The 67007-nt window shown below is 41.2% G+C and overlaps 1 protein-coding gene across 1 annotated transcript; it reads left to right on the top strand.

Annotated features, from left to right (window-relative positions):
• The first annotated feature begins 22327 nt into the window (after positions 1-22327).
• Positions 22328-59163, top strand: COL1A2 (collagen type I alpha 2 chain). The gene is made up of 52 exons (XM_068973397.1): positions 22328-22533; positions 24948-24958; positions 25544-25558; positions 26192-26227; positions 27445-27537; positions 28802-28849; positions 31880-31924; positions 32015-32068; positions 32160-32213; positions 32533-32586; positions 33029-33082; positions 33613-33666; positions 35181-35225; positions 35526-35579; positions 35670-35714; positions 36075-36128; positions 36728-36826; positions 36952-36996; positions 37097-37195; positions 37636-37689; positions 37850-37957; positions 38328-38381; positions 38483-38581; positions 39485-39538; positions 39987-40085; positions 40443-40496; positions 41199-41252; positions 41405-41458; positions 41964-42017; positions 43002-43046; positions 44394-44492; positions 45678-45785; positions 46495-46548; positions 47444-47497; positions 48212-48265; positions 48367-48420; positions 48517-48624; positions 48975-49028; positions 49868-49921; positions 50911-51072; positions 52050-52157; positions 52827-52934; positions 53280-53333; positions 53422-53529; positions 53669-53722; positions 54325-54432; positions 54905-54958; positions 55072-55179; positions 55729-55987; positions 56401-56585; positions 57254-57496; positions 58196-59163. Exons 1-52 carry the CDS (start codon positions 22464-22466, stop codon positions 58340-58342), a joined length of 4095 nt encoding a protein of 1364 aa, XP_068829498.1. The 5' UTR covers positions 22328-22463; the 3' UTR covers positions 58343-59163.
• Positions 59164-67007: the final 7844 nt, after the last annotated feature.

Below are 67007 nucleotides of genomic sequence, written 5' to 3' on the forward strand. Positions count from 1 at the left end.
AGCTGTTATACATCAAGAAGAGACAGGCTTCCGTAACCCTTTCCTGGCTTGCTGGTTCAAAACGAAAGCCAGGTGCTCCGTTTTGATAAAAGATTTTTCCTCTGGAAACATACGAGCAACATAATCAAATTTATAGCTAAGCAAGATTAATAAAAGGTGACACTGTGTTTTGGATTGTCACACGCAAGTGTGAAAGGCATTCTATGGCCTTGATCACGTTGGCATCCCCAGTAGGTACTGTGATTTGCTTCTTTTTCAAGGAAAACCACTCTTTTCCCCTGAGGTGTGGGTTAGGAATACACCAACCTGAAACACAGAAGGAAAATGGCTAGGGTTGGATGCACTCTTGATCAAATTCCAGACGTATGTGCATTCAGATGTGATTCCCTCACGGGTTAAGGGCCAGACTCCTCCCAGGAAATGACAAATGGTTCCACAGACAAAGTTTTCCTCACTCCCTGCCCCCAGTATCCAGACTTGCAGACTTCAAATAGTTAGAAAAAATGTTTGGTTTGAAATAATTCCTCAGCTTCAACGGGCCTCACAAACCACATTCTTTTTTGCCCTCCTCCCTTAGCCCAGTTTAAAAAAAAAAAAAAAAAAAAGGCGGAAAAGAAAAATGGCCTGGAATTCTGATGATAGACTTTCATAAAACTGTCCACGTTGCTTGCCGAGACAAAAAAAAATCTGTCCGAAGTATAAGACTTCTTCTGTTGTTCCTAAAATCTTTGTCTTCAGTATAGAGATATTTGTCTCCTATGTGGACTTTTTCAGGTCTTGAATTCTTACTGTAGTTTTCATTTTGCTATGTTTCATTTTTAAAACTTCATTCTCTTTTAGCCCTACCCCCATGAAGACATCAACCCTTTTGTAAACTCCAGGTCCCGAAATATACCCAAGCTCACAAGTCAGTGTATGTGAGATTTTTTTTTAACCTGCAGATGCCTGGGACCTGCCTATAAAAATTCTCAGTAAATCTGGTCTGGGGTCTTAAAGAGTTAATTGGTCCTCCAGTGATTTTTAACACAGAGCCTGGCTGGGAAAATACTGCTATAGAGCACACACACACACACACACACACACACACACACACACACCATTCCTACATAATTACTAGCATCAGAGAACAGTCAGCATTAAGAGGCTAATTGCAGTTCTGTTATAGAGGGTACCCTATTTTTCCTTTATTGCTAAACTTCTTGGAAAAGTGGCCAAGGTCTGCCTTCGCCACTCTCCTGCTTCCTAACCCTACCTCCCGCTTATACCGGGCACTCCTAATGATACTTAGATCAGTGGCCAGTGACTTCATCATCAAGTTCGCTGGCCTTCTTTATTCTCTGCCTCTAAAGCACAAGCTTAGCCTTAACACTTGACCATCTTTGCCTTCTTCCTTTGGACTAAGGAGCTTTGCACTCTCTCAGGTCTCCTCCCAATTTTGTTCTTTCTCTGGATCCTGATTATTCTTTCTATGGCAAAAAAAATCCCCCTCGCATCTGTCCTTGGCTGTTTTGTTTTCCATCTCCACAACTTCTTCTCTGACAAGTTTATTCAACCCCACAGCTTCAACCAGGACCCGCTCAGCAGGCAGTTCCCCTCCCCTCTCTCTCCCTCTCTCTCTCTCCTTCTGACCCCTCTCGCTTTCTCTACTCCTCTCCTTTTACTGTTTACAAGACTCCCTCATCTGGCTCTTCCATGACACCTTCCATGTAACGTGTTCAGAAGGGAATTCATCTTTTCTCCGAAACCCGCTGCTCATCTGGCATTTTGTGATTCTGTAAACTGTAGCTCGATCCTCTCACGTATGGAGGCTGGAATCTACGACGTCTCTGACTGATTCCCATCGCTATCCTACAGCATTCAAACAGCTTTCTAGCCCTCTTTATTCTTCCCCTCAAATATCTCCAGCTCTGTCTCCTCCTCTCAAGTCCTACTGCCAGACCGTAAACACTACTGCACTTTAAATATAGAGAAGGTTTTTCGAGAACAAGGGTATTCAGAGAAAGATTCAAAATGCTCAAGATGAAGAAAATCAGTAGGATTTAGGTAAGCCAAAGGAGAGGTGGAATGGAATCTGGTGAGAAGATAAACGTGGGTCAAGCCAGTGGCAGGAAAACCCTGGCATGTACACAATCAAAGAGAAGTTGACTTAATGCGCCAACTAAAGCTACATGTGTTTTATTCGTCTCCAAAGGTTGCTCCATTATAAGCCACACTTCCAGGTAACATGCCTGTGTGTAACCCCATGCTCCTGACTCTCAGGTGGCACTGAGGCTCTCTTTACGATCACAGAATGAGGTAGACGTGACACTGCGTCACTTCCATGGCTAAGACAGAAGTCTCGCAGCTTCTGCTTCAGTCCGTTTAGAACCCTCTCTGCGGGAGCCAAATAGGAAAACTGACTGCTGTGCTAGAGATGCCCCATGTAGGCATCTCTGTCAACAGTCCCAGCTGAGCCCAGCCTTTCAGTCATCTCCGGTAAGGCAACAGATATGTGCACAAAGCCATCTTGGACCCTTTGGATCAGACCAGCTGCCAGCTGAACTCTGAGTGACCTCATTCAATAAAAAGTAGAACACAACAATCACCCAACTAAACCCTACTTGAATTCCCAGTCCATAAATCAAGAATGCATTATTTTAAGCCACTAAGTTTGGGGCTAGTTTATTAGGCATGAGCAGATAACCAAATGGAAAAGGCAATGGCACCCCACTCCAGTACTCCTGCCTGGAAAATCCCATGGACGGAGGAGCCTGGTGGGCTGCAGTCCATGGGGTCGCTAGGAGTCGGACACAGCTGAGCAAATTCACTTTCGCTTTTCACTTTCATGCACTAGAGAAGGAAATGGCAACCCACTCCAGAGTTCTTGCCTGGAGAATCTCAGGGACGGGGGAGCCTGGTAGGCTGGTGGGCTGCCATCTATGGGGTCACACACAGTCGGATACAACTGAAGCGACTTAGCAGCAGCAGCAGCAGCAGCAGCAGCAGATAACCAAAGCACAAAGGTAGATTTTCTGGGGCAGTAGAAAATCAGATTGAATATGTAGGATGCTTCCAAATTGTGAAAAGTCTCAATAATGTCAAGTAGAGAGGTTTTTCCTGCCGAGGTACAGTGATAGAGAACTAATAAAGGTTGTTGGGCAGTAGGATGATAATCATAGCTTAGGATAAAAGGTCGTTTGACAGAAATACACAAAATGCATAGACGATTCCAACCATTTGGCAATTTGATATGGAAGATCTAGGACCTAAACTTGGCTCTGTTGATATTGAGAAAGTTACTAAATTCAGCTTGCTACCACCTCAAGGGGTTGTCGTGATGGGTAAATGGGTCATATACATGCCAGTACTTTGAAAGCTCATTCTAAATACCACATACAATCAATTCTTGATAGTCACATGAGGGAAAGGCTAGCATCATTGAAAGTAGGTCGAAAGTCGGAACAGCAATCTGGGTGTGTAGAATGATGCATTCCTTATTTAAGATAACTGATCTGATCCCTCTTGAGCCTATTTCCAGCCACTTTCTGCTGTATGAGTTGTGTTCCAGTCACACTAACCATGGAGGGTAGCTTCAACAAGCCATACCTTTCCTGAGCATCAGCTCTCTGGTTCACGCTCTGCCCGCTACAGCTACAGCTTCTCTGCTTTACCATCATGCCATTCCTGGTCATTTTCAAGACTCAGCGAGAGTGTTTCTTCTCTTGGAAATATGTCCTTGAGTTTCATAGTTTGAATTCATTATAAGAGCCTTCACTGTACATCGCGTTCAGCAGTGACTCCATATCCTATTAAATGGTATTTGTTGCTTTACATATTCACCTGGTCCAGTGGTGCTACACTCAGCATGTCTGATTACCTCTGATTACCTGACATACGTAGGGTCTTAATACATATTTTTCTTTTCTTTTTATCAACTAGAACATTGTGGATAACAATATAGGAAAGATTGAAACAAGTAGCAACAGCAAAAAAAATAGGAGTTTGTGATTGACTGAATTTGGTGAATGAAGACTATGGAAGCACCAGGATTGGTCCTGAGATATGACTAGGAGAACACTGGTATACAAAGAGATTTAGGAAAAATCATACGGATTCTGGATGCAATAAGAGAATTTCGGAAAGCTTTTAGATGTGAGTATGCTGAATTGTACTTTGGCCACCTCATGCGAAGAGTTGACTCATTGGAAAAGACTCTGATGCTGGGAGGGATTGGGGGCAGGAGGAGAAGGGGACGACCCTGGATGAGATGGCTGGATGGCATCACGGACTCAATGGACGCGAGTCTGAGTGCACTCCGGGAGTTGGTGACGGACAGGGAGGCCTGGCGTGCTGCGATTCATGGGGTCGCAGAGAGTCGGACACGACTGAGCGACTGAACTGAACTGGACTGATGCGGAATTGAAAAAAATGACAACACATCCAAATGGAAATATCCAGAACTAGCTGTATATATGAAGCTAATGTTGAGTTCCTGGAGCAAGAGGCAAGCTTTAGTGGTTAGAGTGATGATACTTGGTTATTTCCTTGATAAAAGGTCTTCTCAGAGAAGTAGAAGAAGGGGCTCATGTTTGTGAACCAAGAGAAGGAAAGGAGTTACAGAGGGAACCTGAAATAAGCCAGCATTAATAAGGCTACCAGTAGTGATGCCACTGAAACCAGCAGCTGTTGCCTGCTAGTCGGCAGCAGATAGACATTCTGCCTCATTCTCAAAGATACCACGTGCAAATCTAACATCAGATCCATAGCTCTGCCTTTCCTGTTCTTTCCCCACCTCTGTTAATGACATCACCATCCACTCAGTGTTCCAAAGGACATTTACGAATTATTCACAATTCTTCCCTTAATCCTGATATTCTCGCAACAAGTTCTATGAACCTGTCCCTGAAATATGATTCCTTTCTTCTTTCTCCTAACTGACTGACCACTACTGTGTCAAGCTTTTCAACTACCTGTCTCCAGTATCAACTCCTTATAATTCGTCCTTCCCATTGTCAGAACAATTGTTCTCAGACACAAAAGTGCCCTACTGAGAAACCAAAGATTCTCCACTTCTTATAAGAGATACCTTTTCTCCTCTACAGCATCAGTTCAGTTCAGTTCAGTCGCTCAGTTATGCCCGACTCTTTGTGACCCCATGAACTGCAGCACGCCAGGCCTCCCTGTCCATCACCAACTCCTGGAGTTTACTCGAACTCATGTCCATTGAGTCAGTGATGCCATCCAACCACCTCATTCTCCGTCGTCCCCTTCTCCTCCTGTCCTCAATCTTTCCCAGCATCAGGGTCTTTTCAAATGAGTCAGTTCTTTACATCAGGTGGCGAAAGTATTGGAGTTTCAACTTCATCAGTCCTTCCAATGAATATTCAGGACTGATTTCCTTTAGGATGGAATGGTTGGATGTCCTTGCTGTCCAAGGGACTCTCAAGAGTCTTCTCTAACACCACAGTTCAAAAGCATCAATTCTTCAGCACTCAGCTTTCTTTACAGTCCAACTCTCACATCCATACATGACCACTGGAAAAGCTAAAGCTTTGACTAGACGGACCTTTGTTGGCAAAGTAACGTCTCTGCTGTTTAATATGCTCTCTAGGTTGGTCATAACTTTTCTTCCAAGGAGCAAGCGTCTTTTAATTTCATGGCTGCAATCACCATCTGCAGTGATTTTGGAGCCCAAAAAAGTAAAGTCTGTCACTGTTTCCATTTTTTCCCCATCTATTTGCCATGGAGTGATGGGGCTGGATCCCGTGATCTTAGTTTTCTGAATGTTGAGTTTTAAGCCAATTTTTTTACTCTCCTCTTTCACTTTCATCAAGAGGTTCTTTAGTTCTTCGCTTTTTCCCAGAAGTGTGATGTCATCTGTATATCTGATGTTATTGATATTTCTCCCGGCAATCTTGGTTCCAGCTTGTGCTTCATCCAGTCCAGCATTTCCCATGATGTACTCTGCATATAGGTTAAACCATCAGGGTGACAATATACAGCCTTGACTCCTTTCCCAATTTGGAACCAGTCTGTTGTTCCATGTCCAGTTCTAACTGTTGCTTCCTGACCTGCCTGCATACAGATTTCTCAAGAAGCAGGTCAGGTGGTCTGGTATTCCCATCTCTTTCAGAATTTTCCACAGTTTATTGTGATCCACACAGTCAAAGGCTTTGGCATAGTCGATAAAGCAGAAATAGATGTTTTTCTGGAACTCTCTTGCTTTTTCGATGATCCAACAGATGTTGGCAATTTGATCTCTGGTTCCTCTGCCTTTTCTAAATCCAACTCGAACATCTGGAAGTTCACAGTTCGCATCCTGTTGAAGCCTGGCTTGGAGAATTTTGAGCATTACTTTGCTAGCATGTGAGATGAGTGCAATTGTGCAGTAGTCTGAGCATCTTTGGCATTGCCTTTGGCATTGCCTCCATGACGTGGACACTGCCTATTGCTCCCCCTCTCTTCTGAACCTTTACATAATCAGCCCACATATGCCAGCCATGGGAAATTATACTCAGCTATTTCAAACACAACATGCCTGAAAGGGAATTGTATATTCCTGTGTATTTCATGCAGTGTCAACCTAACAAACCTTAACCCATCAAGACTCATCATCTCCTTTCAGAGGGGTTTGCCTTAATATTTCTCAGGCAAAGTTAGATACCTCATTTTGGTTTTCCCACAAAAAGACCTCTATCACATTGTTTTGTTTCTCTCTCTCACATCCCCACTACATTATGAGCAACTGGAAGGCAATGATCATCTTAAGCAGCCTTCTCTCCTCAGTGCCTATGATTCAATACATGTTTGCTGAATGAATGGACAAATGATTCCCTTGAGAAGGAAGTAGGTCAATATTTCTTCTGATATTGACAGATGGAGTGATCCTTTTCTAATAGCAATTTTTATTTTCAATCAAGATGTATACATAATTTCTATGAACTTACAAAACAGAAAGAGACTCTTAGAGAACAAACTTTGGTTGCAGGGAGAAGGATAGTGGGAAGGGATAGTTAGGGAGTTTGGGATGGACATGTACACACTGCCGTATTTAAAATAGATAACCAGCAAGGACCTACTGAATAGCACAGGGAACTCTGCTCAACACGAGGCGGCTGGCTGGATGACAGGGGAGTTTAGGGGGAATGGATTTGTGTACACGTATGACTGAGTCCCTTCGCTGTTCACTCAAATCTATCATGACATTGTTAATTGGCTATACTTCAAAACAAAATAAAAAGTTTATTTCTTAAAAAAGATGTATACCTAATTTTTAAATGAAGTGTTTCTGTAAAAGTTGTTCATTTAAGAAATAATTCCCTCCAACTCTTGTTCCCAGTGATAATTACTTTTACCTCTTTCGCTTTTCCATTGTGCATTTCCTTTCATGTTTCTAATAACATATTTCTGTTGAGTTTTGGATTTTTTTTCAGTTTTAATAATTACGCCCTTTGAATAGCAGGATTGAGCTTTCTTAAACACACTACTCCTCCAACCCCCACCCCTCCCCATGGAGCTATCTATCCTATTAAGTGATTCTGGTTCTCCATGGCCACACTTGGAAGTTATTGTAAACGTACATGAAACAACATACTATTTTTTAAAGGTGTGCAGGAAATAAGAGTGTAAATAGTAATTTTGCATGAGGAAAATACCTTCAGCTGATTGTGAGGTCACTCTGCAACTCCTTATTGTTCACTACAGTACATCTCTGAGCCTACTCTTTATTTTTAAAAACAACTTAAGTAGTGGAGATCCCTTAATGTTCTTTGGAAAACTGATCTAAAATGTTTTAAAGGCCATTTGAATTTTTTGTGTCATGAGTCTCCACTAAGCTCTCTTGAACAATTATTTTTTTATTTGTCAGCCTTCAACTTACCACTGTCATTTTCCAGCTTTATTTTCTACAAATATTTTGGAGATGAAGTCTATAGAAAGAGAATATTAAAGTTCTAAGAACTGATGAACTGTACTATTTCAGACCTTTGCCACTGACTGGCCAGGCGACATTGATGGAACCACTTTATGTCTCTGGCATAACTCCATTACGCCTTACACGAAGTGCAGCAATCAGCACTATAAAAATAGAACAAATGGTCTCTTCAATCCCTCCTTGCTCCCTGCTCCTGCCATGGGCTTTCATAGCCACTGAGGCTTTTTCTGGACAGTTTTGACAGCTTGAAGAACACTTTGTATCATTTGAGACAATTATAGGTAGCTCACATTTATTTGCCATATTTTTTTTCACTAGTCTATCTTTCTCATGAGACCGTGAGCTTCCTTTAAAAAAAAAAATTATCGAGGTAAAATTCACATAACATAAAAGCAACCATCTTAAAGTGTAAAATTTAGTTAGTATATCCACAGTGTTATGCAACTATAACTATATACTATACAGTTCTGGAACATTTCCATCATCATCAAAGGAGACCCCATACCTGCTAAGAAATCATTCTCCATTGCCACCACTAGTATATTTGCTGCCTCTGTGGATTTACCTGTTCTGGATATCTCAAATAAATGTAACCAGACGTTATACAAATTTTGGTATCTGGCTTCCTTCACTTAGCGTATTTTTTAGGTGCATCTTTGTTGAAGAATGCTGAAGTGGTTTGCATTGCCGTCTCTAGTAGACCACGTTTTGTCAGAACTCTCTACTTTGACCCATCTGTCTTGGATGGCCCTACATGGCATGGCTCATAGTTTCATTGAGTTTGATCCATGTGATCATTTTGGTTAGGAATAATCCTAGAAAAGACCCTGATGCTGGGGAAGATGGAGAGCAGGAAGAGAAGGGGTGACAGAGGATGAGATGGTTGGGTGGCATCGTCGACTCAGTGGACATGAGTTTGAGCAAACTCCAGGAGATGGTGAAGGACAGGGAAGCCTTTAGTGCTGAAGTCCATGGGGTCACAGTCAGAAACGACCAAGTGGCTGAACAACAACCTTTTAACTATTGTGAAGAGCGCCGCTATGAACAAGTTCATTTCTTAAAAACGGGAATTTTTTACCATGACTTCCTTAGTGCCTGGGAAATTGGTTAATCAAAAGTCTGTTGAGTACACCAATATAAGCTAATATTTTGATAGATACACAGAGACAGGCTCACACACACATATACCACAGACCTTGCTTCTCCTATCTTCCTCATCTCAGGAAATGATACCAACATCTACTTCACAGCCCAAGGCAGAAACTCCTCCCCCATTTTCTATATTTAATTCATCACCAAGTCTTAAGGATTCTAAGTCTTAAATCTCTCTTCAATCTGCCCTCTTGTATCTGCCTTCACTGTTTCAGCCTGCGGTTAGGCCCCCAGCATCCCTGACCTACTACAATGCTTTTCTAAGTGACTGTCCTGCCTCCAGGCTCTTTCCTCACTGCTTGGTCCTCCTAATAAAACATAAATCAGATGGTGTAAGTCTTCTGCTGAAAACCCTCCATGGAGCAGTTCTCTGTGGACTATATACTAAAAGAAGACTCCTTCAGACAGCACAAGATGCCCTTCCTAATTTCTCTTATTCTTATCTATAACCTTATTTTTCCAATACTCTTTAACTCTACCCAAGCTTCTAACTCTGAAGATGTAGTTTCCCTCCCCAGACGTTCTCTCTTCTCTTTCATGCCTCCATTCACTCAATAAATTTAAAGGCTTACCAACTCTGCCTCAAATCATGCGAGGTCCTGTAGTCACAGGGGTGAATAAGACAGGCTAGGTCCCAGCTCTCATGGGACTCCCCTTATGGAGAAGAGACCATGATGATTTACAGTGGATGCTTCGTGTTATGGAATCTGTCCTGTGTACTGTAGGAGATTTAACAGTCTCCTTGGCCTCTATCTACTAGGTACCAATAGCACACTCCACACCTTGTTAATTGTTATGACATTAATTACTTTTAAGTACAAATTATGATAAATGTCACTTACCTCTACACATCTTATACCATCTCCCAGGAAAGGGTTTTCCTTCCTTTTTCTGCCTGATCAATTTCTCTAAGAGTCAGTGCCCACACTCCCTTTCCCTACTCAAACTTCCCAAGGAGAATCAGTTACTTCATGCTCTTTGATCCTCCTTATCGCCCCCCTTAGACCTTGCTATGGAGAAGGCAATGGCACCCCACTCCAGTACTCTTGCCTGGAAAATCCCATGGACGGATGAGCTTGGTAAGCTGCAGTCCATGGGGTCGCTGAGTCGGACACGACTGAGCGACTTCACTTTCACTTTTCACTTTCATGCATTGGAGAAGGACATGGCAATTGCCTGGAAAATCCCAGGGACGGGGGAGCCTGGTGGGCTGCCGTCTATGGGGTCGCACAGAGTGGGACACGACTGAAGTGACTTAGCAGCAGCAGCAGGGGGTGGGAAATATCCTTTCATATGCATATTATCTTCAGCAAAGCAAATTTATGGGCATTTCGTTGAAATGGCAGAGGAGAAAGACCCTGAGAAATTTCTGTTGAGCAAGAGATGGTAAACGGAAAGCAACTGTATCATAACCCTTACTAGTAATTTAAGACGTGAAAAATGTCACTAATACTCTCTTCATTTAGCATGCTATCTTGATGTTTTAGAGATGACACTAAGGTTTATAATGGCTTGCCTTTAACCTTACTGTCCCCCTAAAACCTTAAATACCTCAACGGAAATATCTCCTTCCCCTCACAACTGGGGAGGATCCACTCTATTTGTGATGTTTCCTGAGACTGGCATCTACAGCTTATCCCTTTATCCCTGTATCTGCACCGGGCACATAACTGAAACTCTATCACTGATTATTGAAGATGCGATCCAAAATAAGATGTGGTTGGTAAAACCCATCCTCTTCTCTCAGATAGAGATTCTAAGAGAAAAGCGGAGATTGGGAGCAGGCATGACAGCAGTGGGCTCAGCTGCAGGCAATAGCTGAAGCTGCTGCTGCTGCTGCTGCTAAGTCGCTTCAGTCGTGTCCGACTCTATGCGACCCCATAGATGGCAGCCCACCAGGCTCCTCCGTCCTTGGGATTCTCCAGGCAAGAGCGCTACAGGGGGTTGCCATTTCCTTCTCCAACGCATGAAAGTGAAAAGTGAAAGTGAAGTCGCTCAGTCGTGTCTGACTCTTAGTGACCCCATGGACTGCAGCCTACCAGGCTTCTCCATCCATGGGATTTTCCAGGCAAGAGTACTGGAGTGGGGTGCCATTGCCTTCTCCGATAGCTGAGGCTAGGAGGCGGGAAAGCACAGAGGTAACTAGGCTGTGCCGGGCCCAGCCAGGCAAGCCAAGAGCAAGGGGAAGGAACGCAGGTGTTGCAACAGGCCCTGAAGTAGAGAGCCCCGAGCAAGCAGAGCCAGGCAAGCAGGTTTGCCACAGTAACAGACATGAACGTGGAGATGGCTCTGAAGTTCAGGGGCAAGACTCCTGTCTCCAGGGTGTCGGAAAAGGCCAGTTGCCAAGATCCTAGCCCAAGCCCAGTTTCCAACATTGCATCTTGCCTAGAAAATAGGTGTTTTTTTTTTTAGAGAGACTTGTTATTTTTTTTCTTGTTTCAGACTTTAAACTTTTTAGTTTGTATTGGGGTATAGCTGATTAACAATGTGTGGTAGTCTCAGGTGAACAGTGAAAGTATACATATATAGGTATATGTGTATATATATTCATACACATTCTCCCCCAAACCCCACTCCCATCCAGGCTGGCACGTAACATTGAGTAGGGTTCCATGTGCTATACAATAGATCCTTACTGACTATCCATTTTGAATACAGCAGTGTGTCCATGGCCTTCCCAAGCGTAGACAATGGGTTTCTTGAGTGATTGAATGCACGAATGAGTGAATGGAGTGAATAAAGCCAATTACAGAGGAAATTAGGGGCAAGAAGACAAGGTAAAAAGAGTTCTCAGAATGGGCTTCCCATGGAGACTGGGTTTCAGATGCATGAAGGTCAGCTAAAAGAAGAGTGCCACAGAGTCCAATGAATGGGAGTTAGAAAAGGCCAGAAATGGAGCTTCTTCAATTCAGCATGTGCAGGGACAGGGCCTCTTTCCAGAGTCTGGACAGGACTGGCTTTGCAGTTGTGCCTAGATGGCTACAGCTGTAAAATAAGGAACCTGCCAGAAAACCCAGCAGGGACTCACAGGCAAAAACAATGACTTCTGGGATTGTTTTAGCCCAATATATTGCACTTTCTGAAATTCTGAATAGGAAGATCTATCCTCTTAGATACTCTCTTGGGTGCTTCAGAAGGAAAGTCCATTTTTCAAGGCTGTGGAGTGCCATTTTAACTCAAGTATCAAAGCATGACATGGGAAAGAGGGAATAGAAGCATAAGTCTATGATGTCAATATAGAAATAAAACATTTCAAAACATCACCTGGGCCTTGTCTGGGGGGGGGCGCGGAATTTCTAGAATGAGTAATGGATTTGCAATAAACCATGAATCTTTCCTGTCTCACCAGAGCTATTTAATTACCCAAGGAATTACACCCCAGGTTCACAGAGTGGTAAATTCCAAGGTACTATAACAGGAGAAGTTACTTGGTCCAGAGATGAACTGATGTTACAAACGAGAACTTCATGTTCTAACCATTAGGCCAATCACACTCAAGTTTCTTGAGTTAAGGTAATATATCCTTTAGCACAAATTTTTCCACTGTAAATGTTATGTTACCCAAAGAGCCTTAAATAAAGTTTGGAGCAGGAAAAAAGGGCTAAACACAGTATTCCTTTGATGTTAACAGTATTGTGAATAAAGAACAATTAATAGCCTTTGACCAACCTAGATAGCGTATTAAAAAGCAGAGACATTACTTTGCCAACAAAGGTCCATCTAGTCAAGGCTATGGTTTTTCCTGTGGTCATGTATGGATGTGAGAGTTGGACTGTGAAGAAAGCTGAGCACCGAAGAATTGATGCTTTTGAACTGTGGTGTTGGAGAAGACTCTTGAGAGTCCCTTGGACTGCAAGGAGTTCCAACCAGTCCATTCTGAAGGAGATCAGTCCTGGGTGTTCTTTGGAAGGAATGATGCTAAAGCTGAAACTCCAGTACTTTGGCCACCTCATGCAAAGAGTTGACTCATTGGAAAAGACTGATGCTGGGAGAGATTGGGGGCAGGAGGAGAAGGGGACGACAGAGGATGAGATGGCTGGATGGCATCATGGACTCGATGGACGCGAGTCTGAGTGAACTCCGGGAGTTGGTGATGGACAGGGAGGCCTGGCGTGCTGTGTGATTCATGGGGTCGCAAAGAGTTGGACACGACTGAGTGACTGAACTGAACTGAACTGAATAGCCTTTCAGATACCCATCCTCTTGAACCAAGGAGAATCAAGAAAAGATGCTCTGTCAACAGATATATTAGAGAGCAAAAATGGATGTGGTGGAATACAGTATAATAACGCATATATATGGAATTTAGAAAGATGGTAACAATGACTCTATATGCGAGACAGCAAGAGAGACACAATTGTAAAGAACAGACTTTTGAACTCTGTGAGAGAAGGAGAGGGTGGGATGATTTGAGAGAATAGCACTGAAACATGTATATTATCATATGTGAAATAGATCACCAGTCCAGGTTTGAAGCATGAGACAGGACGCTCAGGGCCGGTGCACTGGGATGACCCCGAGGGATGGGATGGGGAGGGAGGTGGGAGGGGGGTTTAGGATGGGGACACATGTACACCCGTGGCTGATTCATGTGCATGTATGGCAAAAACCACTACAGTATTGTAAAGTAATTGAGTGAGTGCAGTCGCTCGGTCATGTCCAACTCTTTGTGATCCCATGGACTGTAGCCCACAAGGCTCCTCCATCCATGGGATTTTCCAGGCCAGAATACTGGAGTGGGTTGTCATTTCCTTCTGCAGGAGATCTTCCCGACCTAGGGATTGAACCCAGGTCTCCCGCATTGTAGGCAGACGCTTTACCATCTGAGCCACCAAGGAAGTCATAAAGTAATTAGCCTCCAATTAAAATAAATTAATTATTTTTTTAAAAAGGATGTAGTGGAAGCTCTTTGGAATCTGCCTACAATGCAGGAGACCCCAGTTTGACTCTGGGTTGGGAAGATCCCCTGGAGAAGGGAAAGGCTACCCACTTCAGTATTCTGGCCTGGAAAAATCCATGGACTGTATAGTCCATGGGGTCGCAAAAAGTCGGACACGATTGAGCAACTTCCACTTTCCTTAACTGGACTTTCCCACTTGACTCTCCTGTCATACTCACATCTGTTCTCTACAATGCCAGAACTATCTAATTCAGGTTTAGGGGCTTCCCTAGTGGCTCAGTGGTAAAAAAATCCACCTGCCAATGCAGGAGATACAGGTTAGATCCCTGGATCGGAAAGATCCTCTGTAAAAGGAAATGGCAACCCACTCCAGTATTCTTGACTGGGAAATTCCATGGACAGAGAAGCCTGGTGGGCTACAGTCCATAGGTTCACAGAAGAGCGGGACATGAGTTAGCGAGTGAAAAACAACAATAATTCAAGTTTAACCATAATAGTCACATTCCTCAATACTAAATCACCCGGAGGGCTATTAAAACACAGATTGCTGCTAACCCACAGCCCAAATTTCTGATTTGGTAGATCTGAGATGAGGCATGCAATTTTTCTAACAAGTTCTAAGGTGATGCTAGTATTATTGATCCAGGGACCACACTTTGAGAACCACTAATCTGGAGAATATTTTTTCCTTTGTTGAGCCTCAATTTATACTCTGTAAAATAATAAGTAACGTTCAGATTATTGTAATGGCTAAATATTGCAGAGTATTCCAGACAAAAGCTAAATGTGATTTTAATCTGAAGAGCAGGAGACAGTGAATCAGAAGACTCCTGGTTACAGGTCTACCACAGGCTAGCCAGCCACATAACCTCTCTAGGCATGTTTTCTCATTTACAAAATGTGTTAATTCATGCAACTAAAACTTATGGAACACCCACTGTGTCACTGACATGTGCCAGACATTAGAAATATGGTAGAAAAACAAATCCCTTAATTTGAGAGAACAGCACTGAAGCATGTATATTACCATATGTAAAATAGACGGCCAGTGCAATTCTGACGCGTGAAGCAGGGCGCTCAAAGCCGGTGCTCTGGGACAGCCCCAGGGATGGGGTGGGGAGGAAGGCGGCAGGGGGCTTCAGGATGGGGAGACTTGCACACCAATGGCTGATTCATGTTGATGTATGGCAAAAACCACCACAATATTGTAAAGTACTTCACCTCCAATTAAAATAAATATTAATTTGTAAAAAAGAAAAGTCCTGATTCCACACAGGATAATTATGATTATGATTTGGATGATATCTAAGTTGTCTTCCAACTGTAAAATTGGGTGGCTTTATTATTTTAAAAAATTAGCTTATTCCTATTCTTCAATAACTTTGTCCTTCATAAGTCTGACTTAAATAAAAATTTTATAAGCTATCAAGGAGTAATTAGGTGTTACTATCAGGTGAGGTGGCCAAAATATAAACATAAAATATTCATATATTATTCAAGTAAATTTCATGTGTTGATTACCACTCTTACCTATTAATACAAATAAAATTTTAAGTGTGTGGATTAAGTGGCAAACCGTCAGTGAAGAAAACAACTGGAATTTGCATTTAGTTCCATATTCTCCAATTCATTTGCATTTTTCAAATGTATATTTCAAGGTCTTTGAAAACATACACTAGGCAATGAACCCAAACCCAAGAATGGATGTGACCCGTTCTAGCATATCTGGGAAGGCTTAGACAAATCTTTCCACCTAAATCTCATTTCTTTTTACCTGTAAACTTGGGAATAATACAACACACCCCACCAAGATTTAGATAATGATTTTTGGAGGTTTGAGATAATTTATGTAAAATTACTAGCACAATACTTAACGCTCTGTATAATAGGTGGTTATAATATCACATTAACTGGAAGATTATCTATGCAAGTATAGAATTCCAAAGGGCAAAATCAAGTTTAGACTCTATAAAGAGTCTGTCAGTAATACCAATAACTTAATTTGCTATTTTTAAATGAAATATAAATTATATAAATTCTAAATGTGGTATCATATATAATTAAGTCTTTATCATTCTTTTTCTCAACTTAATAGGTGAATCACTCAATTAACAACACCCAGAATTCCACTGCAACTGAAGTTAAAGTCTCCTTATTTCTTTCAGCCACTAGAAAAGAACTGAAAAATTTGAGTCTGGAAACCAAGACAACCAAAGTCCCAAATAGCCAGAGTGGACTTTTGGAATGCACCAGCATTACGGTGCTCTTCAAATTAGGGATGGATTTGGAACTAGCTGAAGAAATGTAACACCTAATTTCTCCTTGATAGCTTATAAGAAACCACCTCAAAGAAAAAGGTGGGCTTAAAAGCTGAAATTTACGTAGCCTAATATATCCCTCTGAATTACCGGTTTTGGAATAGTCAATAACAAGATGCCACAAAACACCTACAGCCACACAATCTGTGCATTCCAGAATATGAGTTGCACTTAAGTAAAGAAGTGATTATTTCATATTTCTAAACGTGAAAAATTGGAGGAGGCAATGGCACCCCCTCCAGTACTCTTGCCTGGAGAATCACAGGGACGGGGGAGCCTAGTGGGCTGCTGTCTATGGGGTCGCAAAGAGTCAGACACGACTGAAGTGACTTAGCAGCAGCAGCAAACATGAAAAATAGGGCACTGAATCCCAAATGAGTCCCTCAGATTAAAGTGGGATTTGAAAACTGTGATATAAATTGGCTCTGTCTACACATTTTAAAGGGATCTCCTGAAAAAAAAAAAAAACTGATTATTCACTACCAAGTTTAAAAAAAAAATCCTGCAAGCTCTTAAGTGTTCTTTGCTTCAATCAGTTCAGTTCAATTCAGTCGCTCAGTCGTGTCCGACTCTTTGCAACCCCATGAATCGCAGCACGCCAGGCCTCCCTGTCCATCACCAACTCCCGGAGTTCACTCAGACTCGCGTCCATCGAGTCAGTGATGCCATCCAGCCATCTCATCCTCTGTCGTCCCCTTCTCCTCCTGCCCCCAATCCCTCCCAGCATCAGAGTCTTTCCCAATGAGTCAACTCTTCACATGAAGCAGATAAGGAGGAATACAAAGTCAGAAACCTAAGGAAGGAGAAGAACATTTCAATGGAAGGCTTTGAATGGGGTCTGGGGACTTCCCTAGTGGTCCAGTGATCAAGACTTCACCCTCCAGTGCAGGGGTGGGTTCAATCCCTGGTCAGGGAGCTAAGATCCTATGTGCCTTTAGACCAAAACACCAAACCTTAAAACAGAAGCAATATTGCAACAAATTTAACATAGATTTTAAAAATGGTCCACACCAAAAAAAAAAAAAACTTTTAAAAAAGTAAAATGTGGTTTGTGTCAAGATTTAACATCTGCTTTGATAGTATCATTCTAACACAGAAAATTCTCTTCCACATTAATCCTAACATCACCTTTAACCTGTACCCTAGCTCTCTCCCAACTCTTTTATACTCCTGATGTAACATAAATTCTATTGTAGATGTGTTTATTTCCTCATTCTTCCACATTCTCTCAGTGGGATTTCATTCCATTGGAACCACCCTCACCAAGGACACCAGTGATCTCCAATTTGTTAATTTGTTGTCTTTCTAGCCTTACTTGACCTTTCTTGCTCTCCTCCCCCTAACAACCTATTTCCTTTCCTTCTGTGATGGAGACACTAAGGTTTTCTTCCATCCTGTGTGGATGTTCCTTCTCAGTCATCAGGATAGATTTTCCTCTTCTACTGCTGGCTGCCTACATGCTGGAGCTCTTCAAGCTTTTGTCCTAGGTTTTATTGATGTCAACTTCCATTTGCATGTACAACCTGGGGGACTTCATCCACTCCTGTGACATCAGTAATCTGCTGACTCCCTTATTCATCAGTCTAGGCCATGTACAAGGGTTTTGGATTTCAGGCCTAAACCAACTATGAGACCTGTCCACCATTGTGGATAGGACATAACCACCTAAAACTGAACGCAGCCAGACTTGACCTCTTTATCTTCCCCCTCCTTCTCTCCAAGTCTTCCCCCTCAAATCTTTCCCTGCTCAATGGGTGGTACCTCCAAGGCAGTCAGTTGCTCAGGCAAGAAATCTCCTGATGCTCCCCAACTCCTTCTCCCTCACTACCCACAACCAGACATCAGTCTTTTTCTTCTACTCCCAAATGTTTACAGAGTCTGCCAGCTCCTCTCCAGCTCTACCAGCCCGACCCCAGACCACCATGGTTATCCTTCAGAACTACACCTGCAGCCTCGTAACTGGCTTCTTTGTCTCCACTGAGTTCTCTTTCTACTCATTTCCCTACACTGCAGCCACAATCATCCTTCTTAAAAGCACTCTCTAATTACACAAGTTTTCTGCTTAAAATCATCCAAACACTGTCCGTAGGATAGTCGAGAAAACGCAGACTCCAGAACACAGCTGAAAGGGGGCCTTCTGATCGAGTTCCTGCTGAATCCACCGGTCTCATTTCCAGCTCCTTGCTCGGCTCTCTCTCCCGTCACAAACCTGCTGTGCTAAAAGGCTTCCATTCCTAAGAACTGCCAAATTTGCTAATCCCTCTGTGACTGGGTCTCTCCCTCATCTCTTCTGATCCTATTCATATTTAAGGCTTGAGCTTCTTGCATCCTCCAAGAAGCCCTCTTTGATTTCACCCACCTAAGTCTGACACTGGTGGAGACTGAGGGCAGGAGGAGAAGGGGGCAACAGAAGATCGAGATGGATGAGATGGTTGGATGGCATCACTGACTCAACGGACATGAGTCTGAGCAAACTCCCGGAGATCGTGAAGGACAGGGAAGCCTGGCATGCTGCAGTCCATGGGTGGCAAAGAATCAGACATGACTGAGCAACTGAACGACAGCCACCTAAATCTAGATTTAGGTGTCGATGTAATCCTCCCATAAACACTTGGAAGCACCCTGTGCTTCCCCATCACAGTAGTCCCTGCACTTGTCTCTTGATCTCCAACAGATGTCATGGCCCCTGAGGGCAGTGACCGTGTTCTGTACCCACCAGTTAGCACAACGCCTGGTTCCAGTACTAAATAATTCAGTGAATCCTCCTCTGGTCCTGTGCAAATAAGCAAATGTTCCAACTGATAAGATGTAGGGCAGGAATCTCCACGTCTTCCAAACAAATGTCACGGAGAGAAGCCAGCCCTCAAACCTCTTCAGCTACCACCTTAATGATCAGCTAATACCGTCTTAGCAAAAGACCATCCTACCTAGAAATAGAATAAGACAGTGTATTGGTGCTTTCCACAGAGTGGATCCTCAGAAATGTTTGAAAGGCAATGTCAGTTTGAAGCTTGATCAAAGGAAAAAAAGGAATAAAAGCATAAGACAGCATGGTCTTATCAGGCTGTTTTACTTTGGTTTTTTTTTTGCATGTTTTTTAAATTATTTTTTAAAGAAAATTGCTGTACAATGTTGTGTCGGTTTCTGCCATACAACAGGATCAGCCATGACTAGGCATCTGCCACCTCCCTCCATTCCCCGCATCCTACCCTTCTAGGTCTGCTCTGGATTTTTTAAATCAGTGGGTCTCTTGACCCTCCTCTTGCCAAACTATATGGTGTGGCCTGGTTTGTAAACTGAGAGTTGCAGGGAGCTGAAGTGATCATCTTACTTTCAATGGAGAACAATTTAGGAATAGGAACCCAGGTGTTAACTGCCTAACAGCAAAATCCAGAGGTCTTTGCTATCCAGGTCCTTTCTTCTTCCTCTCCCCTCCTCCGCTCTCTGCCTCGACCCTGCTTCACTCTCTTACTCTTCTGTTTCCTCCTACTGGGCCTCCAATCCCCCCCACCCCGTCACCTAGGCTTCCCTCCACTCACTCACATCATCACAGCCATCCCCAAGACACTCAGTTTAGGCTTTGGGTCAGTTTTCTTCCCAGTCCCGCTCCACCCCCACCCCCCCCACCCCAATTCCCACTCATTCACAAAGATTCTCCTTTATTTGGAAGCACAAAATAGTGAACAGACATCTATTTAGATTACAAATCCGTTTAGATTACAAATGCTTACATTTATAAGCATTAAAGAACTCCTCCAATAACACAAACATTTAATTCGCTATCTTCCTCACTAAGTGGCGAGAAAGAGAAGGTCAAAATAATGTGTAAAAAACTGCTGGAACAAAAATGTCTCCCTCTTTAAAAATTCCCTTTCAGTTTTCTCCATTCTCATTGTTTCCTCTGGATCCGCGGCGGCCTCCCACCAAATGGCTGACGACTGCCAGCTTCAAACTCTGCCACATCAACAGGGAGGGAGCCGGGCAGCGTTAGCTATTTGCATCAGGTTCCAGGAATGCTTTTCCAGTTATCAGTTTACTCTGCAGAGAGATTTTTCCTTTAGTTTATAAACGTGTGCTCGAATTTCTCGAATTCTCCAAAACTTGCTGGGAATTTTGTTATGCTAAAAGGTAAATTATAATCACATTTCCCAAACAGTTACTGCAATTTCAAAATGTCTTCTAAAGTTATTTCCCACATCAGTGCTCTTAATTAGAATAAGAGGTTTTGGGGTTTTTTTTTTTTTTTTTAGTTTTGGGATTTTTCTCTTTTATTTCCACTAACTGTAAGTTTGGAGGAAGCAACTAGTTTAAGAAAAGTTTATTTTATAGCAGCTGCTGATAGAGTTAACTTAGGCAGAAATTCTTCCTTACAGGAGAGAGGTGGAGGAAGGAGAGAAGAGATGGGGGAAAGAAAGGAAAAAAGATTAGAAAGGAACTACAGCCTACTCATTTCTGTTTGGTGGAGACAGAATTGACCTAAAGATGCCCCTTTTGTGCTACCTTCTGGGGGAGAATGGTTGTCTCATTGGGGGTGCTGAGCAAGCAGGGACGCAGCCCCAGACCAATGGCCTTTCCTCTGGGCCTGAAATGAATCTCTAAAGGGCTGGGGAAAGGACCGTCTGCTGACGTTGACTGCACTCAGTATCCTGGATTCTCAAGAGTTCCGGTGTCTCACTTCCAGTCCTTCAGGGTCAAGGTCCCAGCTCCTCCTCTCCCTGGTGGGTGAAGCGGGTTGGGTGTTGGGGAGAGGTCTAACATCCACGCTGGTGGGAGCTTTGCTTGAGGTGTTATCAGAGCAGACAGCCTATATCCCAAACTCAAATCAGAAGTCCCTCTAGATGGCCTAGGGTTTTTCTCCAAGGTGTGGAGAGGAGCTGGGAGGTGCTTGGGTGTTTCCTGTTCAGAGTGGGGTCAGTGAATGGGCAGAGAGGGGAAGAGGGATGGGTGGCTTTGGGGGACTCTTGAGTTTGGGCTTGGGATGGAGCTGGTAAATCCAGACAAGGAGTCTGTAGAGAAGAGGAGGGGGGGAGACTAGAAACCTGAAAGGGAGAGGGTGGACTTTCCATGGAACCTCAGGAAGAGGCTGCGAGTGAGAGAGGAGTCCAGGTCGGTCAGTTACAATCACTTCGCAGGGTCAGATAATCCCCAAAGCCTCGGTTTAGGATCAGCCTCAGCAGAGTGACCAGGAGGTCTAAGATTTCTCCGATGACTTGGTCGATCTGGTCTGCTGGCAAAGCCCATCCTCCCCGGTGCGGGAGGCCCGCTGCCACTAGCGCGCATCTCTTCCTTTCAACAGTGGGGCTCCTCGGGACTCCAGGTCCACCCTCCAACAAACGGAACCCCCTTTCATCCTTCCCCAGAGTCAGAAGAGAGACGGAGCGTTACTTCTGAAAAAGTGGGCGCACACACGCCCCAGAGTTGGAGAAAAGCGGGGCGGGGGTGAGGGGCAGGGTGGAGGGGTCGGAAGGAGGGCGGCCTCCGGGTGCGCCACGCTGTCGGACCCGTTCCGGGTCCTCTGCCCCCAGGGCCCTCCACCCTGCCGGTGGCCCGCAGGGCACAAGGTAGGCAGGGCTGGACAGCTCCCGCTTTGATCTCTGGGCTCCCGTCCCTTCTCCAGCTGCCGGGCTGCCCCCGAGAGCTGCAAACTCTGCCCACGTCGGTGTCAGCAGAGCCCTCCGACGTGTCCATAAGTGTTTCCAAACTTGGAAAGGGCGGGGAGGTGGGGGGGGGGCGGGGAGGAAGGCCGGGGCGAGGGGGGATGGGGAGGGCGGAGGTATGCAGACAGCGAGTCAGAGTTTCCCCTTGAAAGCCTCAAAAGTGTCCACGTCCTCAAAAAGAATGGAACCAATTTAAGAAGCCAGCCCCGTGGCCACGTCCCTCCCCCCGCTGCACTCCCTCCTCGGCGCCCCCGCAGTCTCCTCCCAGCTGTGGCTGCCCGGGCCCCCAGCCCCAGCCCTCCCATTGGTGGAAGCGCTTTTGGAGGCACCCTCGGGCCGGAGAAACTTGGGCCGTATAAATAGGGCAGATCCGGGCTTTATTATTTTAGCACCAAGGCGGCAGGAGGTTTCGGCTAAGTTGGAGGTACTGGCCACGACTGCATGCCTGCGCCCGCCAGGTGATACCTCCGCCGGTGACCCAGGGGCTCTGCGACACAAGGAGTCTGCATGTCTGAGTGGTAGACATGCTCAGCTTTGTGGATACGCGGACTTTGTTGCTGCTTGCAGTAACTTCGTGCCTAGCAACATGCCAATGTAAGTGCCTTCAGCTTGTTTCGGGCAGTCTGGGGAAGAGGTTAGAGGGGTGGGCAGGAAAACCTGGTCTGAAATGGAAAACCTCGCCAAGTTTCAGGGACAGCTAAAATGTGGAGAAACGTGGAAAATACTGTAGAAATGAAAATCAAAAGAGGCTCTCGACTCTCGCCAAAAGTTAGGGAACTTTTCTCTTAACTCGGACTGAAGCTGTGAACTTCATCTGGATCCTCCAGCTAGTGAAGCTCAAAGGGAGCAGAGAATCTTTTTCTTTTAAGGATGAGATGTTATCTGACATGACCAAGGAAGCCAAAGGCCTCCACCTAAAAGGCCCCATAACTGCTCTGATGCCCACCTCTGCGAAACCTGAGGCCTGGCTTAGAAAACCTTTTAATTAAGTTATTAAAAAAACAAAAACAAAAACAAAAAAAACCTCACGCCCTAAAGACTTTTCTTCTCTGGGTGTTTTAAGACTGGTCTGGATGATGGTGACCATGAGGCGCCCTCTGGAGGGAGGACAAGGAGGGCACAGGGGACCAGGGCTTAAGGCTCGTGGAATCCCCAATTTAAAGACTCCACAGGGTTATACAGAGAATGTCTGCATTTCTCGTTGAACCCAGTCCCAAAAGCTAGTCAGTGTTTCCCCGCAAGGAAAATGGATACTTCCTGAAATGTAATTAACTTCTCATTTCATTACCTGATCATGGTAATGGTAACATGATTTAGCTAAAATCTGTCCTGCCTTTTGTTGAGCCTGAGAGTTATCTCTTTAACATGTTCCCTGTGATAGGCAGTCTGAACTTAGCAAGTTGGGAAATTATCAACACTGATCTGGGTCTCAAGAGACCCAGGTTTTCCCCATGACTCTGCCAATAATTTATCATGTGACTGAGGGCGAGTCAAACTGAGCCTTTTCTAAAACACAGGATAGAAATTGGATGGACTCCAAGGCTGCTTTCCAGCTGTAGGTTTTATGACCCGATTGGGTATCTGGCCACACCCAACACTCTAAAACTTGACTCCACCCATATGCCACGGTGTCTACCGTTGCATCATTACTGAAGCATTTGTGTGTGTGTTTTCTCCCTTCATCCACTTTTAGTATACACACTGGGAATGCTAAGGAATAATTGCATTGAACAAATTCACATTACCAGGTTCATTTTTTATGAGATCTGAGGGTGGTGGGGAAAAAGGGTCTTCTCCTAAAGATGAAAATAGACCTAGGGAAGTTTGAAGATACAAAAGACAATTCAACTTCTAATCAATATCCAACCCCAGTCTGAATAAAAGTTACCCAACACACATTCTTCAAAATGGCTCAGTCTGAATAATTAGAAGGCAAATTTCCAAAACCATGAGGACTTCCGTTAATCAAGCCCAGGCATAATTATTCTTCCTACTGATGAACACAATGAAGTAAACATATCATTTTCCTAATTTAAAAGTAATTCTCATAAATTGCCCTTAAATATCAGGGCTGGATGTGGTCCACCCTCCTCAATTGTGACTGCTACAACAGATGTTCTCACTCCAAATGACACACTTCTTGGCCACCTAATTAAAGCAATTTTTGGGGTGATTCATTTTGTTGCCAACTTGGCCACATTTATATCCTGTGTTAGCCTGTAATTTTTATACTGTAGGAGCGGAATTCAGTCTTTAAGGGCTTAGAGCAATTATGGCAAAGGGGGAGGATACTACTTTGGTGTATTTTTCCCATTATTTTTCTAGATCTTTAATGCAGTTTTTCCATTTATACAGAGCAATTCTTTCTCAGGGCCAAAAGTGATATATGTTGGTAAAATGACCTTACCTAATTTAAGTGAACCTATTTAAAGCAAAACTTCAGATGTCCAAATGAATCCATTTTCATGGTGACTAATTCACAAATTAGTCCTTTTGAAAAAGGACATTAAGAATGGTACAAACACTGTAATGTTAATGTTATATAAAAAAACAAAATCTGCTTTAGGTAATGCAGTTTCCTAAATTTCCCCCCTTTTAAATTTCTAAGTATCAAAAATTATCTAAACTACAAATTATTCCTCATCAATCTACTGGTTTTGCTCACATTCAGTGAGTCACTGTGCAATTTACCATCATAATTACTAAATATTACAAGTATTCTTTAGATACATTAACGTTTCACAGCATTTATAAAATAGTAAATAATTAACAATTTAATTCAAAATATATTTACATATTAATATTTAAAACAAATTGTCCTGTTGATCCCTGCCATAATTTTGACCTGCATAATTTCCAAGTCATTAGAATATTCTTAATAAAAAATACAACTGGTCCTTTAATTAAGTCAGTCAGTTTTATAGACAAGTATACCCATTTGTTAATCACTGCTGGTGATTAGTGAAATAATACTAATAATTATTTCTTTTTTCCCTTTTTCTCTATAGCCTTACAAGAGGTGAGTAAAATTATTTTTAGAATTTTTAATTTTAGACTTTGATTACCTTGGCCACAGTAGTCATCTCTGGGGAAGGAAAAGGAAGCTATATTGGTATTGACCAACCTGAATTCCCAAAAATATGAAGAGTTAAGGTAGTCCAACCTTTCTGGTTGCCTTAGAAAGTACCCACCCCAGTTTCCAAAGTGGGCGGGGCTACTGAATAAGGCCACCCTAAAACCTACACCCATAAGAAAAGAAGAATAAATAATTCAGTAGAAGGTTGGGTGTTAGCACCAGGTTCCCCGAAGCTAGACTTCATCAAGCTAGAGAATTTTGTCACTCCCTGGAGTCATCTGCAAGATTATTATGAACAAATTCTTAGTTCATGAACTGAATTTGAGGTATAATTATAGATAAGTATATATCTGAGATCTGTACATATTTTTTATTGGTAAAATGTAAATTGTACTTTGAAATATTAAGATAATAGTCATGTGCAGTATGTATAATTTGTAAGTATATTTGTATACTACATGGAAATGGGAGCCATTTTAAAATTTATACAATTTTCCTCATAATAATCTTTTACTTATTCTCTTCTAGGCAACTGCAAGAAAGGTAAGAATCTAATACTTCTCTGTATCTGAAATGATCAGAGATAACTTAGAGTTTAACTAAACTTAATGGTACACTACAGAAGGAAAATACCTTGTCAAGATTTTGTGCATATGAATATGCATTAGCTAAACCATAAAATGAAGTAGCTTTGATATGTAAGATAACAAAGCTTTATTCTCTTCCAGAGTCATCTCTAATTATATTTATATTATACAACTGGTGACTTACATACTAAAAAAAAAAGATTTTTGTTCTAGAGATGAACTGAGTATTAATTATAGGTAGTAGACAAAAGTTTATTTTAAAGAGCTTTGACTATATAAATATGCTATTATTGACATTACAAAATAATAACTTTATCCACAGAAATTATCTTTCTAAAAATAGTGGTTACAATATTGGCCCTAATGCTGGAGACTATAGCCTCCAATCTCCCAGTGTAAAACAAAATTATATGTAATTATAATAAAAACAAAATATTTTTATCTATTGTATTGTGCTATTTTTATAGCTCCTATCTGATAACACTATGGTTAGATCAGCCTCCTGACTAATCATTATCAAGAATGCTTTGCTCATTCACTGGAAATTGCTTAGACATTTATTATTGTGCTGTTTGTATCTTCCTTATAGGGCCCAAGTGGAGATAGAGGACCACGCGGAGAAAGGGTGTGTAATTTTTGAACTGTTAAAGAGCTTTGGCCCATATTTTAATAACTACATATTAGAAACTACAGGAGTCTGACAGTTTATAAAAATGTTATGTATCCAGATAATTGCCTACCTTTTAAGCAGATAATGCCTTACAGAAAGTGAATGAACATAATTCTATATAATCAATATTATTTTTAGGTCAAGATTATCCTTTAAGAAAGCAAACCTATTATAGACAGCCATATTCTTTGCATGGTCTTTCTTTGCTTTAAGGTGACATGTCCAACACATACATAAGGGAGATGCGCCTACCCACTACAACATGACCCTTCCCTTTTTCAACATGCTTTGTTTACTTTTCAAGTAAGATCTCTGATGTAGGCTGAATGTAATAGTGAACCAGCAGTCAACAACATGTTTCTGTTTAAATTAATAAATGTATAAGTTAGGCTTGCATTTTTTTCATGGTATTCTTAGATCTCCTTGCTATATTTCTGTGATATCAATATATAAATACCCATACCTTTTTATCCATTGAGAAGTGCAGACTTAAATGTATTCCACTCAAGCAATTTATTACAGGTAGGATTATGTCAGTAAATTACTTTAACATAAATAGTATTAATGGTAGGAAAACTGCAGGATTTTCTATGCTGTGATGACTGTTAATTGTCATTTCATCTACTTTTCACACATAACATACTAAAATAATTGAGTAAATTCATCAATTAGAAATTGACAGTCAATATACATAGTACATCTGGAGAAGGAAATGGCAACCCAGTCCAGTATTCTCTTGCCTGGAGAATCCTATGGACAGAGGAACCTGGCGGGCTACAGTCCGTGGGCTCACAAAGAGTCGGATACGACTGAGCGACTTCACACATACATAGTATATCACTGTGCACTGTTAACCATATGAATTTATAGCTATAAGTTTTAGCTTTATTTGAATACTGGAGCTCCTTTATGCTTCAGTATCAAATAGCTGACATAGTCCTCTTCCAAGAGGAACTATCCTGTCTTGTGTCTTCTTTGGATACCAGCTACTAAACCTCCTTCTAAAACAGACCATGTCAATAGTGACGAATGTGGCAGTTTAAACGTCCACACCACGTGTACCTTCTGACCGACTTCCGATCTTGTCACATGGATTCTGAGGGCTCCTTTTTGAAGTACAGGTCTCCATGGAGTTCGTCTAGCCCTAATGTAATTCACTTTTTCCATCACAGGGTCCACCAGGCCCACCAGGCAGAGATGGTGATGACGGCATCCCAGGCCCTCCTGGTCCCCCTGGCCCTCCTGGCCCCCCTGGTCTTGGTGGGGTAAGGTGTCTTTAAGTATCGTTAATTTCAGTTTCTTATACCTGTATTGGACGAAGACTTATTGGGGAATTTGTTTTTAGTGGTTTTGAGGGAGAGTCTGCTATTTGGATATTAGTATAGTATTTTATTTCATTTCTTTGGTTTCTTCATTCAAGATTCTGCTTTGGCAGATCTCTTTGTGCACCCTTGTCAATTACAGGACAGGTCTTTGTGTTCACTGAAGGTAGCTGCAGCCCTTGCGACCATTATTTAACTTGGGAATTTAATATCTTTTATCAATGGGGCACAAATAAGAGGTGTTGCATTATTAACAAGTTTGATTAGATTGAATTATAAATGAAATCCCTGATCTCAAGCAATTTCACAAACATCCTACTCTTTTCATTCTCCTTGGCTTGAAGTCTGCAGAACCAACATTCAAAGCCATTTTGGGTTTAATTTGCTTGAAACTAATTTGAGAAAAGTACATTTCCCTTTTTCATTAATATCTTCTTTTACCTTTATGCTTTAACAATGGTATGAGCGCCAAATGGCCTCACTGCAGGAAGGAAAACATATTTGCTTAATTGGTTAGCACTATGAATCAGAAGCCTGATTCTAATACCCAACTATATGCCAGTAAAATAAGACCTTTCTCCCCCAAAGATCTTATTATGATTGCTTATCTACTGAGTGCATTAAAAAGCACCTTCTTTAATAGATCTACCACTATAAGAGAGATCTTTAACAGTAAAGCTATTACTGTGAACTATTTTTTAAAAGTTTAATCTTCCAAGGGGCATTTTAATTTAACTTTCCTCTAAACTTGAATACTCTTTATACTCTTTTTGAAACTACAGCAGGAAAAAGATCCCTTAGTCGTTTTGTGTAGTTCCGGAGGAACAGGGCAACAGGTGGGAATGCAAAGTTGTTCTCTTGGTTTCTGCTTAATTTATCAGGGGCTCCCACTGACTTTTAAAGTTTAGAAAGCTCTCTTCCTCAGTGTACAGGTAGAGACTGAAGTGAGAGGGTTAACAGGGCAGGAAAAGTTTCAAAATAAAGTAGGGAAGCTCCCTATTTCAAACTAGGGGTGGCCCTAAATTTTAAATTCTTGAATTTTTTTAGGAATTTAGCTCAGTAGGGAAGTCTAAATTGAGAATGATGTAAAAAATACTGCTCCCTTTTAAACATCAACAGAAAAAATCTTTAAAAATAGAATGAGAAAAATGAACTATATGGCCAATAATTATTTTATATATATTTTTTTTCTTTTTCTCCCATCTAGAACTTTGCTGCTCAGTTTGATGGAAAAGGAGGTGGCCCTGGACCAATGGTATGTTTATCTCCAATTTTTATCTCAGCCAAAAAAGTACTAAATAGGGAATTTACTTTATTTTTAAAGTTCACACAGCCATTTATTTAGCTACCTAGGTTAATAGTACTCAGATCAGATAAAAGCAGTAGCTATTTTTGTATACAAATCTATAAAAATCTAAGCTTAGGTAAGGGGGTTCCATTTTCTCTACAAACATGCCTCCTTATGATAGATCAGATATTTATTTCCAAGAAATAATCTGTGGACACAGTAACCATAATTTAAGCAAACCAATTTAATTTAGAAGAGTGATCACTCTAACTTTTTTATGCCCTTTAATATTGCATAGAATTCTAAGCAACCAATAGAGACCCAGAACTATTAAGTTCTATGAACTTGCTGGAAAGGATCAGCAAGTTAGGTCTAGCCCATTCATTTTCTGTGTGTGTGTATTAGTCACTCAGGCGTGTCTGACTCTTTGTGACCGAATGGGCTGGGGCCCATCAGGCTCCTCTGTCCATGGAATTCTCCAGACACAGTTACCGGAGTGGGTTGCCATTCCCTTCTCCAGGGGATCTTTCCAATCAAGGAACAGAACCCGGGTCTCCCGCAGTGCAAGTAGATTCTTTACCATCTGAGTCACCGAGGAAGCTCATCTTCTATTTAGAGAGTTTAAGGTCTTTGCCAAGGACATACATGTGGTTAATGACAGAACGTCAGGCAAGATGTCTGATATTCAACATCATGGCTTATGTATCTAGTACCTGAATAAAACATTGCTTCATTCAACAAGTATTTACCAGCTATCTTCGATGAGACCCAAACCCTATTATGCCTTTGGGATACAAACAGTGAATGTGAACAGATTCTCACCATCTCTCAAGGAATTAATAACATAGGAAATGTTTCTTTTTATCCATTTTTGATAAAAAAATTCCTTTAAAAGTCTGATTAATTATAAATCAGTATAGGAGAGAATATGACTGTGGTGATAAAAGTCTATCTTTTACAAGTAAACCTTCTCACAAGTATTAGTGAGTTTTGTTAGGGAAAAAAAACTGATAAGAAAATGCAAAATATATACTCGTGTGTGTAAAATAAAGGGGAAAATTGCTACAAGTAAAAACATTAAGTTGATTAAACGCTGCAGTTTAGTACATATCCACACATAATTTAGTGATTTTTTAATTAATTATTTGCAAACAAAAGTATTTATCTGCCCAAAGTTAAGACAGTCCTTAAAATATAAATTTTACCTGGACAACGTGTGCAATGCTGTCTTCAAAAGATGTTCTGCTGTAGCTAATGGTCCGCAATAAGCTAATACACTGTAAGGGCAAGACAATATTTTCTGTAAATTAAAACTCTCACTTGAGAAGTAGTATGCCTTTAATTGATGATTTCCAATTTCCTGATTTTGCTGGTAATTTAAAGCATTCATAACTGAAATGAGGAAGTAGAGATTTTCTCTTGGCTTTGTTTATATTGGATATTTGAAACTAGCCATTTCAGCTAATGCTGGGCATTAAAAACAGTACCCATATCTTAAGAAGAAGCTAAAAAAAAAGAAAGTAACTCAATAATTAAAAAAAAAAAAAAACACCTACATAAGTCTGGAAAGTTAATATGGATTTCAGGTTTCCCTGACTTCGGAACATCTTTCTGGTAGGCAGAAAGCGTCATGTTTTACTTTTAAATATCAGTGAAATATAATTTAAGCTTGCACATTGACAGGCATTCACAGACATATGTAATCAACAGATATTTGTTTCACAAACAGGCAAGATAGGCAGCAATAAAGGATTACAATAAATTTCCATGTTGGAAAATCAGTAACTATAAAACCCCAAAGGGTTCTTCTCTGAATTAATGAGTAATCATCCTCCACCCAACAGCCTCCACAAAATAAACTACCTTTTATGTAAATGAAATTGTTGCAAATACATGGAAAAAATGAATAAATGTAATAAAAAATTCATGGTGTCAAGGAAAATTATTTTTTAATGTACCCCTGAAAATATTATTTTGATTGAATAGTGACAGTTTTTCTTTTAACGTGGAAGCAATTTCTAAAACCAAAAAAACACATAATTCTTATAATTAAAATGATGTGCTTTTAATAAAATCTGTATTGTTTCACTCTGGGCATTAATATAATGGGGCAGACTTGACTGCAGAGCCCCCATAGACAAATTACCTGAGGCCTGTTTGTGCAGTATTTTCAGCATTAGAGGCATGGCCCCTACAGAAGAAATTGCATGGGCCTTGCAAAGGCAGCTCACGGGTGTATGCAGCTCCCAAACAGCAACACTTGGTCTGATTCTGTGTGCTACAGAATGAAGAACCAAGGGGAGAACAGTCTGCTGCCATTTGGGCCATATTTTCAATAATAGTAACATATAATAGATTCTTCCAGTAGGACTTTTAATAGTATTTTATTTTTCCTTCACCCCTTACTACATCCACTTTGGTTTGACATTTTCAGCAGCCACTAATAGCCTTTAATGGAGCCATAAGATTATAACATAAGATTATTAAACAAAAGATTATAACCTCCCTCTGATCATTAAGAAAGACTTTCGATCTTTTGCAACTTATGCCCCTTGTGGCAAGAAAAACACCAGTTTCTTAGTTAGGTATGATATGAGGGGATGACATATGATTAACGAAATCCAGATGGAAATGCTTCACTGGCTGAATGCACAGTAGTTGTAGAGTCTGTACCATGCAAAGACTGAGTCACTTCATTTCATTAGAAGAACCTCAGTATGCCTAATTGCACACGAATTTAAGGAACCGGTGGCCATGCCATCTAACCAAGTTATGTTCTGGGTTAGGAGAAAAGGTGAAAGCAAAGGCAGAGAAACAGTGGAAGAAACTTGGGTCAGTAAATGCTTCCTTGGGAGGGACAAGAACTTAAGAAATGGAACCAGGACAATTCTGTTCATTAGTGCGTCACAGACTGTGGCACTGCCGAGGCAGTCCTGTCTAACCCACCCCAAAGCCAGGATGACTTGCCAGTGCTAACTGTGTTTGTCCTCTTCACAGGGGCTGATGGGACCTCGCGGCCCTCCTGGCGCCTCTGGAGCCCCTGTAAGTACCAGGAGCCTGTACTCTCTCTTATGTAAAGAAGACAGAGAATTAAATAAAGGCTTGGAATGTGACTTACTGTGTTTCTTGTAGGGCCCACAAGGTTTCCAGGGACCTCCTGGTGAGCCTGGTGAACCTGGTCAGACTGTGAGTACTTTTCCCCCTGTGTGATAAGTATTTTTTTCAAAAGGTTTATTAATATAGCATTAACAAAATGAGGGATCTTCTGTTTTCCTAGGGTCCTGCTGGTGCTCGTGGCCCACCTGGCCCTCCTGGCAAGGCTGGTGAGGATGTAAGTATTTACTCTTAAGCATTTCCAAGTGTACCATTTAAATACTCCTGCCTCAGATAGCATTTCTAGATCCAAATGAAGTATTCTGCCAAAAGCTGAATATGCCTGATGTAATTCTCCCCATATGGAAAATAATGTTTTAATGAAATAATGATTAATTTTCTTGTATTTAAGGAAATATCATTGTTAATTAGATATGTATCTGGATCCATATTTTTATATAATGCATTTTCCCCCTACTGTAAAAACCAAGATATCCCCACTTTGAGCTGATCGTTTACTAAGAAAAGGTTTACCCTATGATGCTTTGATGTTTTAGGGTCACCCTGGAAAACCTGGACGACCTGGCGAGAGAGGAGTTGTTGGACCACAGGTAAGATTTTTTTTTTTTTAATAACAGCATTTAGTCCAAACATCAGAGGTATCTCATGTATCAAATAATTGCTAAAACTAGAATCAGACTAAGTGGCAATGTAGATGTCGTACTTATGACACTCACTGGGGGCATCCAACAAATAAAAGAATAGTTAAGAATAGTTAAGTTAAATAGTTGAGAATGCATAGTTTTTATTAATCCTAATAATGTAACATTAATGACAGCAAGCCTACTGTAAACAACTAAATTGTGGGTTCTAAGAGTATCATAGGATTAGTTACTCAAATTATAGCATCTTAATCACCTCTCTGTGCTTACACATATGCTAGTCTTTGATTCCAAGCTTGGACTTTGATGAGAAGAAACACTTTGGAGGGAAGAAATCAGGATCTTTTTATTTAGGATAAAAATGTCATCTGTCATCTGTGTTTCTTTTTAGGGTGCTCGTGGCTTTCCTGGAACTCCTGGACTCCCTGGCTTCAAGGGCATTAGGGTGAGCACCTTCTTTACCCACAAAAGAGAAAATGTTGATTACTTTTAGTGAACCCCTCAGGTACCTTTAAACTTCTGGATAACACATATTGGTTCCAAATTCCTGGAATTTGCCCAAGTGGAGAGAGAGTTAAAGAGTAAAGTGGCCAGAAAGTAAAGTGGAATGTAGCTTTTTTTTTTTAAAGTCTGTTCATAGCTTCCAAGAAATGAGGATCCCACAGAGAAAACTGTATAAAATGGGTGCAACTTAAGAGGTATTTAAAGCCGTCTGAAGATCATAAAATTATTAATGATGGAAAGTACGTGAGAGAGCACCTAGTTCTTTATGCTTCTCTTCCAAGTGAGGGAGGTTTAGTGACTTACCTAGGGCAACAGACGGAGTTTGTCGGGGGCTGGGGCACTGGGACTTCATATTCTCCTGAAGCAGTCACAAGGTTCTTAGAGAAACCGTAACTGCAAAGATAAAAGATGTTTGAGTTGACCGATCACTGTAATGGAATAGCATTTTAATAGTGAGGATTTGCCTTTCAGGGTCACAACGGTCTGGATGGATTGAAGGGACAGCCTGGTGCCCCAGGTGTGAAGGTAAATACTAAATCAGAAGTCCTGTTTTTAAAACGATTGCAATTTCCTATCACCATCAAAAAATATGTTTTACTGAAGGCTACTCATATTCTTAAGAATATCTGATTTCCTCAATACTTTAAATCCCTCAGTGTTCAGGACTATGGGATTCTATAACAAAAGGCCAATTATGAATAATATTCATTTAATTTAATACCTATTAAATGATTAAGATAAAAATAATGTCAATAGTTTCTTCCTCCATTTCCTTTCCTCCTGTAATTTCAGTTGTTCTCTGCAGCCACAATAAAAGTAAATAAACATATAATCAGATATTAGAACACTATGTTATTTTAAACTGTAAATTCCCCTTTGCCATGCACTAATTAGATAGGTACATTCATGTCACAATACACTTTTCAGCCTCTTTCCTGTGATTTATCTGTGCACACTCAAAAAAATTTTAATTAGGTAATTAAAGTCTCAGAAGTGTGTTATCTCTTGGCCCGGCTCTTCTCTGACAGCGTTTTCAACTATAAAATGTTCTCTCTTCTATTAAGGAGATAATGTGATATTAAAGTGAATACCAACGTAATTACAAATTAATGAGGAACGAATACTAGTGGGACCAGAAATGAACATGAATATGGAGACTATGTTCTAACTTTGCAGCTGCCACACAAATGGATAAGGTCAAACTTCCCCTCCCTGGAGCCTAAGATAATAGCTCAGACTACTAATCACAGCACCATCAAATGCTAGGGCTGCAAGGAGCCTTGGAGGCGCTCTCCTTTTGCAGATCCAGGAAACTGAAGCCTAAAGAGAATGAGTGACTTGCCCAAAGTCACACATCCAGTAGGAGGGCACAGGCTAGAATTCCTGACTCCCACTCTAGGGCTCACTCACGAAGAATACACTTCAGATAAAAATCCTAGAAATGAAGCATCTTAAATGGTCTCACAGACCAGGTTTCTTCTATATCTAAATTAGATTATCTTGAAGGAAAGTTCCTTTTCACATGCCATAGTATCAGATTACCACCACCACCGTGGTTTTTACTCCAGAAGGTAGCTTGGAAATAATACAGCTCTATAAAATATTAGGAAACTTCGAATTTTCATGCATATTTTATAAAAGTAAAAATACTGTGTTCAAAATAACTTTAAAGAGGGTAAATATGTTGCAAGCAATTTACCCTATTGTCTCTTTTTATGTTATCATTCCTAATACATAAGCCTCGTCTAAATGATATCCAAAATCGAAGGGGAAAACTGGGGAAAGGGTAAATAACATGTGACCACATCTCCCTAATACTGTGGTATATTATATTATCTCAATAAAAACCCATATTGTATACATTTTTAAAATTTACGTGGTCGGCATAATTGAGAAACAGTCTATATAAGAAATGTTACATGAATACATGAATGGTTGAAGCTGAAATGATAGTGTAAAAATTACCCAATCAGAAAAAAGTAATATATATATAAAAATATATAAAATGAATAAAAACTCAATCCTCCTTTTCCATGTAGGGTGAACCTGGTGCCCCTGGTGAAAATGGAACTCCAGGTCAAACGGTAAGTATTGATTACTTTACTGTAAATAAAAAATGTGTACACTCTTTGCAAGCTGGAACTTCTTTAATGTTTTTGCTAATTACCATTCCCCTTGGCATTGTAGTCTTTGATATTTTTCTAATAGCCTTCTGCCTAGTTAATTGAAATCCATTACCTTTTAGTTGGAATTAGAACAAGACCTATTTATTTCCAGTGGATTCTTGCATATGTTAGAAATTGGAAAAAAAAAAGCAAATGATGCCTGTGACTTTTCCTTGAATTAGCAATTCTGGATTTCATTGGAAATATTTCTGCTTCTAGGGAGCCCGCGGTCTTCCTGGTGAGAGAGGACGTGTTGGTGCCCCTGGCCCAGCTGTGAGTGCTTCCAGTTTGGTTCTTTTTTATAAGCTTCTAATATCTGCCATTTAACTTTGCACTTGACTTTTTTTCCTCTTTTCTTCATAGGGTGCCCGTGGAAGTGATGGAAGTGTGGGTCCTGTGGGCCCTGCTGTAAGTTGTGACACTGAAGAATTTGGAAGGAGTGGGAGTGTGGGATGGAGCTGTCTTCTTTATTAATTCCTTGTGAAATAACGCCATTTTAGACACCTTGCCAAATGTTCTCTGGAGGGTCTGTTTATAAGAACTACTATCCTCGAGGCTTGAAATTGATATGTAAAATAAAATCTACCTCACTTGGGATTCCTGGAATGGCTTCCCTCTGATAATATACCATTGATTACAAACTAGCTGTCAGTTTTCTCTTGGCCAACATTAACTGTGACCACACCACTCTAAGCCGCTTCAGTCTCCTGTTACTGTTTTGTGATTTACTGGGAGGAAACTTCTCACCACCTTCTCCTGTGATTTCAGGGTCCCATTGGGTCTGCTGGCCCTCCAGGCTTCCCAGGTGCTCCTGGCCCCAAGGTAAGAACGCCGGTGACCACTGTCATTACTTGAACGCTTTTTATTGTGATGTGAAAGAAAGGGACTATGTTTGCAAGTAGCCAGTTACAGAACAGCAGCTTAATTGGTCCTTCCTTCAAACTGGGTATAGAACAGCTGGTTTTCTCTCTCTAAACCTGAAATAGATTCTCTCTCTGCACCCTGAGCACGGTGGGCATAGATAAAGATGGTAGCATGGAAACTGACTCCACGGGGCTCCTCTGGCGTACTCTCTCAGACGAGCTGGAACTGAGTAGTTGAGATCCAGAGTCTCTACCAAGAGAGACAGACGTAGATGTAGATAGCAGTGGTAGCCAAGATGGTCAAACCGGACCAGAAATATAGAAATGCAGACCCACAACTGGGGTGCGTGCTCAGTCACTCAGTTGTGTCCAGCTCTTCACGACCCCATGGACTATAGCCTGCCAGGCTCCTCTGTTCTTGGAATTATCTGTGGTACCAGACCTCATAAGGGAAATTATTGCAATTCTGAAGAAATGTCATAAAACTTGGTGACCTAAAACCAGAGATATGCTGTCTCATGTTTTTGCTAATGCCTCGGTGTCTATTCCTGCTTTTAGGGTGAACTTGGACCTGTCGGTAACCCTGGCCCTGCTGGTCCCGCGGGTCCCCGTGGTGAAGTGGGTCTTCCAGGCCTTTCTGGCCCTGTTGGACCTCCTGTAAGTAGCCATTGTCGTTAATCTAACCAAGCAGGAGGAAGGAAACGAAAGGAGTGAAGGCAGGATCATAGAAGAACAGAAATACTCCTATGAACCGTATCCTTCTCCCTTCCTTTTCCTTACAGGGCAACCCCGGAGCCAATGGGCTTCCTGGTGCTAAGGGTGCTGCTGTGAGTATATGGCTAAAATATGCCGCTGTGGCTTTAGATGTGTTTAATGGGCGCTGTCTCTCATTGTCTCGTGATGGACCTTGCTGCCTTTCTTCCCCAGGGCCTTCCCGGTGTTGCTGGGGCTCCCGGCCTCCCTGGACCCCGGGGTATTCCTGGCCCTGTTGGCGCTGCCGGTGCTACTGGCGCCAGAGGACTTGTTGTAAGTGGTCGTGGCTGATGCTCCCCTCATTCTCAAATGCCGTCCCTGCCATCATTTCATCCCCGTCTAGACTTGCCATCTAATCATTCTCTTTCTCTCCAGCATTTTTAATTTGTATTTTTTCTATAAGTTCAGGCACCTATATGTATACTGTCTTCCCCTCTCTCTCTCTCTCTCTCTCACACACACACACACACACACCCCTCCTGTTCTCCTGGACCATCACCCAGAGGTCAGGAAGGCACATCTCTGCTGTACCAGTCTCACCCTTTCAAGTCAAGACGGTTCCCCTGTAGGTCGTTTACATGTGAGCTGAGCGTATCTCACAGAGAACTAAAGCTCGCGTTACCTTGACTCATGAACAGTCCCTGATGTTTGTCTCCCAGAGGGGATTGTGACAGATGTCTGTCGTTTGACCACTGTTTTGTATTGGACCCTAGGGTGAGCCCGGCCCAGCTGGTTCGAAAGGAGAGAGCGGCAACAAGGGAGAGCCTGTGAGTAGTTCTGTAGTCACAATTTTATGGAATTACTACTGTTTCAATCCAAAAAGTAATACTTCTACTTTTTTTAAGTTATTGCTTTTCTCTAGCTGGATGTAAAGACAAATTTTATTTTCCTGCGTTTCCTTTTTTTTTTTTTTTTTCAATTAAATAGGGCGCTGTTGGACAGCCAGGTCCTCCTGGCCCCAGTGGTGAAGAAGGAAAGAGAGGTTCCACTGGAGAAATCGGACCCGCTGGCCCCCCAGGACCTCCTGGGCTGAGGGTAGGTCCAAATGCTCTTGACACCCAGACACGCCAGAGGCACTCCTTCATTGGGAATTGGTTAGAATTACCAAGTGCATTTTCTAGATGAAGGAGGCATCTGCTTTCCATCTGCTGTCTTAAATCACTGCCTCTCAATTTGATATGTTATAAAATTGGTCTGGAAACAGGGTTGACCTACTTTTGCAGAATGCTTCTCCCACACATTCCTTCGGGGTTTGGAGGAAGTTTTTTGGCTTGGTTTGTTATTGTATCCCCTGCTGAAGGGCATCAAGATTTCTTGCATGTGTGCCATGTTTTAATAAATTCTACTCTACCTGATGGAAGAATTTTCCCTGATTTTCTTCTGTGTTTTATGTGCTTTGTTCCAGGGAAATCCAGGCTCCCGTGGTCTACCTGGAGCTGACGGCAGAGCTGGTGTCATGGTAGGGTGTCCATTATTCATATCCTGGAAAGGAACTTGAGGCTTCTGGTGGTGGCTATGACATTGGCTTTAACAAGCTCCCCTCCCTCTTCTTTTAAATAGGGCCCTGCTGGTAGCCGTGGTGCAACTGGCCCTGCTGGTGTGCGAGGGCCCAATGGAGATTCTGGTCGCCCTGGAGAGCCTGGCCTCATGGGACCCCGAGTAAGTTTCAGATTGATTCTCAGAAAGTCACACCTGGCACTGTTTCCTTTTTTAAAGGGATGATTAATATTTGAAGACAACAATAAAAAAAAATCAAAAGTTAATTTGTTAGTAAACTTGCTGACAGTTCTCTTTTTAATTTAACTTTATCAAAGCCCAGTAGATATTTTGATGAATTTAGTTAGCTCATAAATGTCCTATTTATTACTTGATACAATGGCTGTGAGGTTTTTGGAAGAATAGATTTATTTTAATATATCCAAATTAGGTTGGTTCTCCTATCAGCATGAATCTTTTATCTCAATTTGTGAGTTTTATATAAGGTGTTCACGAAATGTATTAGGACTATACATTATCAGTTTATTAGATTCATAAGTGAGTCATTTTTCTAGCAATCACAAAGTGCTATAATGTATTCAGCATCACACTAGCCATGGAGAAATGACCTTTAGAGCTGTAGACACTCTAATCCATAGCAATAGAGTAATTTTTTGCCTCCATTATCTCTTATGGATGGGTATCAACTGTAATTGTACCATAAATAAGTAATAGAGACACCAAACATAGCAATAAAAAAAATCCACTTTGAAAACTGCTTACTAAAAGTATTTGTTTTTCTATTACAAGATAGAAAAACATATATGTTTTGCCCATCAGTATTGCTCAACAGTTTCTTGAGATATCTTTAAATGGGTTGGTTGCACTAAAATTCAATAAAAGGAAAGGCATTAAAAATAGAATGGCTTTTTCATACCTCCTGGCTAGGGCTAATATCCCTAATTTTTGCCCTAAGGCAACAAACAAAAATTGGGAGGAAAGTGCTTTTGTGACATTTCAATTCATTGGAACCTTGAGTACATGTGTGAAAGTGCCAATAGGAAGGCATCCTCATTTGTTTTACAGGGTTTCCCAGGTTCCCCTGGAAATATTGGCCCAGCTGGTAAAGAAGGTCCTGCGGTAAGTATCACTTATATTTTCAAGGACACTTATTGCACCCTTATCAAGTCTATTCTGTAGCTTATTTACACATGAAGACGTTTATACTGAAAATAAGTATCAGCCACACATAAATCTGGGAATGCAAAGTAATAGATTGTAATTACAGAGTCCAAATGAGCACAGGAGCAAAAGGAAAAAGAAAAACAGGGCAGGGGAAATTGAAGAGGGTGATAAGGTTTGGAAAACAGAGAAGGGGGGAATTGTGTACAGATGAGATTGACTTGGGTGCGTGTGTACTGACATCCTATTCAGAAAAGGAAAATGGATTCGTAACTTACTGACATCTTCTAAAAGAAGTTCTATGCATTCAGAAGATGATTCTGTTTCATCCCATGGCAGAATCGCAAGCTTGAGGTTGTGAGAGCCTGTAGATGCTGAGTGAACATGAAATAAACTCTGGTTTCAGGGTCTCCCTGGTATTGATGGCAGACCTGGACCCATTGGCCCAGCTGGAGCAAGAGGAGAACCTGGCAACATTGGATTCCCTGGACCCAAAGGCCCCACTGTAAGAATCACCACCACCTCCTCTCCCTCAGCACTTTTTTGCATCACAATTCATCAAAACTCTCATTTCTCTCTGGCATCAGTCCCCTCTACCTCAAGGGGTCCCTTTCAACACAAGAAAACTGCAATTTACCACTTACCACATTAAAAGTTGGCCTCCAGTATGTCGTTGTGAAAACTCACATCCTGAGTTGCTTACAGGTGGACCTTATTGTAATCTAGAGCTACACAACGATGGGTCATGCCTCAGATAACAGAACTCAAGGATGAGGAAGCTTAAAAAAATAAGACATTCATATTTCAGAATTGTCATGGTTAATTTGACATTAAATGTATGTTTTTAAAATGTTTATTATAGGGTGATCCTGGCAAACCTGGTGAAAAAGGTCATGCTGGTCTTGCTGGCCCTCGGGTAGGTGCTCATTTCTGTGTGGCTCTATCCATGTGGTATTTATTCACGTAGGAGACGCTCCTTGGAAAAGACCCTGATGGTGGGACAGATTGAGGGCAGGAGGAGAAGGGGGCGACAGAGGATGAGATGGTTGGATGGCGTCACCGACTCAATGGACATGGGTTTGAGCAAGCTCCAGGAGATAGTGAAGGACAGGGAGGCCTAGCGTGCTGCAGTCCGTGGGGTCACGAAGAGTCGGACACGCCTGAACAACAACAACACATCTTTGAGGCCATTGCATATCATTCCATCACTTTCTTTCTACGATGGTACCCCCAAGGTTCTTTATACAATCAAAAAATGTCTTTTCTCTTTAACCACACTTAGAAGGCAGTGAGCTATAGAATAAATAGAATGTATACTAAGTCAGAAATATTTATGGGTGCTTTTGGCTTTTATTTAATTCATTTTGTGATTTAAAAGCTATGAATATGCTAGTAGCATTCTCGGGCCTTCATAAGTTGCCCTTCATCCATGGATTTCCCATAAGCCATATCAAAAAGTCAGTAGGCAGTATTTGGGCTTCGGCTGGGGGCCCACAATATATTTATTTCATGCTAAAATGTCAAGCTTTGTTTTGAGGAAGTCACACGTGCTTTAGGGAACCTTACATTGTCTGACTCAGGAGTGACTAACACTGAGCCTTTCTGCTAAACATTTTAGGGTGCTCCAGGTCCTGATGGCAACAATGGTGCTCAGGGACCCCCTGGACTACAGGTGAGTATTCGCCCACTCTCGTCCTATTCTGCCCTAAAATGAATCTAATCCCACAAATAAGGCCATTTCTGTTTTTCCTCCAGTCTGAAAGTTATGTGGCTAGACAGCAAGGGTGGCATATGCCTCTATGTAATCTTTCCTGTCACTTTCAGGGTGTCCAAGGCGGAAAGGGTGAACAAGGTCCTGCTGGTCCTCCAGGCTTCCAGGTAAGTCAGCTAAGACACACAGACTCGGGGTCCGTATGGATTACTTTGGTCAGACTGTCCCGTTGTAAATCACTATACCACTCTCCCCCCCACCACACAGAACATGATTTCAGAACTGAAGCAAATAGATAGCAAGTGAGAAGCTGCTGTGTAACACAGGGGCCCCCAGCCTGGTGCTCTGTCCTGTCCTAGAGGGGTGGGATTGGGGTGGGAGAGGCAGGGTGGCTCAAGGGGGAGAAGGCTTATGTATACTTATGGCTGATTTACAATATTGGCAGGAACCAACACAGCACTGTAAAGCAAATATTCTCCAATTAAAAGTTTTTAGAAAGAACTGAAGCAAAGAAGGGTACATATTTTTCAAGGCAAACTTTTCTATAAGCCCTTCATAACACACAGTGGTTAGTGATCATATTGATATTAGATAGTTGCCCCCAAAACCAATTATTAGAAAAATCCCCCAAATATAGTCATAAAGATGGAGGTTTGTATTTTTTTCATCTAGGGTCTGCCTGGCCCTGCAGGCACAGCTGGTGAAGCTGGCAAACCAGGAGAAAGGGTGAGTAAAACAAGTGATCATAAATTTACCTAAACTGGGGACTTTTTCTCTGTTTAATATCCTACTGCAGTGCAATTATGACATACAAAAGGAAACTTCATATTTCATGCGTTAATGATAGTATTCCACGTGTGTTGGTTCTGTTGGAGAGAATGAGCCAAGTTACTCATTTTCATTCAAATTACTTTGTTTTAAGGATTGAATGAAACATCACATTATGGAAGTGAAATATATCGTGAACATTCCATTTAATAGCTTTACTTTTTTGTATTGTTCTTGGTAACGTTAAAATACAGATTATTTCCCTCTCCACAGAAAAGAAGTGAATGCTCTGATTTTCCATCGAACTAGGCCCTGAAAAATTGCTTTTAATGCTTTTCTTGGCATTCAGACATGACACCGCTATTCACAATCAGGGCATGAGCTCTGAGTCATTTTATCTATAATTGTGATGAATGTGCTTCAATTCAGTTACATTCTGTGGCCTGTTCTCCTTTGTCAACAGTGGGGCACATTAAGGAGACAGCTGGTCAGTAATAAAGGAGATACACTTGGGTATACAATTAACTAGGTAATGGGCAGAATATGATTGTTTCTATTAAGAGAGCAGTCTGTTATATAACTAAAAATAGGCAATGTCTGATACTGTTCATCATCATTATTTATTATATTATCAAAGGAGAAGAGTCTTTTGTCACCTTTAAAAAAGCAATACACTAAATAATGAGAAACTAAACTTTTCTGCTACCAGGTTCTAGGGGAGATCTATCTTTCATATCGGTGGAATTCTCACTTTTTTTTATCTTTCCATACACCAAGAAAGTTTTCTTGTTCCTAATAGCCTGTGTACTTACACACTCATGGAGGTAGAGCCCATTTGGCTTTATTTTACTCTTTCAAAAATTTTCTAAACATCGTAAACATAAGTGGATCTAGAGAAAATACGTAAATGTCATACTTTATTTATTCCCATGTTTTGCCTAGGGTATCCCTGGTGAATTTGGTCTCCCTGGCCCGGCTGGTGCAAGAGTAAGTATTACTTTCATAAACTCCTGACAATATTTTTAAAACAAATATTGTGCTTTCTTCTAAAAACTACTGATGACCTTGTAACAACAAATTTCTGTTACTCTTCTGTAGTCAAATTGATTTCTAAATTGATAATAGACTTTTGTATCTAATTGCTCATATTTCTTATTAAAAATCCACAAGGTATAAAAAACATAAGTGAACTAATATATGTTTTATAGCCAGTGACTTATACATACATGTGAGATATGTTTATATGACAGTGACTTGACCTGAGCTAAGGAAAAGTAATATCCTATTAAGATTTAAAGTCAGTTTTTCCAATGCCTGTTGATACTCAAAGCCTAAAATCTGAAATCATGAAGCCTACTCTTATTTAAAAAATTAAATAAATTTATATAATTTTGTCTATGGTCATTAGACTAACTGGAAAGATTAGTTGGCCCCTATAGTATCCTGTTATGTAGCTAGTTACCATAGAGCTGGGATGCCCACACAAATGTAGTGATATGAGACCATTGGGAAGATCCCCTGGAGAATGAAATGGCAAGCCACTCCAGTCCTCTTGCCTGGAAAATTCCATGAACGGAGGATCCTGCTAAGTTACTGTCCATGGGACTGCAAAGAGTCACACAGGACTGAGCAACTTCACTTCTTTAGGACCATAGAACCAAATTGTAACAAGGGTCTTTGAAACAGTTACAGTGTGGACTTACATGTTAAATATTCTGAACCATAGAATGCTATGTTGTAGTGATACTTACATGCAAATTGGGACGTGTTTAGATAGGTAGAAAAATAAAGAGATATATATACAAATATACACATTTCATATATATATATTTTGTTTTATATGTATATGTATACACACACACATATATTTATTTATACCTGTTACACCCCTATTGTGTGCAATTGTAAAAAGAGAACATAGATATGAGGATATATAACCTTATTTACACCTGGTATTGCTTTCCACTGAAAATGATACAATGTTTCCCTTTGAATACTGTGTATAACTGGCATCTGTTTTTTACCTATGGATCTATTAATATCACAGAAAAAGACCGAAAAGAGGAAATGAATTCTAAAAGTTGAACATTATACCCGAGAGGCAACAGATTTTGACTTTGTAGCCATAGACCACTAGAACTGAATAAAACCTTAGAGGTTATCTCATCCCATCCTTTTGTTTTACTAGTAGAGAAATTATGGGAAAGTAATTGTAATTTGCTTGTAAATGGAGAGCTGGGATTCAGAAGCTAAACAAGCATGAACTCTGATGTATAACATGGTATCTCGGAAAATGATGAACAGCACAACACTTCTTCTGATTCCTTCCCACAGGGGGAGCGTGGGCCCCCAGGTGAAAGTGGTGCTGCTGGGCCTACTGGGCCTATTGGAAGCCGAGGTCCTTCTGGACCCCCAGGGCCTGATGGGAACAAGGTAAAATGTGATATTCTATATTGCTGGTTTGGCCCAGTATGCTCTAGAATAAGTAAAATCCTTTATAATAGTAAATGAATTATTTCTCAGATTTTTAAAATTTACTTTCAGTACGGTAATGATTTCCACCTCAGTAAATAACAGTCTGATTCTAGTAGACCCAAATTATTCCAAAGGAAGCAAAACCCCAGTGTTCTACACACATAAATGAATTAGTATGGGTTTTTACTCTTTTTTCATTACATTATTCATACTTTTGTCTTAATCTAAAAACACCATATATATCTAGACACAATTTTTGGAGAATGAAATTTTACTTTCCCAACATCGTGGAGTAAAATTTCGAAAAGTAACTAAATTTTAATGAGAGAATTTATGATGATAAAAACTAACTGGACAGTACTTTCATCTCCAAAACCTAAGCCTGAAAACATGCGTTTCAAAACAGAACCTGTGATTTAGATCTTAAAATAGATGGAATTATACATTTCTGAAAAACAGATTACTTCAACTGCAGTAAAGAGAAGGCAATTTATACTACTTCTGATTCTTACCTTTAAGGGGTAAAGAGTCACTGTAAAAAGCTATTTTGGTATATGGAAGGATATTGGAAAACATGACAATAAGGTAAGAGGGCGAGAGGAAGGAAGAATGGAAATATTGGTTCTCTGAGAAAGTACTTTCGAAGGGTTTTATCTCGGAAACCAGTCAACAGGTTTTAAGTACATGGAATTGTAAGGCGTTATAGAAAAATGGAAGCTATAGTCCCCACTCTTCAGAAGATTAAAATGTAAACATCTCCCTGGTTGATGAGGTCTCTTTCCACATTTCCTGTCTAGGCTAAGAGACTTCACCTTGAAACATGTTTGTGGGCACACATTCTCCACTTTCTGCTTCCCATTGCCGTCCTGTCTTCTCCTGCAGGCCTGCCTTCCTGTAAGAGCAGGTTATAGAAAACTTGGCGGCCCCCATTCCCACCCCCCGCTTCTCTTTAATCCCCCGTCATTAACAGCGTCTCCCTCACTTAGAGCCTCCCTCTTTCCTTCGGTAGGCCTCCTTTGTGTCTCTCTAAGCAGGAGAGAATGCTCTCCATTAAATGTATCAATTGGAACCTTCAAGAGTTCCTCTCTCCCCTTTCTTCTTTTCACCACAGAAATAATTGATTTCGCATGTGTTTGATTCAAGGGCGAACCGGGTGTGGTTGGTGCTCCAGGCACTGCTGGTCCATCTGGTCCTAGTGGACTCCCAGGAGAGAGGGGTGCGGCTGGCATTCCTGGAGGCAAGGGAGAAAAGGTACTGTCTCCGCATTGGGCCTTAACACATACTGTTGATGAACTCTAGCAAACAAGGCTGCACAAGGTTAACCTTTTTTTTTTTTTTTTTTAAACAGTTCTTGGCAGGTGGTCTGGTAGCATTTTGATATCTATCTGTATACATTTCCCTCTGCCACCTAGCACCTACGTGTTTCTAAACTCACCAATCTGGCAAAATTCCTTGCTACCATGGAATTTCACGCAAACAGATGGTGTTGAGTAATACATGAGGCTCATTTTAATGCCACTAACAATAATGCCTCCGCCTGCCCTAATTAATGGGAAGAAGCTATATTGAACAGCTGTCAACCGTGCTGCTGCACTGCTTAAGCCATAAGAGGGATCGGCCGCTGAAGCCCATTGTGACGTTGCCTTATAATTCTGTCCACAGGAGTTTGTACCTCACTTGATTATGCTTCAGGAGGGTGCATGGAAATTAGTAAGGAATAGTTAACACTAATCTGGAAAGGGACTTGAATTTTTGTTGTTGTTGTTATTTTTTCCTTCCATATTTCTATCAGATGAGTATTTCCATTCGATTTTTTAGAATATGGTAGGAAATCAAAACATTACTAAAGATCTTAAAGGAATAAAGGTATTATAGCCTCTTCTGTAGGAAAAAAAAAAAACAATTTTGATTCAAAAGTTTGGTTGGGAAATAAAAAGTTGCTTTTGCTTTATACTTTTAGGGTGAAACTGGTCTCAGAGGTGACGTTGGTAGCCCTGGCAGAGATGGTGCTCGTGTGAGTAGAATTCTGTTTGTACTTATATTGGTTTGGTTTTTTTTGAAACATTTCACTCCATTTGAGTTGAGAAGCTTTCCAAAATGGAACTGACAAAAGAGGGAGTCAAGGTTAGTAAAAGGGTATTCCAATCACATCATTTTACATGTTCCAAAAGAAAAATTCAGAAGAGGACTTACTCCCTTGAAAATTATGAAAATTATGAATTGTCTCCCTTAGTTTTAACTGTACCAAGTACAAACTACCACCCCAAAATCTCTGGCTTTAACAGAACATTATTGTCTAAACTATCATAGGGCTTTAGGAAAAAAAAAAGCAGTAATTCTTACATTTTAAGAAGCCATATCCTCTAACAAGGTTCTATATACCCTAAGAATTTATCATTTAAGAGCAGCCCCAAGATTAACTGTTAATGGCGTGGAGGTGCCAATGAGAGTCCCATCAAGGTATAATAATCCTACTCTGGAATACTGGTATCATGGCTTTTCTGGGCCATAAGCCCCTTTGGTTCTTCTCACCTCTCTCTCAGTGCTGGGACACATTCATCATAGTCCTGTCTCTGAATCACATAGTCCTAACTCTTCTTAACAAGGCTAGTCATTGGCTACCCTCCAGGGAATTTTAAAAGAGCAGAGAGTTCAGATCTCTGCAGTTCCTAATCTGGCCATAACCTAGACATTTCCATGACCTTCACCGCTGCGGTAACTCTACTCCTTGGAGTGGCTTCTGCGGCCTTGATAATTAGAACTGAAGTGCATCAAAGGCTTTCTTGAGGTCTGTCCCAAGTGTCCAGTGAAAGTGTTCCACCACTGAATAAGCACAGCAAGGGGAGAGGGTAAGTGTCCCTTCTGACGGTACAGGGTGTTATTGACAAGACTTCTCTTTTGGGGTCTAGGGTGCTCCCGGCGCTGTTGGTGCTCCTGGCCCTGCTGGAGCCAGTGGGGACCGGGTAAGCATGCATTTTCACTGACTTGCAACTCTCTGACTGATAGCAATATCGAAAACTCCCTGCTGCCCTGGCCCCAAAGGGCCCTAGCAATTCATTTTTATGCCTTTGTATAAAGCCCATCTATTCAAAAACATACCTGTTAGTATGGGGCAGCAGAGAACAAATGCTACGTGGTTAAAGTTCTCTTCCTTTCTATACATGTGCCTGGTATCTGAGCTATACTTTAATCCCTATCATTTGTTTGAAAGTCTTTTGGGGTTGCCCATTAACAATATCCTAATGTACTGAGCTTTGCTGAAGCCTTCAATTGTAAAAAAAAAAAAAAAATCAATACAATACATGTGTTCCCATCTCACATCGATCAGTCCACTTAAAATAGACATTATTTATTATATTGTGCAAATTGCCGCAAGTAGATCAGCCTCGTGTCCATCTCAAAATTAAAACATCCTCCTTCTGGTATTGCGGACACTGATTTATAATATTTCTACAAGTGTTATGACCAATACCCCTTCAGCCTCCAAAATGAATACAACATTAGGCAGAGTAAGAGTCCATTTCATTTCTATCTCTGAGACGTGCATTAGTCACCTCTTTGGATGCAACTGTGAACTCTGACGAGAACCCACTGGCTACCTCTGTTTCCTTTCCTGCCTACCTCTTTGAGCATCTGTGGGAGGTGCACTGATGCACTCATTTTTGGTCCCCTTGTAGGGTGAAGCTGGTCCCGCCGGCCCTGCTGGCCCTGCTGGTCCTCGTGGTAGCCCTGTAAGTAGAAACCTGGATCAGTTTGGACACTCATAACTTTTATTAGACACCGATGAATCTGAGATTTGCTAAGACATTTTGCAATCCCTTCTCCCACCTAGGGTGAACGTGGTGAGGTTGGTCCCGCTGGCCCCAACGGATTTGCTGGTCCTGCTGTGAGTATCACGCGATGAAAGTTAACCCGGAAACACCCCAAGTGAACAAGTAGAGTGCATTGGAACACCTGAACTGTAACTGTTCCTTTCCAACAGGGTGCTGCTGGTCAACCTGGTGCTAAAGGGGAGAGAGGAACCAAAGGACCCAAGGGTGAAAATGGTCCTGTTGGTCCCACAGGCCCCGTTGGAGCTGCTGGTCCGTCTGTAAGTTGAACCCACAAGTGCTCAACACAGCCTGGGCGGTTACCCATGAAATTTTGTAACAACATGTATCAATCAAGTGCCTACATCACGGAACATATCAGATAGAAGACTATTTTTAAAATGAGCTAACACATGTGTACCCACTTTACATATTATAAAAGCATCATAAATATTGTTTTATCTCATTTGTTGGATAACCCCCTAAAGGTGGTAACATTGAAGTGGGACTTTTATGTAACAAAGATAATCTCTAGATTTGCTTCTACTAGACATGGAAATAATCCATTTGAAGAAAAGAGTAAAAAAGGTTGTTTTGTGATTTGACCCCATCTATCTTTGTTTCCATGTAGGGTCCAAATGGCCCACCTGGTCCTGCTGGAAGTCGTGGTGATGGAGGGCCCCCTGTGAGTACTTACCCTGGATTTGTATCGTTTTTCTTTCTTCAGAAGCTATTAGGGCCAACTAGAGAGTTTGGAAATTTGGGGTAATTTGGACTCTAATAAGGGGAGTCTTGAGGCTCAAGCTAACTTTGTTTAGAGAAATTCTGATACTGAAATTAAGGGTCATGTTCCTGGAATGTTAATTTAAATTCCAGCTGGAACTCAGCGTTCTGTATATTCTTACCGCTTCACTTGAGGCAGCAATAACAAGGTTAAACCCAGGTAGTTTCATTGTGAAATGGCTAAAATATTTCTTTGGTGCCTTCTATCCTTCTATTGATACACCCCTCTTCTGCCTGACCAAGTCCCTTCCCTGGGTTACACTGACTCCCTAGAGACCCAGAGCTCCCTAGGAATGAACTCCACTGACTCCTTCCTCCTCTCGTTGGACAGCAGTTAATACCCTTGGCCTTTTACTGTACCCTCCTCTGAAAACAAAATGACTTACTCCATGGCCATTCCCTTAGCACCCAGCCAGGTGGTTAAGAGTTACTAATATATACACATTGATGTATGTAGGATAGTGTCTTGCCTTTATAACCATCATATAATCTGATAGCATTTCAGAAAGAACTATCAGAGCCTTAATGCAAAACACGTGCACTGCAATCTGGGCCATGCTGGTCAGGAAGATGTGCGGAGATGGAGGGTCTTCAGGGTCCTGGTTAAAATAATACCCTCTCCAGGGCTGTCACTTCCTACTCTTTGATCCACCCTTGGTTACATGTATTGAGGATTTTCCTTCTTACCCAGATTACCAGAGTTGGTGCTGACTGTGGAATTTTAATGTGCTTGGCTTTTAGGGGGCTACTGGTTTCCCTGGTGCTGCTGGACGGACTGGTCCCCCTGGACCCGCTGTGAGTAAATCACTTCCCAAGCGTGTCTTCATTTATTTACTCTAGCCGAAACCCCTAGCCTCTAGTAGGAAACTGTTAAGAAACTCTCTACAGAGAAACATGCTACTAGTATTTTGCTCTGACTTTCCTCATCTGAAATCAGTTGTTCTGAATCATTAAGGCAAAATCATCAGAAATTATATTTTCTAATATCAGTTTAAGAGGCTTTTATTCATATGAACACAAGTCCCCTTGCCCCTTTTAGGGGCATGGTCTCTGTTTAAAAATCAAGACAGTTTTAGTCACTTATCAGTTATTTCTATATCTAATTACCCTTTATGGCTAACATTCTGCCTCCATTGTTAAAGTATAATTGTTCCTGAATTTAAAGGTGGTTTGGCCTCTAATTTAATTTTGATTCAGACTCTCCTGTCAGGACTCAAGAGAATTTAATTAATTACCAAGGATTAAGTCTTCCGGTTAAGGTTTCAGGGGAAAAAAAATAGCAGAGATGTTGATTTCTTGGAATCCTTTCACAGGTTCATAACAGGAAAATCTTCATTCCCTGTAGGCATTGAATTAAACCTAGTTGGGAGCATATGTGATTCCTCAATTATGAACAAAATGCCTGTACTGGCTTTCTTTGAAAAGAAACAAGTAGAGTCCTCCAAAACCCAGAGTCCCATTCATTTGCAACTGACTACTATAACTCAGCATAGCTCTGATTCCAATATGCTGGCAACTGTGGCCACAGCATTGCTTTTCCTCACAGACATTTGCCATACCCTCTGCCTCAGTTGTTCAGTTTATTACAGCCTCAGGAAGGCAGATGAAAATTGCTTCTTTCTATAAGAAAGATTGTTTAAAGGTCTAAACATTTCTCCAGAATGGCCAGGATATTATTTTGTGGCTTCAAATTGTTGACATCTTAATATTTAAAACCTCAGCTGCTCTCTCCCTGCTCCATGATGATTAACAGAAAGTAAGTGACCTCATACATTTGCTCACAGGGTATCTCTGGCCCCCCTGGCCCCCCTGGTCCTGCTGGTAAAGAAGGGCTTCGTGGGCCTCGTGGAGACCAAGGTCCAGTTGGTCGAACTGGAGAGCCAGGTGCTGCTGGCCCTCCTGGCTTTGTTGGTGAGAAGGGTCCCTCTGGAGAGCCTGGTACTGCTGTAAGTGATTTCAGACTCTTCTTTCTTAATACCTTGTGTTGAATTAAAATAAGTCCCATATACAAATCTTCATGCGGCATATATATTGGCTGATGAGTATTGCAGGTTCTCAAGTAGAACTCAGTTGAGCCAGGAAATCTATCCAACAGATATTGAGGTGTCAGGGGTTCAGTAGATACTCAGAAGGCACTGGGTGGAGGTAACAATAAGTGAGTGAACTCACTGTTTTATCAATAGAGCCTTTTAAGCTATTGAGGGTACCTTACTGGTACTGGATTTAGAGCAAACTTCTATCGCTGTGGTCATCCTACTGTAAATTAATCAATCTCAGTAAGCTATCAGTTTTTTAAAACACGCAGTGTGCAGTATTATTGCCACCTCTGAAAAGTGATTTTACTAGACCTGGTTTAGTTAGAGGCCAAGGCCAAAAATTTTTGCTTCCCAGCGTAAATTCTATGACTCTATTCCCTCACTCTGTGATGACTTCGTTAATCCCAACCTCGTGTTTTTAAATGCCATTCCACTGGTCTCAAGGAGAAACCAGGTACAAAGAAATATACATGCCAAAATGGAAACTAATTGTCATCACTAGAGAAAAGATAGCCAAAGATATGTCCTACTAATAGGAGGTCACTAGCCTTTTTTCTGGGTTTCCCAGGTGGCACAAGGGGTGAAGAACCTACCTGCCAATATGCAGGAGACTTAAAAGACATGGGTTCAATCTCTGGGTTGGGAAGATCCCCTGGAGGAGAGCATGGCAGCCCACTCCAGTATTCTTGCCTGGAGAATCCCATGGATAGAGGAGCCTGGTGGGCTACACTCCCTGGGGCCACAAAGAGTCAGACACGACTGCAGTGACTTTGCACGCGCACAGCCTTTTTCTACACTAAGGATAAACCCATTCTCAGAATCTCAGACCAACCTGTATTACCCTATAGGGCCTTCCAGTAATGCCCACTATTTTTATTGCTGTTTAGGGACCTCCTGGAACCCCAGGGCCACAAGGTCTTCTTGGCGCTCCTGGTTTTCTGGGTCTCCCGGGCTCCAGAGGCGAGCGTGGTCTACCAGGTGTCGCTGGATCTGTGGTAAGTGTTTGACGCCATTCTTATCTTCATTAACATAATAAAAGATGTTAAAAGCTGCCACTTCAACTGTGACAGATTGATCACTGAATAACTCCACTTAAGATTTTTTTACTCATGGCGTTTCTTTATACAGATCACATGTCACTTAACTGAGAAGCTTTAATACTACCTCCCTTAGACACATGTTAGAAAGACACAGCTTACCATTATGCAGAACAATTCTTGTTCTCTTTTACATGCTTAACAACAATGCAAGCTCTAATTGCATTTACTCCTTTGTAGTACGAAATGCTAGCATCATTTATCCCAGAGCAAGAATGAAACTCTGCAAGTTCTGAATCATTCCATTAAACCTAGTATGTGACCGTAACTAGGAACCATCTAATCTCCATAAACTCTCTCACCTTGATGAATTCATTTTAATCTGGAGTATCAGATGAAGTGAGGCTCACGTTGTTTAGGACATTCCCAAAGTACATACAACTGACCATCTCAGTGTATAGGAGGAGGGCAAGGATGACGCTAATGACATTGCTTACCATTAGGTGGCCCCTCACTTTCCATTTACCTTCTCTTTCGAAACTGGAATCCCCTGACTAGGACTGCTTTGGGAGAATGAGACTAGCCCTCCATCCAGTGAAAGGAATTTTGTCTTCTCTGCCTCTTTAGGGTGAACCTGGTCCCCTCGGCATTGCAGGCCCCCCTGGGGCCCGTGGTCCCCCTGGTAATGTCGGTAATCCTGGCGTCAATGGTGCTCCTGGTGAAGCCGGTCGTGACGTGAGTCCAACATTTGGTTTGTAAAATCTAACTTAGCAGTACATCACTGTGTGCAACTTTGTAGCCTGAGGTGAAGTCTAGTTGTACTAACCACTCTCAGGACTGAAAATACTAAAGATAACTTGGAATGAGTCTTCAAGTAGCATACTTCAAGGTGGCCAAAAGATTATAAAAACACCTCTTAAAAAAAATCTAGGTTTGCAAGTTTCTTGTTCCTGTTTTTGAACAGCCTGAAAGCGGGTTCTCTATTGGGCACTGGGAGTGATGACGGCAGGTAGCCCAACTGTAAGGGGCCGGTGGGCTACAGTCTCTCTAAGTGCCTAAGCTGGTGTGATGTCTTCACAGGGCAACCCTGGGAATGACGGTCCCCCAGGCCGCGATGGTCAACCCGGACACAAGGTCAGTATACCTCGTCATTGTCTGTGACTTCAAAGGGGACTGCAGTACACGCCAAACTGATGCTGAGCTTCGTGTTTGCCTTCCATAGGGGGAGCGTGGTTACCCCGGTAACGCGGGTCCTGTTGGTGCTGCTGGTGCTCCTGGCCCTCAAGGCCCCGTGGGTCCCACTGGTAAACACGGAAGCCGTGGTGAACCGGTAAGTGTGTCAACAGCAGCCCCTTAATGCTGTCATCCTTATCGGGCTCCACCCCGGCCTCCCCACGCTTGGGAACTGGGGGCGGCCTAGGGAGGAGGATCTTGGCTGCTAAGTTGTGTTTTTCTTTTCTGATTCACAGGGCCCTGTCGGTGCTGTTGGTCCTGCTGGTGCTGTTGGCCCAAGAGGTCCCAGTGTATGTACATATAGATGGTTTCTGCACAGCATTTAGGGAGGATCAGTCTAGACTGTCCATTAAGAAGACAAATAATACATAGACTATATATATATTTTTAAAATTTAGTCCATGTTGAGAGTTGCTACAGACAGCTTTTAATCTCTTGTATTTCAAATCTCTTCTTATTGGTATTAAATAATCACAAAGATTGGACTTCCTCAGTGGCCCAGAGGGTAAAGAATCTGCCTGCATTGCAGGAGACCCAGGTTTGAGCCCTAGGTTGGGGAAGATCCCCTGGAGATGGGAATGGCAGCCACTCCAGTGTTCTTGCCTGGAGAATTCCATGGACAGAGGAGCCTGGTGGGCTACAGTCCATAAGGTCACAAAGAGCTGGACACGACTGAGTGACTAACACTTTGACTTTCAATCACAAAGATTAGCCACTTAACAGAGAGCTGAACTAAAGAAGATTAAGGAAAGAGGTGGGAGTATCACCCACCTGGCTTTTAGACTTTTCACATATTGAATTATGTTTGTAAACAGACTGAACAATATTTGTGAAGAACTGAGTGTTGTTGTTTAACCGTAAATGTCCTGTGTGTCCTTCTTTTTCTTCATAGGGCCCACAAGGTATTCGAGGTGACAAGGGAGAGCCTGGTGATAAGGGTCCCAGAGGTCTTCCTGGCTTAAAGGGACACAATGGGTTGCAAGGTCTTCCGGGTCTTGCTGTAAGTACAGTATGGAGAAACAGCTTATGTCTATATAGATCTTAAAGTCCTTCAGCTAAGAATGGACTTCCGCTGAATTTTACTGCCATTGTTCTAAAATGTCCTGCACCATATTCATTTCCTGTTCTCTGGCCAATTCCATAGCTCAGAGATAATGCTATTTCATCCCAACATGGAAAGGTGAGGGTTAGAGGAGATAGAAATGTACATATACTAAGATCTCCTGGCAACAATGTCCTTCAGCCCCACTTAAATAAATATAATTAGAGGGATGACTAATACTGCACTGTGAAATAGCTTGTAGAAAAAAAAAGATAATTGAATAGACATAATGAAAGAAAAGAGGCCCATTTTACATTTTTAATTTTCTCAATCCAGAGTCCATTGAAACTAAAATTTTCTGTTCAGTTTTTTAAAATCTGCTCATCGACACATGTTCTAAAGGTGTGACTTTCCTGTTCTCTCTTTACAGGGTCATCACGGCGATCAAGGTGCCCCCGGTGCTGTGGGTCCCGCTGGTCCTAGGGTAGGTAGATCTAAGAGATGTTTATCTCTGAGAAGAGCCTATGGCAGGCAGACCGCTGTCTCCCTTGTGGGGTGTTCAGTGGCGCACACAGACTTGGTGTCCTTCTTTCCTAGGGCCCTGCTGGTCCTACTGGCCCCGCTGGCAAAGATGGTCGCACTGGACAGCCTGGTGCAGTCGGACCTGCTGGCATTCGTGGTTCTCAGGGTAGCCAAGGTCCTGCTGTAAGTATGATTTGGGGAAATAATAAAGGGCATCACTGACCTATGGGAATATCTTCTTTAGACCAAACCAAGACAGCGAAGGGCTTCCTTGGTGGCTCAGAGCGGTAAAGAATCCGCCTGCAATGCGGGATACCTAGGTTCGATCCCTGGATTGGGAAGATCCCCTGGAGGAGGAAATGGCAACCTACTCCAGTATTCTTGCCTGGAGAATTCCCTGGACAGAGGAGCCTGATAAGCTACAGTCCACATGGTTGCAAAGAGCTGGAAATGACTGAGCGATTAAGCATATAAGACACTGATAACAACACATTAAAGTAGTCCCCCATTTCCCTGCTTTCTAAAATATATAAAAATTATCTGTACCTGATGAACTCTTTGAGCCCATCCCTGCAAGTATGCCTTGGAGCAAGTTGTTATTACATGAATTTGATTCTGTTTTACTTATTAGGGCATGCTTTTGTGTGAATCTCCATGGAAAACCTGTTATCATTGTTGTCTTTCACCATGACCAAATCCAGAGCCTCTTGTCTCTCACTTCCACCTTTGCAGGGCCCTCCTGGTCCCCCCGGCCCTCCTGGACCTCCTGGCCCAAGTGGTGGTGGTTACGACTTTGGTTTTGATGGAGACTTCTACAGGGCTGACCAGCCTCGCTCACCAACTTCTCTAAGACCCAAGGATTATGAAGTTGATGCTACTCTGAAATCTCTCAACAACCAGATTGAGACCCTTCTTACTCCAGAAGGCTCTAGGAAGAACCCAGCTCGCACATGCCGAGACTTGAGACTCAGCCACCCAGAATGGAGCAGTGGTAGGTTGAGATATCCAGTCAGAATGACCCTTCTCACAAGTTAGGCCTTTCAAAGTCATCTCCCACTGATATGAAAGGGTATTTGAGTCAAAATGGCATTATGTAAAATCCTACCCAGTTAATAAAGTATTTTCTTTTCCCAACCAGCACCCATTTTCAAGATTGTCTCGATTCGTATTTCTGCCCTTTCCATGGTAATACATACCCTGACTTTGATTTTCATGGAGAGGAGCGGAAGAACTGTCTAATACTGAAAATAGTCATCCTCTTCCTGTTGATGTAGAGTAGACAATTTAACAGTATGATCAAAAATGCTACTTTTGGGAATCAGAATTTCTCAGTAGTAATTATTAGAACCTACGCTCCTCTCGCTCAGTGAGAGGTTTTATGACCTAGGTCTTTTTCTTTTTAAGGTTACTACTGGATTGACCCTAACCAAGGATGTACTATGGATGCTATCAAAGTATACTGTGATTTCTCTACCGGCGAAACCTGCATCCGGGCTCAACCTGAAGACATCCCAGTCAAGAACTGGTACAGAAATTCCAAGGCCAAGAAGCATGTCTGGGTAGGAGAAACTATCAATGGTGGCACCCAGGTAAGGAATTTTACAAACATTCCTTTGCCTACTGAATACTGTCTAGCACTCTTTGCTTTTCAATTATCCTCATTTTGGCCTTTTACCAAAATGGGCTTTTTAAAAGAACCTGCTCTGTTCTTGGGTTCTGTTACTTCCTGGATTGAATATTACAGATAGATGGATTGGACGTGTCCGTACAATCCAGAAGTTATTATTCAAATATGACTTAACTGATAGTCACTGGAGAAAGTGACAGTGTCACATGGTGCGAAGGGGTACAAGCCATCATCTAGTCCAGTATCCAGGAACATATGTTTTCACGATGTGAGCTTTTCTGAATTTCTAGTTAAAAGTTTCCATCACCTTTATTGGTGGAAAATAAAAGGGCCTAAATCTCTACCTTCTTGCTCTCTTATTTTTAAAAGGAAACATATATGTGGAGCGAGAGAAGCTTTATCTGAAACAGGCCCCTTTTTGAGATGAGTCGCCTCGGCATGGTAGTTCCTGTGTTCCTTCTAGGTAGCCACTATTTCAAAGACAAGTGAATTGAGTCTCCTTTAAAAGTACAGGTTCATACCTGAGTCCATTATTCTTCTCTTTACCGGAATATTTTTTTTAATTTGACTTTTAGTATAGTATCTGAGTCCTCCTTCATTTAACTGGAATTCCCATCTTACTCTCTGTAGTTTGAATATAACGTTGAAGGAGTAACCACCAAGGAAATGGCTACCCAACTTGCCTTCATGCGTCTGCTGGCCAACCATGCCTCTCAGAACATCACCTACCATTGCAAGAACAGCATTGCATACATGGACGAGGAAACTGGCAACCTGAAAAAGGCTGTCATTCTGCAAGGATCCAATGATGTCGAACTGGTTGCTGAGGGCAACAGCAGATTCACTTACACCGTTCTTGTAGATGGCTGCTCTGTAAGTAATAGTGGAATATGGGAATAACATTAATTTGGGAAGTGGGATAGTGGAGCTTAGACCATTAAATGAACAGATGAAAGAGAGACCTAACTTATTTTTCTTTCATAAATACATTTGTTTAAATTCAGATGGTAAATCCAGAGCATTCTTATCAGATCTTGCCTTCTGAAATTCTCTGAAATACTGAAATATATACTATGTCCCATGTATTATTTTTCTTTTCACATGTTTTTTAAATGATGATGTAAAGCCATAACTTACAATTACTTGAGGTTAAAAAGCCCCAGGCTGTAATTTATAATATAGTACATAATGGGCTTCCCAGGTGGCACTACTGGTAAAGAACCCACTCGCCTATGCAGGAGACATAAGAGATGTCGGTTTGATCCCTGGGTCGGAAAGATCCCCTGGAGAACCCACTCCAGTATTCTTACCTAGAGGAGCCTGGAGGGCTACGGTCCATAGAGTTGCAAAGACTCAGACACAACTGAAGCAACTTAGCAACACATGCATAATAAAATAATTCTATGTGAATAATATCTGATATATATTTCTCTGTAAATACGTGTTCTATATAATTATATATTGTACAATATAATTGTGTGTAATATATCTAATTATATAATATGATACAAGATGATTAGATTCCGTAACAGTGCTGCTTTATGCCTATTCCTGTCTTCTCTTTTTAAACAGAAAAAGACAAATGAATGGAAGAAGACAATCATTGAGTATAAAACAAACAAGCCATCTCGCCTGCCTATCCTTGATATTGCACCTTTGGACATCGGTGGCGCTGACCAAGAAATCAGATTGAACATTGGCCCGGTCTGTTTCAAATAAACAAACTCAACCTAAATTAAAGAAAAAGGAAATCTGAAACATTTCTCTTGGCCATTTCTTTTTCTTCTTTCCTAACTGAAAGCTGAATCCTTCCGTTTCTTCTGCACATCTACTTGCTTAAATTGTGGGCAAAAGAGGAGAAGGATTGATCAGAGCATTGTGCAATACAATTTAATTCATTCCCCCTCCCTTTCCCCCCTCTCCAAAAGATTTGGAATTTTTTTTTTTTCAACACTCTTACACCTGTTGTGGAAAATGTCAACCTTTGTAAGAAAACCAAAATAAAAATTGAAAAATAAAAACCATGAACATTTGCACCACTTGTGGCTTTTGAATATCTTCCACGGAGGGAAGTTTAAAACCCAAACTTCCAAAGGTTTAAACTACCTCAAAACACTTTCCTGTGAGTGTGATCCACACCGTGAGGTGCTGACCAGAAATGAGCTGAGGTATTTGTGCTTTTTTGTTCAAAATACGAAGGTGCTAATTAACAGTATTTCAGATACTTGAAGAATGTTGATGGTGCTAGGAGAATTCGAGGAGAGACACTCCTCTGCTGTTGAGCTGTATCGTGTATTTTTTTCATGTGACGTAACATCAGTACTTTACATCTTATTCCCACAAAGTAAGTGGATCATTTGCCCAACATTGTCCTCTTCTTTAAATTCAGCATCTGTTCTTTGCCAGTCTCATGTTCATCCTCTCCCACGGTTCCAAAGAAGTCTTGTTTCTCGGACAAGCAGAAAAATTAAATTGTACCTATTTTGTATATGTGAGATGTTTAAATAAATTGTGAAAAAAATGAAATAAAGCATGTTTGGTTTTCCAAAGAAAATATTGAGTAGAATTCCTTGCTTCAGTGCTCTTCTCAATACAAATATAGATTGTAGCAGCTCCACCAGCCATAATACCAAGTGTTTCTCATTAGATAGAAACTCTGCAAAAAGGGCAGTTTGGTATGGTACAAAGAGCAGAGAACAAGGACCCTGGAGATCTGGGCTCCAATTCCAGCTCAGCTCCTTCCGGCTAACTGACCTTGGGCATTTCACCTTCCTGAGTTTCACTATTTATCTATAGTATGGGGAAGATTCCTTCTCTGAACTAACATTTGCCCTACTCAAAATACATCATACCCAAGCAACATGGCAGAGGTTGACCCACATTTACTCTAAGTAGAGGTCCATAGAATCTTTTGGTTTATTATCCATTAAGCACTTTGAAACAGTGGCTGCAAATTGGTCTATGCACAATTAATACTATTAACTAAAACAGTTTCAAATATTCAGTGAAAAATGCCATACACTTAAATCTGCTGCAACTGAGTACAGTGCCTGTTAAGAGGTGATGTGTGGGCTGTCAATCAGCACAGACACTTGTGGATAATAGTACCGTGAACACCCACCTGCCAAATTAAGTTCGTTCTCCTCCCCTGCACCTTTCAATGACATCTTTAATACACTTAAACATAGTGGCGTGTCAAGGAAAATGTTAAGATTCATTTAGAACTTACTTCCTGTTGCAGAACATAATTGTGATTGTAATATTTGCCTCCTGCTATAAAGTCATCTTGAGATTCAATTAGTTTTTTAAAAGCAAAAGACTGAACATGATAAAAATCTAAAATTAACTCTGGAAAGTTAGCAAGATCTACTAACCAAACGACAATTTCAAATTATGGTCCCTCTACCACCAAAATCAGAACACTGGGATGCTTATCGGAATGCAGATTCCCAATCCTCAGCCACCAAATTAAGACTTAGTAAGGAATTAGCATTCCTTGAAGCACCTTGAAAAATTCTGACAGTGCACCAACTGGGATACCATTGGATAAGGTTATTTCAAACAATCCTTTATAGTTTTAACATTTTACATCTGGCAAGAAAGAAAGAATCAATACCCTTGACCAAGTAACAGAGAGAAAACTGAACCTTTGCGATCATAGTACTAGTACTCCCCACAAATTGCTAATTGAAATAACCAAGGTAAATTTACATAATAATCAGTTAGAAATCTCTAGATTAAAAATATGCTATGCTCAGGCTTGCAGTATAAGAAACAACCATAAAGACAGCATAAAGAAGGGAGAAAGAGAAGCAGGAAGAAAACCAACACTTACTGCCTACCAACTATGAGCCTGAACTATGCTCCATGATAATGACTTGTCAAACTATATCCAAATAGGGAGATTTCCTAATGACTTACTAGTCATTTACTCATCTACCTGTGACTAGTATAGTGAAACGGTTAAATAATGGTATACCTGATAGATAACAATAAGGAAAAAATGATGGCATATCTAATAAACACCAATGAGGACAAAATGACATAGCTAACAGATAATAATAAGAAAACAGTGAAATAAAATTTTATATCCCAGTAACATTTATGAGGATAATTAAAAGAGAAAAGATAAGAGAATGTCACAGTCTTTAAAATATATTCAGGTACACTGTCATTAAAAATATTTTAAATGCATATAAAAATACCAAGAGTAGGTATATTCATGTATTAACAATAGAAATGATTTTATGTATAAACTATCCAAATTTGCTGCAATGTAGTTATATTACTTTTGTCATTTACAACAAATTTAAAATATCATGAAAAGAAATACACAGTCACAAGTGAAAACGATCCTGGTTGAGGAGTGACCAACCCCAGGGGAAGGGTGGTCATCCTCCCATTCACCCCCCTCCTTCTGAAAAAGAAGGAAAATCCTGACCTGAAGTGTCATTATTCCTCACATCCCAGCTACTCTGGGGGACACTGGGGAGAGGCGTACAAACCCATAATGCAGCAGCGTCCTCAGGGATCTCGCAGTTCAGTTGCAGAGAGAGAATAAAATAACGTGCGAACGCAGTTTTAAATGAAGTGTCCTCCAGTAGCAGAGAACTCCAGTAATTAATGCGATGAAGTGTCAAGAAACTGACCCTAGCCTCATGCAATAACAGTGATATTGGGACTGGCCAGCTAGCTCTCGCCAGAGATCTCATTTCGCCTTCTAGCCCTCTGCCTGGCTAAATGTTTCTTCTCTGGAGGCCACACAGTAGGACAGTCTGGTGCTTACCAAGCCAGGAGGCCCACTGTTTCTGATCCCAGTGCTGGGCAATGTCCTGAAGGCTTGGCCCTGGAACAGTAGATCCCCTCTTTAAAGGCTAATCACCAGACTCCAGGGACCCTCCTCACAACATCGGCTGACCTTTGGTCATACGAAGGTCAGCTGCCTCAAATTTGTGCCAGTATGAGAGGAAAGAAGATGGCACAGGAGAGGGTGAAGGAGCTAGGTCGCTAAGATGAGGGGAAGAGATATTAATCAAGTCTGGTAAAAAGGGTCATTTAAAATTCTAAAATCAATACAGCTAATGCACTGGCAAAAAGCGGAGACACCTGAGCAATGCTGAACACATCTATATCTTTAATGCCCAAAGACTTTTTTAACCTATTCCACTTAATATCACTGAAAAGGAAGTTCAGAAATTGAATTATATATAAGGAAAGTTGGAAATGTCATTTGGGGTCAGAACTATGACCCATCTAGATGAGTGCTTTGCCTTTGACAGTGGCACCTGGGGAAATTTGGGAGAAAGAGTGGCTGGCACTTCCCATGAAGCCAGCCTCAAAACTTCCATTTAATAACCCATTGTAAATCTTCTTTGTATATAGAAGTATCTAAACCCTTGCAGAGCCCTCTATCTGTTTTGAAATATGTTGGTATTACAGTACCAACAGGAGAGAGCTAATGCTGAATTGTGAGCTCAGCTTCCTGGCCCTCTGATCGAGTAACTAAAGTAGGCTTTCTGTCCATATGCCTGGATCAGCCAGGGAGCCAACAACTCAGCGTCCTCAGGGAGCACCAGTGACTGCAGCAAGGGGGCCACAGGCAGTCCATAATGATTGGCTTATCCCCACAGTTCAGTCAAAGGAGCACATAATCTGTGATCAGCAGCCAAGGTTGTGAGCACCAGTTCCACTACTGACTAGCCAAGGGCCCTTGGGAGGGTCTCTAGAGTTTTCTGAGAATTTGGTTAACGAATCTCTGCTCGCAGAGATTTCCATGAGCATACCTACTCTGCCTGTCTCACAGGACCACTGGGAGAAGCACATGGGGCAAGTGTGAAAGTGTTTAATGAAGTGTAGACAAATGGTACTTGTCATCATTAGGTTCAAAACTTCCAGTCACTTGTAGTCACCTCTTGATTTAAGATCCTATCCGTGGCCCTCCAGTTTAGGGGGAGCAGCGATTAGAATTTAAATTTAATTAGCACCATTCTCTAAATTGGTAGTTGATCAATTTTGAGTTGTGCCTTCCTATCAGTAAAAATGTAAGTTCTTACAATTAATTTTGTTAGTCTCTTTATATACTAATGTTATATGTATACTATAACATTATCTGTACTAATATATTATGTGCAATATAAAACCTAAATGGAAAAAATTTTTAGAGAAAAAATAAAAACAGAGAAAATTTTTAGAGAAAAAATAAAAACAAACAGAAAATTCCACACTTCTCTGGCTCATTTGGCACACCCCTTGGTGTGCACCACCTATCCACTCCACATCTCTGAGACCACTGTTCTAAACAAAGATTTGTGGCAGGCTCCAGGGGAGGGCAGAACATCAATAAATTCCTAAAACAGAGGGCTAAATTTTGTGCACATATGCATATTTACTGGAAAAGGGTCCACAACTTTCTTCAGCTACTCCAAGGGGTCTAAGACCAAAAATGATGTCATAAACCACCAACCAGAAGAAATACTACTCACTTCATTAAACTTGGACTTTTCTAAACTATGACTCTCATATCTTATCTTGGGTCTCATACTCATGCTGCTTCTCCTAAGAGCCAAGAGAACAAACCAATGGCCCAAATTTAAATGGAGGTTTGTCATTCACTCTTCCACTTTCCTCCTATAGACCCTCTGGCCTATGTTCAACAAGTCTCTGCATATGCTTTATGACCCAGCCTTATACTCCGCAACATCAGAATACACCAGTCCACAAAACCTCTTCAAATGAGAACAAAGTCAATCATGGAGAACAATTAATGAGCTATTCTCTTTATGTAAAATATGCAGATGCTGGTGATATCCATTTTTTTAAAACAGAAGTTTTAACCTAAAAGGGATTAAAACCTGGCCACTGTTAGAGGCTGTAAAGACGATAATAGGAACACGATTTTCAGGGACCCTCAAGTCACCTCATGGAACCAAATATCTCTTCTTCATCTGGCTGTCCGCAAGCAGAAATATTATTCTGAGTCCAAGGTATAAGAATAATCTTGGACAGAATTAGCAATCCCAATGGATTCTAGAAAGATATCTTTAAAACTGCAATTCAGTACATATTTATAGATGTTCTCTACTACTGAACATAGACATGAAATGTATTTTTCTACTAAATTTTTTTTCTGCTGCAGCATTGATGTTGGTGTCCAATGACTTAATTATGTATAAACAGCATGGAAGAAAAGGGAAGTAATTTTTTTCATGGAATCTATTAATGCCAGGCAGGATAAGAACACTTACTCACACCACCGTGCTGAGTGGATTGCCTTTCTCTCCCTACGGGATGCCACTTCAAGTTCGCTGCTCCCCCTGCTGACGGGATAATAGAACATCCCAGCCTTTTAACACTGCCGCGTGCACATCACCAGAGAATGAACACTCAGATCTGGGAGAAAATAGAACTTCCCGCACTTATTTCCTGCCTGCCCAGACACATAGCCTTCTCTCCAGATGGTGGAGAGACAGTGTCCATAGGGGTCTGCCTTTATGTCCTGAATGCTCTCTTTTCCTTCTTCCCCTCTATCTTAAAGAGATGGGAATACCAGACCACTTGACCTGCCTCCTGAGAAATCTGTCTGCAGGTCAAGAAGCAACAGTTGGAACTGGACATGGAACAATGGACTAGTTCAAAACTGGGAAAGGAGCACATCAAGGCTGTATATTGTTACCTTGTTTATTTACCTTCTATGCAGAGTACATCATGCGAAATGCTGGGCTGGATGACACACAAACTGGAATCAAGATTGCTGAGAGAAATACCGATAGCCTCAGATATGTAGATGACGCCTCCTTAATGGCAGAAAATGAAGAGGAACTAAAGAGCCTCCTGAGGAAGGTAAAGGAGGAGAGTGAAAAAGCTGGCGTAAAATTCAGTTTACCCCTCTAATCTATCCTTAATCTCTCTCCCATGGAGCTAATAAGTGGAAATCCCAAGGAGACAAACATAAAGCTCAAAAGGAGAATGGTCTTTTAGGTAAGCAGAGCTGTCTCATGCTACAAATTCTGCCCCCCAATACAGTGAGTAATCCTTCAGGGTTTAAACAAGAGGGTTTAAAGATTATATGCAACAGAGAGAAGATGGTGTGAGAGAAAGAACAGGGGCTTCGTAAGCAGAGCTGCCTGGATTTAAATCCTGTCTCCACCATTTCATCATCCATAAAATAGTGATAATGATGATACCACCCATTGGACTGTTAGGGTTGGAAATACGAATGCAGAGAAACTTGTAAGACCTGTGTAGAGCAAATTCCCAGCAACCACTGTTATCATTATCCTACAAGGCTGGATCTTCTCTGAAAGCCCTTGACTACATTGCTAAGAACAGCAATCACCTTTCTACAGGTGCCATCTTCTGTGACAGCAGCAGCCTAAAACAACAGTACCACTGCCCTTTAATTTTTTTCTTCCACAAATGGATTCCGGCAAACTTCCAAACCCTCACAATTTTGGTGAATACCACTCCACAATCCAACTTTAAGAAGTGTTTTATTAAAAGCTTGGAAATCTTTTCAATTTTTTACAACAAAAAACAATAACGATCCCACCTTGACAGTTTAAAAAAAAGAAAATTTCTGACAAATAGAACAAATTTGCACTTAACTGGTCTCTGCCCTATGCCATTAGGAGCTTCCAACTTTTGAGAGAAAGTTTCTGAGCAAAGAAATGGTTCTTTTGATTACTTGGAAGCCAGTTTTTCTATATAAATGGGCTATAATTCATACATTTGAATAATCTAGACTTTTGATACTTAATTTTCACAATTTGATTTTTTTAAAATTTTGTCTCTTGCAGTAGTAATCCTTTCTCAAGAGTTATCAGTACAAGAAATGATCATAATTATCAAATTCATGTCCTCTGGGAAATTTCTTGTCCTGTATAAATTTATTCAAGGGTTTTAAACATCATTAAATCACCTATTATTGCCAGTGCTTTGAATGTCTATATGAGTAATATTATAAGTAGATCCACTTCAAAGAGACATAGAAGAAGCTTTGATTAGAGTTATTTCCAACATGGTTTTTCTATTACTGATTATCAGTCTCCCTTCCTTTGTTATACATAAGTCTAAAATAATTTCAAGAACTTTATCAGTGTAACTAAAGTTTCCATCTACCACTTTGTTCATTACAATATGTTCCTAATCAAAAAAAAATTGTTAAAAACCTTCTTCAGATAACATCTAGAAAATTTCCCATTTAACCATTTTTCTAGGTTATTCACAACAAATATTTACCTTGGGCCTGTTATTAAAATACAGTGAACTTACGGTCAATTTGAAGCACCATATGTTTTCTTAGATTTTTCTTCAGCTAAAATAATATAATAAACACTCACCTTGCCGTCATAAATTATAAAAAGAGCTGTGCTGTTCTTCTCTCAAGCTTGTGAAAACTATCTATCAAATCAGAGGACAAAGCCCACTAAATCCTTTGAAACTCTGAAGCGAGAAAGACAAATCAATGCCAAAAATGATGTGCCTTCTCACCAATACGCAAATTAAACTGTGTATTTTGTAAGATTTATAGGGTAACTGAGCTCTTTTTATTATCATTTTTGCTAGGTATCTGTCAAGTGAGTCTAATTCAGTAAACAAATTAATGTGTGGGGGAAAATCTCTAGTCTCCATTCTCAGTTGGGGAAAAAAACCAGTTTAGTCACCCTATACCACTCATATTATGATTTAATTGGTCTGAAATATTGTTTTAAAACTCCCTCAGTGATTATAATATGCAATGAGTCTCCAGAAAATTTGTACTAGACTAAACTCACAGTAAAATCACTAGTAAAGTTGGAAGTATGTGAATATATGCTTTTTTCTAGAAAGAAAGTGTGTGATGCTCCTCCAAGTTTTTCCAGACCCCACATAATAACTCTCTAATCGGAACTGCTGGTGGTGGGGCCAAGGTATCTGTATTTTCAATGAGTAGTGAGGTGATTCTCATGTCCTCTCAAAGTTTGGGAACCACTGGTTTATTGCTCCCATCATATTATTGACATATTCTTAGATGATTCTGTTACCCTCTCCCCAGAATGTTTAGGACTACAGTTTTAAAATCATGGGCTCTTTAAGCTGCTTTAAATGAGAACATGTAATGGCTCATTGAACACATGAGCAATTAATTTGGGAACAGTTGCAATATTACAAATGTGATTACTTATTGCAAACCCAATTAATCTGGCCAGGAGGAATGTTAATTACAAAGGAGTTTGGAAATTAGCATGAGTGCATGACTAAATGCCTATATCTCGACCTTATTGTATTGTCTGTCTGGTAATTTATTTTAAAAATACTTCTATAGGAGGGCTCATGTATATATATATGCATATATGTAATAAGGTAACATTACTCCACATTCCAGGGCTGAATAAGTAATCTTGGA

Source organism: Capricornis sumatraensis, chromosome 5 (genome assembly GCF_032405125.1).
Source record: "Capricornis sumatraensis isolate serow.1 chromosome 5, serow.2, whole genome shotgun sequence".
In the NCBI taxonomy this organism is placed as follows: Eukaryota; Metazoa; Chordata; class Mammalia; order Artiodactyla; family Bovidae; genus Capricornis; species Capricornis sumatraensis.

Bases quoted from the DNA above. Each gene is read 5' to 3' on its own strand.
- COL1A2 (XM_068973397.1), top strand. From the start codon at position 22,464: ATGCTCAGCTTTGTGGATACGCGGACTTTGTTGCTGCTTGCAGTAACT. The intron at 43,047-44,393 runs GTAAGTATTACT...TCCTTCCCACAG, and splicing joins CTGGCCCGGCTGGTGCAAGA to GGGGAGCGTGGGCCCCCAGG. The intron at 48,625-48,974 runs GTAAGTTGAACC...GTTTCCATGTAG, and splicing joins TTGGAGCTGCTGGTCCGTCT to GGTCCAAATGGCCCACCTGG.